Raw genomic sequence first — 72,089 nt, 5'->3', positions numbered from 1 at the left:
GAAACAGGTTTAGACTGGCCCTTGTCAACCCCACTATGCCCCTTATTAGAGTCCCCATCACCAGTGAAATGGGAAATACGGAGATCCTGATTTATTTAAGTAGCCACAAGGCTGTTCCAGCGTGATTCATTGCCAATGGAATCTGACTCGGCTAATGATGCTGTACAGTTTCCTCAATGGTTAGGACAGACTACAGTTTCCCCTTTGTTTCTAAGTTCTGAGGCAATTGTGCAGATTTTCGCCACACAAAAAAGCACCAATTATTTCCTTGTTTCTAGTATTATTTTCACACATAGGGGTATGACAATTGTGCCTTCTATCTGCATTAAATAGTGGATTGTTATAGCAAGGATCTCCCTCAACATTAGTAATTTCTGGGTTTTTGTTGCCACATGCCTTATTTTCAGCCTTTTATTTTTGCCTTAACTCATGCATATTCTTCTTATTCAGCTCAACAGCTCAGTCAGCCTTGCCAAAACTATTAGACTGAAGGCGCACAGAATTTCCAGCCGTTGGGGTGATGTTTGTATTAACAAGAATTCGCACTAAGCCGGTGTTGCCTACCGGGATAGTCATGGCTCTGAACTGTAGACCTACATAGCTTTTGCAGACTTTCTAGCTCTTACACTGGAATCTGCATGTGTAAATAATTGGTATAACTTGCTCTTGTAATCGCATTTTGTACATTTCAGACGTTCATACCAACATATTCCCCAGATACGTGAAGCAGAAGCATCTATAATCAAGTCAGCAGTACACGCGTAATTTACTATACAGTGCTTTTTTACAATGAGGCCGTTTATGTACCAGACCATTTATGTACATGTACTAGGTCTTTTATGTACCACTTTGACACCTAATGTACCAACTATATATTATATAGTAACTGTATCCCATGCATAGGCGACAATTACCTGTGAAAACAGCTTTGATTTAATCAGCTCAAGTCCATTGAAATTGTTGACAACATTTCTATCGGAAAGATTGAGTTAAATTAAAGCTGATCTCACAGGATAAACTTGAAACTTGGATTTGACTGCCTGCACAGTTGCTAGTATGAGAAACGATTTTATCATACACTTCAAAATATTTTCCTATAATTGGGGGGGGGGGGGGGGGGGGGTGTGGAAGGAGGATACCCACTCCTGAAGAATGGTTTAGGATATTACTCGCAAGAAAATGTTGAAAATGTAGGCCCTTGAGACAGTCTTCTGACCGAAAATAACTGGATTCATTTTTTCTCCACCTTTATGAATGATTATCACTACATATATTCACTTTCAGGTCATGTTTCCTGTAGAATATAAGTCTGAGATATATACATGTATGTGTTAAACTAACCAAATGCTAGAATCATTTCTGTTACAATAACATCTATCATGTACATGTATGTTACTTCATACAAAGAAATTATGACCTTTTAGAGCGAAAATTCAATGATTTTGGGATAAAATATAGCTTTTTGGCTTTGGGAAACACCGATATCAGCTTACTGACTGTATGTATGGTTTCTTGTTAGAAGTGTCACTATTAAAGGTTTTGGGTCAACCACGCTATGGTGGTACTGTTATATCTGTTTCAGCAAGGGCTAAGGCATCGGTTTGTGCTTGTGACTGTGAATGAAGATCTTAGTGACGAGGATGTGCTCTAGATTGGTCTTCACGAAAATGATTCAAACCAGAAGAAAAAGCTCATGATCGTTATTGACATGGTGGATGTCATTGCAAAGCTGAGACGGGCACAAAAACCTTGTCATCAGGGTTCCAAAAGAGGGTACAATTAACTAATAGCTAGTGATAATTTGAGATTTACTAAGTTTTAAGTGCACTCAACAAAAATTAACGGTCAAGAAAATGTTATTAGCTTTGCATTGAGAAATACGTATGAGTATCTTTCGTAGATGAGTGAGGAAGGAGAATGGAGGGAGTCCCTCATAACATTATCCATTGCTAATTCGCAGGAATACAAAGAACCAGAGTCGACTCGTAACAATACATATATATTTATTTAGAAAATACGAAACTGTGCCATACCACTTTAATCAATTTAGGGGTACAAAAAACCGAGGTAAGCAGATTGTTGATTTACGTGTGTGAGAATAGTCGAAAATTTAGCACGTTCTTCATATGCAAAAGTTAGAAGTTACTTATGAATTACAAGCGAGTACAATGTTTTATGTATCACATTTCGGGCAGAAGATTGTCGCATTTCCAGTTCCCGTTAGCGACGTGGGAACGTTGGGCAAAGTCGACTCTTTTAAACAAGGAATTGTCCTTTTGAAGCAGCTTTCAAAACAAAGTAAGTATGTAGGGTCATTGTTGAAAAACTGCTGATATATACATGTAGGTTTCCTGGTTAACGCGAAAGTTCTGTATTGAAAGATAATTTTCAATTGACCACTTTCTGTAACAGACCTATCCAGTGGGTAAATTTGTTATTTATTAGTGCATAGTATGACGTGAACACATCAAACGGATTATAACTGTTTCAATGAAATATGTGGTTTCTATAAGATCTAGAAGCATATCTTTCAATTCTACTTACCTATGTTCAGTAGGAAAGTTTTCTGAAAGCTTAAAGATTGCGCAGGTTTATGTATCTTGTAGGCGCATGCTTAGCATGTAGTTGATATTTAAGCAGCAGTAATACGTCTAAAATGTGTGTATGTACCTGATCCTGTTATGCAGTTGTTTTACAAATAATCACATATGTCTGATATTGAGATTCTCAAGTAAAACACACTGGAATGGCATCTTTGACATTAATCATTTTAGGATTACCGAGAACAGTTAAGTGAACAAATTGTGTAATAGGACAGTGTTTTTGTAGCCAGTTTAAAGTGGTTGAAGTAGTGTTGACGAAATTAAGAGATGGCCACAAGTATGATTCGAAGATAAATATAGTCAGTTTAATGTGAATAGTGCTGGCGAAATTGACAGATGGCAACAAGTATGCTGCGAAGATAAACATAGTAAATGTGAGTGATGTAGTGTTGGCGAAATTGACAGATTGCAACAAGTATGATTCGAAGATAAACATTGCCAGTTTAATGTAGGTTATGTACTGCTGGGGAAATTGACAGATGACAACAAGTATGATGCAAAGATAAACATAACAAGTTTAATGTGTGCGAAGAAGTGCTGGCGAAATTGACAGATGGCAACAAGTATGATGCGAAGATAAACATAGTCATTTTAATGTGAGTGATGAAGTGTTGGCAAAATTGACTGATGGCAACAAGTATGATGCTAAGATAAACATAGTCATTTTAATGTGAGTGACGAAGTGCTGGCAAAATTGACTGATGCCAACAAGTATGATGCGGAGATAAATAGCCGAAACTGCTTAAATATTGATTTGTTATATTCAGTATCTTAACTTCTTTTTATGTAATTTCATAAAATTCTGAAGAAAGAATTATCTTTAGGAATATGTTTTGTTTGGTTATGAAATTAATTCATTCTGTAGTTCATCTTTATCCACTTTTCCACCACAATTTCAGACAAGTTTTTAGGTAAAGATGGGGTTTATGTTCAGTTTCACTTTTTGTACAGGTTTTGTGGTTTGTTTTCTGTTTTTCTCAAAAAGAATGCCCAGCATACATACTTCTAATTAACCAACCTGACGATCAGCCACACTTATTACAAGACCTGGTGCCGAGGTTTATCAATCTGAGGAATTACTTAGCATTGATTTTGTTTATTTCCGTGTCATGGGCAGTACTTAGAGGATAAAGTACAAAAGACATATGACATTTCAAACAGTTTTGTCACTTTCAAGTGTATGTTGATTGGGAAATAAAACTAGCTTTTTCAAGAGTTTCTGAAAATTGAAGAATGTTGTGGCACTAATATTATAGATACGAAAACAGATTTGTTTAAACTGTCTAATATGTTCTTATGAATAAATCCTTTCCGATTCTATCTCACCTGTAAACATATTATTTATCAAAACAAAGAATTTGGAATGATTTATGCATGCTGTTACATGTTGTTTTTATGTAGTGCTTTTAAAAATATCAAAGATATTTCGGAGTCAGCCGCTTTGTTCAGTATACTAGCCAGTTTGTGGATGGTTTAATCAGTTTGAAAAATTTATTATTGCTGCAGTGCTTTTTGAACGAAATTTTGTTTATTTCAAGCATATTTAAAATAAAACATAACCCGTGTTTTTAAATGTTATATACTTTTAAATAAAAGAAGGTTTAGTGGAAAAAAATAGATTTTTGCATTAAATTTTGCAGGTTGTTTAAGTTCATCAAAAAATTAACCCATTTTGCAAGTAAGGTTTCAGTTCTCAGGTCGTTCAACACGACTTTTATGTCGTGTTATTTGTTAGATAGATAGATAGATATCTTTTATTCCCCCAATAATGGAGAGTACAACATAATTATATACAAGTATATGTACAATAATACAAAATGTCAGTAATTAATACAGCACTTACAAATACAGTTACAAACTAGCATAACATTTAAATGTAATTACTTAGCTCTAACAAAAACACACACATAGTTGGACTTACATTAGATAACATATATCTCGAAAGTATCGAAAGGCATAAATCCAGTATTCTATATATACACATGTAAATGTTAAAGCCATACCAGGACAGAAACATAGCAAATACTTTCACACCAAAATATCGACAGCCTAGTCAATGAAACCGAAAGTACTAGACCACCAAGGATGTGCATTTGCTAGAAAACATTTACTATAGCGATGCTACGGGTATATCATAAGTATTTAAAGACACATGTGAACATAACAACAATTTAAATGACCAATAGCAAACATGCTCTCTGTCCACACCTTTAAAACATTTTGCACAATGAAATAACAAGACTGAAGTATCTCAAGCTATTTCCATCAGTTTCAACAGCCAAACTTAGCAAATACTCGCACTGATCTGTTGGGGATAACTGAATAAACGTTCTGTATGCACTGTACCCAAGTTTTACAATTATACTGTCCCACATATTTTCACGAATACTGCAATTTTTACAACAGTAGCATATCAAATGTAGCACAATATCATCATTGACACAATCACATTTGGGGCATTTACACACATATTTTCTAGAAATGTAACGTGATAATACAAACATTAACCTTTTACAAACGGATAGTAATCGTGGGTTATTCTTCGACATAGTCCACAAAGAACATGGGCTATCCACCTCAAGCAATGAAGGTTTCAATATATGTGACTGACTTGTAACGTTATTGAACGAGTCTATTTTCTGTTTGGCGAGAACATACTCGCACAACATTCTCCCCCAAGTAATCTTTGGTGGAAAAATTCCTTCAGTACTGTAAGTCTCAAGCACACCGTTTAGTCCGTATTTGTGTAGAATCCGGCATATGTCCGGAATAAATCCTTGGGTTTGATTGTCGTAGTTAATGTAATGAAAAAGCCTATTGTTAAAACATGTTTTGCTAAGTACGAATTCGACAGTCTACACAACTGACCGAGAAACTGTAACTTTTTGTGTTCTATGATCGTTTCTATAGAAGTCATGTTCAAGGCACACAACGTAAAATCAGTTGATGTTCCCTTCGGGAAAGATTGCATATGTTTGAGACAGAATCGATGCGAACGTTCAAGACGTACGATATCATTAGCAGTAAGCGAAGACCAAAGTTCACAGCCATACAATGCTTTCGGAATAACAGTAGCATTATATATAGTTCTGGAAGAAATTGGATTCAAACCTTGCGGACTGATTCCGCTATTGATAATACTTAAAAATGTTCCCCTGAGCTTAGTACAAGCATTATCAACCAATTCCTTAGTTGTCAGAAATGGATCAGTTTTCACACCAAGATGTACGTAACACGATGTTTCACGAACGACACTGTTTCCAAGAGTAAACGCTCTATTTTGATCAGTATTGTTACCACGTTCATTAAAGACAACCACAGCACATTTGTCTGCATTGTAGCTATAACGCCAACGTTTTGAGTAGTTTTCACATATATTTAGCATTGCGTTAAGCCCCTGAACTGAGTACGAAATTAGCACCATGTCGTCGGCTACAGTAGGAGAACTGAGTCTGGTGTCATACAAACACACGCCACAACCACTCTGTTCCAATGCATTTATAAGTCCATTTATGTACAGAAGATATAGAATCGGGGAGCTCTTTCCACCTTGTCTGGTACCTTGAAGTACCTTAAACCAATTCGAATATTTCCCTTGAAATCTTACACAACTCGAAGAGTTTGCATACATTGCTTTAAATGCTAGAAATGTGGTAGTATCAATATTTGTCTCAAAGAGTAACTTATACAGCATCCCTTGATGCCACACAGTGTCAAATGCCTTGCGTCCGTCCATGAAGCACACATACATCTTGGAACCGAATTCACGCGCATAATATACACATTCCCTTAGTAAAAATGACGTCATAAGGCAAGATAGACCGTCCTGAAAACCACCCTGTTGGTTGTTTATTGTTGTCATTATATCACTTTTTGATCTATATAGCAAAACAGATTCATACAATTTAAGGATTACTGAGGACAGGGTAATCGCACGATAATTATCTGGATTATCTTTCCTTTTGTTCCCGCCTTTATGTAACGTTACAATAACTCCTCGCTTTAATGTCTCTGGAATAAAAGCACGTCTGAGCATCCATGTAAAAATATTGGCTAACACAGGTGCTAAAATGTCTTTTGCATAAATTAAATGTTCATATTGTATTGTATCATACCCACTAGACTTCCCTTTCGGGCATTGCTCTATAATAGACTTCACCGTTTCCGGTAATACCGTAACTGAAGTATCCGGTTGCAGGGAATGTGTTGACATATTCAAAGTTTGTGATATGATATTTTCAAAGTTTGTATCATAATCATTGTCTTCATTTGGCGTATATAAATCCTTAAAATAGCCGTACCAACCATCAGTAACTCGATCTTGGTCTCTAACAACAGTACCATTAAAGTTAATTCCAGCAGTAAGATTACCCTGTTTCTTTTTTCTCTTGGTATTAACCATTTTCCAGAATTTATTCGCATCAACTTCTGCGGTACAGTCAATTTCATGAAGGAATTTAATTAAATGCTCATTAACATAACGTCTGTGTAAGCGCCTGAAGTCACGTTTAGCCGTTTTATATTCACAATAATACCTATCACTGACGTCACGGGGCCGCCCCTGTCGACACCATTCCTGTCTGATTAACTTCATCTTATTATGAAGAACAGTAAGTTCATTATTCCAGTACGGTTTGAGATATTCTAGATAACGTTTCTTTGGCAACGAATCATTGGCATAAGTTGTAACACTTTCAACTAGCAGTGCATACGCAGTCTCAATTGATATTGTATCTAATTCACAGTGCGCTAGATGCATTAAATTACAATCGGACATCAACAAGTTATTGTACAAATCAATTTGCACATTGTTACATTTACCCCAATTTACAAACATTACATCGCTATCAAAAGTGTCAAACCTGAGAATAGGAAAACTGACTATACAAATGATAGGCCTATGACATGATACATTTAAACAGTTGTCATCTAGAACTTCGCAATGTTGAACACAATCAACCATTTCAACAGACATACAAATAAAATCTATCAATGTCTGATATTTGCCGTCATATGAAACATAAGAGCTCTGTGCTCCTACACAAGACCCTGTGACATTTACAGGAGTGATATTAGTATCTAAACAGAACCTATGCAGCAATATATCTCTAGTACGTTTGCTAGAAAAGTCATATTTGGCATTAAAGTCGCCCAAAAAGAAAACTGTTCCACTATTCGTATATGTGTTCCAAATGTCATATAATTTACCTATATAGTCACTATAAAAATCAGTTGTATGATTAACACATGGCAGATAAACCTGAAATATGTATACATACTGATTTGGTGCAAACTGAAATTGCACTCCTACTATTCTATCATCATTCATTGTCAATGGAACCACAAAGTTATCGTGACGTCTGTGCCACATAATTGCAACACCTCCCTTCCCGACCCTTCTCTTGCTCGGAAACATAAGATCTTTATCACATACAGCATATGCACGATAATCGGAGGTTAAAGTTTCTATAAAATGTACATTATGAGGATATAAGTAATGTTCGGAAATACCACAAAAATCAATATCATATTTCTGTAACGAATCACATAAATACGATGAACTGGACATTAACCCAGTCGCATTCCACGTAAAAAACTTAATATTCATAAGTATCAGAAGTGCGTACACAAGTGTTAAAGAACTAAACAGGAGTTTAGAGCTACATGGATGATATATCCTACCCATCACAAAATTAATCAACGTCTACGGAAGCATAATCTTCCTGTAAAAGTTCATACGAATTTACACTGCTGTAATTGTCTGCGTCTTTATTACGACGCATGCGTGGAGGTACGTCACGTGACACTGTAAATCGTCTGCTTCCACGTTTATCGCGAGTTTGCCTTAGCATTGCATCACGCGACAACCACGGTCGACATATAATTCCACGCGGCCAATATTTTTCATGCAGGACATGATTCGCTTTATCATCATTTTCAACGTTCAGTCTAATAATAACCGTATTTTTAGACCGTTTGACTGGGAAAATCCTTACGTTCGTGACTGACGGACCTTTTGAATTCACAAATGAATAAATTTCCTGAATTGATGTAGACTCAGTATATCCACCAACAAAGAATCGTCTCGTCTTGCGTCGAGTGCTTGTTTTGAATCCATCGTCCCGACAGGAGGTAATAATCACAGGTATTGGACGTATTACCTGCTCAGCATAAGCAGCACTATTATCCAACCCAGTTACACGTGCCGTTGATAAGTCGTCCGTGCCGGTAGTTTGCGCGTCACTAGTGACAGAGGTATTAACCGCTGATATCGGACGCACTTGCTGAATAACACAACCAGAATCATTCTCAAACTCGATTGCACGTGACATTGATATGCCGCCCGTGCCGTTTAACTGCGCGTCGTGATGAGGAGTGGTGACGTCATTTTCATACTCAGGCATATGTGTTTCCATGGTAACTGTAGAAGCATGGTAATCTGTCGTCACTAGCTTTTCTACTGTTATAATTCCTGAGGTATCCAAGAAATTCTCAAGTTTAGTTATACGATCAGTCATGGCCAGAATTGTCAACTCTATAGGTTTGAGTATGTCCTGTAATACACTTAAAGTCTGGGATTTCATATCGGTCACACAGTTAGTTATATGTTTACCGCATTGGACAAGATCACATTTTATAGAATCCACTGACTGGCGCATTGTTTTCATTTGTTCGGCCCTTAACTTATCTGCAGAATGCATTGTCTGTTTTATATGTAGAACATCTGCCTGTAATGTGGAGACTGTGTCTTTAATCAAACCAAGTTCGATTGCACTTCCAGAACCCACAGCTTCAGAAGTTTTCTTAAAAGGCGTTTTTAAGGGAGTTTGTAACTGGGAGGGTCTGGGTTTACCGTTACTAAGCAACTCTTTCATAACGCTATATTCTTCCCCTTCCATTACTGACACCAGTCTATGTATGTCTGTTGCCAGTTTTACCGGAAGCTTATCGCCTTTTCGAGTCTCCATTCTTTTCTTTAATTCAGCCTGGATTCCAAATGGGAAATCATCGTACGCTTTAAGGGCCTCAAAACACATTTGTCGCACTCCCTCTAAATCAGGTTCGGACGACGCATAATCGCGTAATATCCGAGAGATAAACATCCCCTCGGGTAGGTCTCTGTACCATGTTATTAATCGATTATATTCAACTAGGAATTTATCTTCTTTGACAAGTCCAGTTAAATTGTCATCGTCAAAGTCTTTGTATGAGAACGGTACTTTAACCTCTGTATTGTCATCTAAGCTTAAAGGCTCAACCCATTTTGCAAGTAAGGTTTCAGTTCTCAGGTCGTTCAACACGACTTTTATGTCGTGTTATTTGTGCTGTTTTAGTTTCTCAGCTTGAATATTTCGTCAATATTTCCGCTTTCATAGCTTTAGGTATTGTATAATCACCCCTTGGTTAGGGTGCCTACTTTTTAATGTAATATGCAGGCTCCATAACCTCAGATTTAGATCCCCTTTTTAAATACATGTAACAGTTTGATTAGTTCTGTCCAGTGTTTTCTCGATTAGGGCGAACCCATTATTTAACTGGGGACCATTCGCCATTTTTCATGGAATTGTAATTACACGCTCGTGTATCATTGAAGGTTCCATGTGCACCGTCGTATGAACACATTTTCGGATGTCTCTTAATTGTTTTTGTACTTGTAGCGTGTGTAAATACTGAGTTCTGCTCAACCCGGGGCTAGGGGTGTAGACGGTAGCATCCATTTCCACTACCGTCCATGAACAGGCTCAATCAAACCGTCGTTTGTGTCGTGTTGAGCGACCTGTGGAGTTTCCACTTTTTCTATTTCATGATTCTTTTGTTTGTTTGTTTTGGGTTTAACGCCGTTTTTCAACAGTACTTCAGTCATGTAACGGTGGGCAGTTAACTTAACCAGTGATCCTGGATTCTTTACCAGTACAAACCTGTTCTCCGCAAGTAACTGTCAACTTCCCCACATGAATTATCAGAGGTGGAGGGCGAATGATATCAGACACAATGTCTTTTATCTATTCGTCACGGAGAACATAGCCCCGCCTGGGGATCGAACTCGCGACCCCGCGATCTGTAGACCAACGCTCTGCCTACTGAGCTAAGCGGGCGGGTTCGTTCCATAATTCTTTTAGAATGGCAATGTATTAACTCATGATTTTAAAAGTTGTCACCTTCCTAATACTGTATATTTTACATCATCCCCATAAAACTGGTTTTTATATACCTTCTCTCAGAAATGTCTTTAAATTATTATTATTTGTTATATCCAATTTAATTCTATAATCCGTGTTTTAGTTTTGCATTTCATGTAATTCGATTATACTTACCTTTACATGAAAAAGAGATGGATAAATACTTTCTGTCTGTGTTTGTATTGTATGTAGACGCTTAATCCATGTCGTTGGTTTTATATATTAGATGGTCTGGCAGTGCTTTTTTCACTTCACATGAAATAGAGAATGTGCATAATTAACCTAAGTCTTTAAAGTTAACACTTTTTGCTTGTTCAGTGTCTTTATAAAAGGTTTTGAAAACGTGTTATTTTTACACATTTGTTTGTCAGTAACATTACGGCGGGCAGTTAACGTAAACAGTGTTTCTGGATTCTGTACCAGTACAAGCCTGTTCTCCGCAAGTAACTGCCAACTTCCCTACATGAATCAGAGGTGGAGGACGAATGATTTCAGACACAATCGTCACTAAGAGCATTCTCCTCGCCCGAGGATCGAATTCACGACGTCGCGATCCGTGGATCTGCGCTCTCCCTATTGAGCAACGCGGGTGGTCTTATACACTTAAGATGATCTTAAGCTGTATCTACTGCATGAAATAAGGATGGATGTATCAATCCTTGCCTTCAATTTTACAATGTATGTACAGGTTTGACAACATGCACTAAAAAGGTTGATTAATCCTGTTCTTTAAATTTACAGGGCTATTGCTTTCCAGTGTCAATTTAAAATATCAATAGTCCATATGAAAGGATGGGTCAGTCCATGCCTGATTTAGCAATTTTCAAAATGGAAAAGAAATAGAGGAGTGATATAATACATGCTTTCAATCCATGTCTGTGCTTATAAATATTTTCGATGATTAATCCATTCTTTATTATTATTTACTGTTTTGTTTCAGTTTATTATATTAAACGTATTTGAACTGAATGATTGATTAATACATAGTCTGTAAGGAGATCCTTTTTAAGCATAGAATGCAAATAAACAAAGTATCGGCAGACTCGGTTTGATTGAGTCTGTTCATGTGAGATAATGGAGAGTGAAACACTCTTCCCTCACGCCAACCAGCATTGACTTAATCTGAATTCTATTATAATAGTAAATTGATTGAACTCAATGATCCCTAATGACAAGACTGAGTCAAAGTATGGGTAGACTTTTTACAGACGCAGCATGACACCAAAAACATTGATTTTCTGATAGTTAAAAAATCTCAAAGGAAATCCTTTGGAACAAAATCTGAAAAGTAGATCCCTCGGAAGCACCGAAAACAAGGCAAACAGTGAAAATTGCAGACTCGGTTTGATTGAGTCTGTTCATGAGCAATAATGGAAAATGCAACACTGCCCATGCCCCCTAGCACAGGCTTAAGCAGTATTCAATCTTCAAATCTAAATGAGTTGAAATCAATGATCCCGAAGGACCAGAAGATATAACAACACTGAGAGGAAGTCGGGGCGACCTTTTACGGCCGCCACACAACACTTAACACCCGCTGTGAAGTAAATAAAATCTGAAAATAGATCCCTCAGAAGCTTATAGAATATATAAAAAGAATTAGAAGAATTAGAAACAAGTCCTAAAATGTTTTAATCTGAAGTATCCCTGAATTACTAGTGTGCAAGAAAATTAAGAAAATAAAATATCTTTACTTAATTCATTATATTATATATGACTCTAATACTATGAATACAAACATGCAAACATTCGTTTAAGATTAATCCGAAAACAACAACAAATTCTCCTTCATAGACATTTATTTTTTATTCCAAAAATGTTTCTTAGCACTTAATTCAAATAGGATAATCGGATCGATTGATTCTACTGCCACGTCTAATTGATAGAAGTCAAAACAGTGTGTGAAAAGAACATTATAAAAAGCAATTCTACCGCGAGACGGTTGCGGGAAACTAGCAAAGGTTAAATAGAACTTGTTCATTCTAATTTGCTTTACAATGATTCTATATCCTCCTGGGACGCTTAAGACAATTTCAGAAGATTGTAGAAGACCGCTTATTGCACACAATCAATAGAGAAAGTCGTGTGTTTATTCTGAAATAACAGAGAAAATAAATCATAATTGAAAGAGGTTCATCATTTTGTTTTCGACAGTTAATCTTCATTATTAGGCAAGAGGGACCCCTCCACGAGTACAAAATTTCACAAGGAGAATTAATTTTTCGCGAAGAATAGAGAACATATTGGAACTAGACAGCTCTAAACAGTCTAAATATAAAGCAGAGCAACTTACAAGACTACTTAATTATCACATTATACCTTACGCGTATTGTAACTTTCTAAAAAATACTCCCAGGTGTTTGTAATTATAAAAATATACCTGTACACTGTCAAGAAGTAGAGCACATGAAACAAAGTCACACATTGACACTGTGGAAGGATATAACAGACGGGGCCCTTCTTATATCCATTAACAATGTAACATTTTAGTTTTAGGAGGTTCTTAATAACACGACTAACATCCAAGTAAAGACATAACACATAACATGGTTCGAACAAAGAGTCAGCTGAAACATGTTGCAATTGGAAATTCAGTAATATTTGAAAAGATAGCCGAGGCTAGGGGGTGGGGCACGCGGACTAACAGTGTTAATGGCTATCTGTCCTCACATTTACCTGAAATTCAACTTGTAGGTGAGACAGTGTAAATGAAAAGTGAGCTAAGTTCAAGCATAATTGACTAAATTTCCGATGGCATAAAGTAAAACATACAAATAGGGTCACTATTCATTTTTTGTTTTGTTTTGGGTTTAGCGCCGTTTTTCAACAGTGTTTCAGTTTTGCAGTTAACCTAAGCAGTGTTCCTTGATTCTGTACCAGTACAAACATATTTCCGACAAGCAACTTCCCCTGGAGGACGAATGATATCAGACACAATGTGCTTTACATACGCCCCGCCCGGGGCCTCGCGAACCGTAGATCTGCGCTCGTCCTATGGAGCTAAGCGGGTGGGCGGATAGGCTTTTGGGTCCCTATTCAGGCTAATCAGCTTGTCCAAATATCTGCCATCAGTTCTCAGCACTTTTCTAAAACACTTCGCCAAACTGCTTTTTCATGGAAAAACTAAATAATGTACACTTTCACAGTTTGGTAAAGTGTTTGACACCCTGACAGCACTTGCAGCATATCTTCGAATCTTTCTAATTCAGCTTTAAAATGTGTTATTTTTTGTTGGCTTAAACATCGCACCGACACATTTATAGGTCATATGGCGACTTTCTAGCTTTTGATGGTGATTGAAGACCCCAGGTGCCCCTCGATGCATTATTTCATTCCGGGCGGGTACTGGGTAGAACCATCGGCATTCGGTAAGCCATTTGGAAGGTTTCCTATATCCCAACAAAGAATTTAACGCCCTGAGTGGAGCTCGAACCCACATCGGTGAGTGGCAGTTGATTCAAAGTAAGCAACCTTAACCGCTTGGCAACGGAGGCCCCGACAAACAGTTCTTTCTGTAACGAATAAAACACTGGAGTATAGCTGGTGTACCGAAAAACGTTAAGAAATGACGTATTGGGGATCTGCTCATTGAAGCTGAAAGGGCAGCACAGAAACAGAATCTATTTTGCTTAACATCCTTTAACCATCCGTGTAAGTGTATTCGCAGTTCCTCAGTAGGGAGGTGTCACTCTTGGTCCTGATCCTGTTTAGTTATCGAAAATGGAATTCTGGAAGGTCTTCTTGAATAGAACGTCGCTACATATACTGCTAGACGCATCAAAAATGAAACAAAGGTCAGTACGAATACTCATTTTCACTTATGGCGTTCCGCTTTTTCTTCATTTGCGTACAAAAGTCACCTTAAATTATATAGATTTTTTTCAATACTATAATTGGTTTAAGAGAGGGCACAACGAGAATTTAAAATGGGAGTCCAAATGCAATCAAAATGGCCGTTATCATGATCATGAGAAATGCAGTTGAAATTTGTGTTGTCTGAACTGCGACGTGCAACACTTAACTGTAAAACATAGAGGATATAAAAAGAGGTAATCCATGTCAAATTTCTCAGGGATGTATGGGCTTTTTGTGTCGATTCGCCGTAAAATCCAACGCACTCATCCTTATGTCAAATTTACACATGGCGTTGGATTTACAAAAACTAGACAAATTGCAAATGCCTCATTTACACTTTCGTTACGCAAATCAACTTATATGCTAACTACAACATCTAGCACAAGCAAAACATCACAGTATATTGATGCCTTTTCGCAACCTGATTCTTTTACTGTTTCCAGCGTGTAAGAAAACCGGAGGTTCTTGTTTGTCTACTCATCCCCTATGTTTTACTCATTTTATTATGATTCTATCAATTCATTCTAAATTTATTCCACAGAAATTTAAGACCAACGATATGTCTACTTCACGAAAGTAGTATTTAACCTCCGTCATATATTATTTAACCAGGGAAACATCCCCGGACTGCTAAAACCAAAATTGTAAATCATATTCAGAACAATTATTTTCTGATAAATACTTTTTCCAACAGCCGGAGATGTCGTTTCTTTGATTGCTTTTTGGCAATTTTTGACTGTTTTGGAGCCTTAAATTCCATCAAACCTCCCCCAAGCGCTTTTACATTACACTGATTCGATAACACAGACAGATTCTTATAAAATATTCTACTAAATTCTTCAGTAGAAACATAAAAGATATATTATTTTTTATTAATGTGTAAAGTCACAAACATTTTAATTTCAGACGAAACAATCGATACCTTTAGTGTGTCGCTACGATATGCTGACATGTGTTATGGAAAGCCGTAGCCAGTTGTTGTTCTCACTTCCTAGTAATGGCGGCTGTAAAAACTATCCCCATTATTGGACGTGTCTATATTATCTGGTCCTTTTGGATATGGATAACATTTAGTTTTACTGTAATAAATTTCCTCTTAAACCGGTGCTAGCGGGGGCGGGGAGAGTTGCTCATTTCAACCCAACTCACTCACTCAAACCGAGCTTACTATTACGTTGCTTGGTTGGTCGGTTGGTTCAGGGTTTTTCAATAACTGTCATGGTGATAAATTAAAGGAAAATAATCTAAGCTCGAAAGGAAAGAAAGGGATGGCGAGTGTTGCGGGGTTTTCAGTTCCACTTCACGTAAATCACGTACACATATTTAAACAAGATCCACATCAGGACAAATTAATTCAGTTGAATATGAGGACGTACCGACATTCTCGAAATAAAACAGGTAGAAAAGTTCAGCAGGGAAGGACAGCAAACCGTCTGCCATACAATGCTTCTGCAGACTTCGAAGACAGTATTCATTTAAAAAAAGAAGAAGATTGTGTGTATTACTCTTTATTCTAATCTTATTTTTGCAAAGTTATGCAGCAGCATTTGGAAATCAATTGTTACACGGTACAATGGCTAAGAACCAAAAGCAATAACTACATTCTAAGAAGACAACCTCCCCAAAACGATGAAACGCTAAAGCAGTGTATGTACGGATGTATGTTAACCATTGACATTTATATAAAATATATAAAACAGCTGGACATCAAAGAGAAAAAAACTAACAGATAAAGAAACACATCTGGGAAAGTCAGTCTTCATACTTAACTCCGAACATGTCTGAAAGTAAGAAAGCAGTAAATAAAACCATTCACATTGCAGACATCACAGAATGCTAGTGTAAACATTAATAAAAAAAGTCATTTACGCGTGTATTTAATACCAAATCAAGTAACAAAATGCTCATTTTCAATACTCATGGTAGGCCATAACATTTATTACATTTAATACTCAGTCTAACAATTTTTCGGCGACGCCGTCTAAATTCGTTTTCGTTACCTATGCCACGTGACTTCAGTTTGCAAATCAAACTACTTGATAACGCATTATAGATAATTTATCAAAATGGAAGATTTATGCAACACTCTGCCTGATTGGACGAAAGCGCCAATTTCTTTCACTCTGTTGATTGTGCTACGCTGAGTGAAATGTAGACAAAGCGTTTATCCTAAACGACGCTGTTCACAGTTTTAAAGCTAACTTTGGCTCAGTATATTTAGCAAGAATATTGATAAAGCTCAAAATGATAAGTAAGTTTAATAAATATGATAAAAACCTGTTCAAATACCAACATATATCAAATTAAAGAAAGAGCTGAATACGGTCTGCGTATCACATGAATAAGGGTGTGATAAGAGTCTTTTATGTAGAGAAGTGCTTTTTAAAAGATTTTCCTTGTTACAATTGTCGTCTGTATATGAAAAGGTTTCTTGCTTATGTGACTTATTCAGATTGCATATTAAAATGAGTACTTGTTTGTTTTGATATATTTGTTATAAATTATTTAACTGATTTATTATATATGAATATTTTACTTTAGTATGGTATGCAAATATTGAACTCAGTTGAAATCTGTTTCATTATATATATGCTATATAATAACTGAATCTCATTACACTGAAATGAAGGTACGATGCATACAGTTTATCTATGTGATATGACTACGGTCAAACTTTGCTTATGAAACAGAAATATTGAAATAATTACAATTGTATGTTTTGCTTGACCTTCACTTTTTTATAGGTGTGACGTCACTGTTAAAAGATTCACGAATAGCGAATATACATTTGTTAAAGCGGGATCAGTTGGCCTATTTTAGAAGTAAATAAAAATAATAAATAAAAAATCCTTTAATTGATTTTTCTCATGTATTCTAATCAAACTTGATTTGTAGCATCTTTATTAGTCCCGCAGCCAACTTTGTTCAGCTGGGACATTTGTCCCCTTTTAGGAGCTGCTAGAGCTAAAACTAGAAATGCCTTTATACAGCGTCTCATGAACAGCTTGATGGATCTTTGTCATACTTGGTCTGGAGCATCATTATAAGGTCTTCTTCCAAATTTATTTATAAAGGAACTTGGGCCCTATTAGGGACCACTATAGCTAAAAGTAGATATGCCTTTCTTCGCATTAACCACTAAAATGTAATGGATTTTTATCAAACTCGATGTGTAACAATATCGTAAGGTCTCCTGCTATTTTGTTACAAATGGGGATAGGGACCAATTTAGCTAAAAATATAAACACGTTTAATGACCTCTTCTCATGAACCGCTTCATGAATCTTCATCAAACTACTGCTGTAATTATTCGTCTAAGGATAAACGAAACAAAATTGCAACCCTACGAAACCTTTGCGAAAAATTAAAAGAGAACCATTTAAAAGTGCGTTTGTTAAAGTGCGGTGTTTAGTTTTGCAATTTGAAAAACGTTAGATGAAAGATGAATGTTAGATGAAAAATTCATAAACTTCTTTCCTTATTACAATTCGCCGACCATCATTTTTAAAGATATTTCTTGTTAAATTATGGTATAGATTTTCGCTGAACTTCTCTTGGACAATGACAACAGTAATGTTTCGTCACTATTTTTGTGCGGAATGACGTTTAATATAATACATACTGGATTTCTGATAAATTGTTCAATTTATCTTATCTTTGCTATTTTATTTAAGGTATGAAGTATGTTTTGCTAATCAATCAATTAGGAAATACTTTTCAGTATAAACACTTAGATAATTGCTTTCTAATACAAAGTTTCAAGTAAAATGTAGAAACAGCGTTTCCTTATTTAGTATTATTCAGCTTATTTTGTTGATACATGAACTCATTGTTGGAAGGGAAATTCCCATGTGTGTCATAAGTGAAAATGGTTGAATAATTTCTTTTCATGAATGATTAAAAGCTTGAATTATTTGAATAACAGCTCGTCACATTTAAAGATGCTGTAACAGAGTACAAAAGTTTGTAAGTTGTGTGTATTGTAGAGCAGTATAACAAGTCGATAACTTTTGAACTCTGTTTGATACTCCTGCACTTTTTTATTTCTTGAACTGCCTCATTATTTTCTGTATTATATTGTCTTCATTAAATCATTTAGAAGATCAAATTAAAGCAAGAACACGGCTTTACAACCGCGCCTACATCTGTACCATTTTTTTCGTGTTGGGCAACCTATACTTTATTTTATATTTGGTTTAGTATAGCGCAGAAATATTCAGTACAATTTCAAAGGGCTGTAACTCCTAAACATGGCATTTTACATTCATGCCTGACAGTATGCGCAAGTGCACTTCATTGTGAAACATTTCAGTAAATTTGAGAAGTCTCTTGAAAACTACAAGAACGGACAGACGGACGGAAGGTCAAGGCGGCAACAATATCCCCTCCCCAAAGTAGGTGTTTAAAAAGCTGAAGTTATATTGTTTGTATCAGCACTGCACTTAAAGATATCCTATTTAAAGAGTGAAATCTTACGGACATTAAGTCACATAAACATAATGTGTTGTTTGCACCTTTATTAGCTATGTATGAAAATTTACAAACATTCGCCATTCAATTAAGTAAAATAAAACATACGCACAATTCTAACGGTGTATACATAAACTAACATCCGAAATAATTACATCAGGGACCCTTTTAGTCTGTGACACCAGTTTATTAAACTCTACTTTGACTTCTCACTTTCAAGGTTATTGAATTATAACTTTTGAAATAAATCATGAAAGCAAATTGCAGACGATTATTTGACAGGAATTGTAAAAGTAACAAGATATAATTTAATGCCGTTCGGCTCTCTTGAGGTTTGTGATTTTTTAGGCTTTTTCGACAATGCGGGTTTATGCGAACGAAGTACTGTTGTGGTGATTTAAGGGACTTAATACCTTACTGGTAATACGAAGGGGCTTTAATACCTAATTCTTCCATATCGGGCTGGCGTTTCCTGTATTTTTTCCGCACCCCCTACCCCCATATGCAAGATGACTCGTACTGTCATTGACAAGTTACGAACTGTATTTACATATAAGATTCGTGCGTTGATCATATATATGTTTATGTACAATTTCATAAAAATCATATATATAAATAGTTTCTCCTTGTGCTTTTTGTATTGTATATGTCTCGATTTAGATAAAAAAATTATCAGCTCAGAAGATATTTCAGCGACCGAAACATGCCAATTCTTGACCACGCTTTGTCGAGTGTCGCTGAGATGAGGGCGTTCCAACGTGCGTCGTGAGGCAAAGTAATTCCAAGATGTTTGTGTGCTTGAACTTCGGGGATCAACTTGGTACTGAAAAGCAAGTCTGGATGATTTAGTTTTGCCGTCTTTTTCAAAGATTCCGTTTTGTCAAGATTAAAGGACACTGGCCATGTTTTTGACCAAGAAAAGATAGTGTTGAGATGTCTGTTTAGTTTTGTTGCAGCCGATTTCTAAGTGTCAACAACAATATAAAGACTTGTGTCATCAGCGAAGAGCTCGATTTTACAGCCGATATCCAGAACAATGTCGTTAATATATAAACAAGAAAGAGCTGAGGACTTAGTATAGAGCCTTGAAGAACGCCAGCCGTGACATAAGACCAAGAATAGGAGAAATTTCCATATTGGACCCGCTGGCGCCTGGAGGAGAGATAAAAAGAAAACCATTGCAGTAATGAACCTCTCACGAAAAGACGGGACAATTTGTAAAGAAGACTGCGGTACCAAACCCTGTCAAATGCTTTGGAAATGTCACAAAACACAGTACATACAAGAGGTTGTGTATGATTAAGTGGTTGTAAATATATTTATGTACTCAGCGGCCCAAGCGTTTAAAGATTGGAGTAACGTTAGCAAGTTTTCAATGTGACGTAAAAGTTGAAAAATGAAGTAGTGTATTAAAGAAGGCTGCCAGAGACTGTGCCAAAGCAGGGGGTCCTTCACGGCGGAGGTGTCTAGGACTGACCAGGTCAGGACCAGAACCTTTGAGGGATCTTTGGACGAGATTACATCGGATACATCTTCAAGGTTATGTTGATGCTACAGAGGACTGGTACCACTGTGTCTGGAACAGCTGGAAGAGAGGCATCTTTATCGTCAAGATTGGATTGTGAGATGAAGTAGTTATTAAGACAATTAAAGGGCAATAACTTTGAAGTTACTGAAGAGATCCTACTGGAAGATGTGATTGCACCACCGCCCCGTTGTGATCTATATTTGTGTAACATGGATTACCATGTTATGCGGGATATTAATTCTGCGTTACTTAGTCTAGGGGATATTACTATCAAGTTATAGGAGGAAAGGTCACGAGCTGATTTTTAATTATATGGGTTTTGGTAATCCAGCTGAAATGCTACTTTAACTAGAAGCATTTTCAATTACGGAAGCACGGGCGAACAGACGGACGGGCAACGCCAAATCTATGTCCCTCTACCTTCGGCGGTTGGTGGGTGGCGGGAGGGGGTGCGGGGGCTAACAATCGCATCGACTATTTAAATAGTTTCATTTGTTGTGTTGTGGAAAGTTATCATTTTCGTTTCTAGTTCAGAAGTTTTCGCCGAAAAACACTTGAATTATATAATTTATCTTTTCAAACACCCGCACGAATAATAACACTAGGCATGTCCACTATGCTGTTTGTTTGGCTTAATGCTGATAAAGTTTAAAGCATAATCGAGGAATTAAATTTTATAATTCGCACGTAATCGGAGTCAGTGGCGCGCATTACGAGACGTATCAATCAAAACGAGACCGCTTATTTACCGAGTCTCTTCTATTTGGTCTTGTAACACTACTTGCTTCGTAAGAGTCTACTTGTAGATTGAAATATATCGTACGTAGCCAGTGCAGTTAATCCTCTTCAAAACAATAATATTATTTTATGATAAACACTTTTTATTTTTCATAGTCGCATAGGTCATTCTTTTCATTATTTTATTTTGACAATTTCTGATTGCAATTGTAACTTTTTTTAGGGTTAGATCATATCAAGCGTTATTTGGAGCGAAGTGATCACAACGGTGCAAAAATATCATACGTACCATTCAACTGACATTATTTGTTAAAAAACCGACCAAGGAAAATAAATTGAGCCGCACCATGAGAAAACCAACATAATGCATTTGCGACCAGCATGGATCCAGACCACTGGCACCAGACCAGAAAAAAATGCATCTGTACATGTCCTACCCTACCCCTAGGTATTCTATAAGAACCATGGTCATGAACGGGAAAATATACTAACCTATTTCAATCGCGCGTTTCATACATAAAACACGCAGTTCGGTAAATGTGTACTGTGGATATTAAACATGTGGTAATTTATCTTCCATTGTGTACCGGTCACATTTCTTGAATACTTCTTATCTTTGAAAAGCAACGCGTAGTTTATAGTTTTTACAACGTTACACAAAAAAAAACTTGGTTGAACTTCCCTGGTAAAGTTCCGGTCTAGATTACATAACTATTCTGATTGGCTGATGTGAAAATGTATGTCAGTCGTCATTTTACTACACGTGTACGATAAAATGTGTATATGCATCATAAATGTGCAAAATGAATTATAAATAACAGAACAGATGTATACCAATGTGTGATTTCAAATTCAAAATCGTATCCAAGATGTATTTCATTCATCATTTCGAGTTTTATTGTAAAACTGTGAATATTTTGCACTCTGTTTTTCGCCTAACATGTGCACACTGCCGTGACCTCTAGACCGGATGTTCATTAGGGAAGTTCACGCAAGTTTTTTCTGTAACGTTGACGAAAGCATAAAATATGTGGAGCATCTCTGCAATATGGAATATTGAGACAATGTGACTGGTGCATGATAGAAGATAAATTATCGCTTGTTCAATATACTAGGTACCCATTCAACGAACTGTGCGTTTTAGATAAGAAATGTGCGATTGAATTGGGTTAGTGCACTTTCCCGTTCATGACCATGGTTCTTATAGAATACCTAGGGGTAGCGTATATAACATGTACTGAGGCATTTTCTTTCTGGTCTGGTGCCAGTGATCCAGACCAGTCTGCGCTAACGGTTTCTCTAATTGCAATAGGCTTTGAAAGCGAACAGCATGAATCCTGACCAGACTGCGCGGATGCGCAGGCTGGTCTGGATCCATGCTGGTCGCACACGCACTATGTTGGTTTTCTCTTGGTACGATTCAATTTTTGTTAATTAAACACGATCTCTCATTTACGACTACGACACCAATAACCTTAAGTGATTCACCATTACTTCCAGCTAAGCTATCGGAAAGCAATACAACTGTAAAGGGAGATATATGTGCTCTCACTTATGGAGGCGAGACTTTCCATTATGTCTGGTTATATGTGTCTAGCTACTGATATCAAGTTTAGGACAAATGAAAATAAACGTATTTGTCAAAGGAAGTAATGTGTTTTCTTTGAACAAACATTGGCTGTTAAAATATCGGTGCATTTTTGTTGAAAATATCAGGGTTTGTTTTTATTTTCAAACATATGGTAATGTAATATTTCCTTCATATGAAATTCCGGAAGCTTTCACCAAAAACAATGGAAGTGAGGAGCCTCGACATAAGATACTGCTTTGCCACTGTATGTTATCTCATTTCGACAACTTAACAGATCGTTTTCTTTACATGTACATCGGATCAAAATTGAGCACCCTTAAATAATTACAAGGAATTTTGAAGTGTAGCGTAGGCCAAACAATAATTCATCAAACTGGTTATAGTGTACCAACGCACTTACACAGCTTTTTTGGCCATTAATTCTGAAGAAGACATAAGCAAAGTTGGAATACTATCTACCTACAGTATGCAACATGCATTCTGAAAATTTTCTCAGCATTTGAGATCATGGAATCCATTAATTGTTTTGCTCAGTAGAATGTCCAAGACGGCGGAAAGGGCGTGGAGGGTATTGAACATTTCACGACGTATCAATGACCTGGCACAGTCAAACAGAGATCAAGTATCTCCGTATACTTTGAAATACCTATTATATTCCAGTCATGGAATTCTGTATGGTGGCTGTAAAAAATCTCCCCATCCTAGGGCTCTCAATATTTAAAGAAAAATCAATAAAACATACATTTGTGATAGGGATCTTACCCTGTGTAATGGGTTTTTCAGTTTTTAAAACAAATCTCTAATAGAATACTAGAAGAGTGAAAACTGTCGAACGTGACTGATCACCTTTAAAGATCAGATAACACATTCGGACATGTATGCAGGTTAGACTCTGCGTAACGGCAAAATGTGTTTTTATTGACAAGCACATGCACTTTCAGCGTCGCTTTACAATCATTGTAGATACAAAGAATTCTCATTGACTTTCGCATCACCACGTTTAAAATACATCTTCCAAAATAAAGAGATCTTCCAGCTGTAGGTCATGAAAGTGTTTTATGATAATACCTTTATAAAATTATATTAACGTGTAAACCACTTGTAAGCCACTCCCCTTCTATTGTCACATCTGGTTAACGGATAAAGTAAAGTAATACCACTATTTCAGTAACATATTCCTTAGTGATTTTCTCATCTAGCGTATTGGATCGTTCTTGCCAGATGGACGTCAACTGCTTTCGTTTTCAGTTTATATTGAAAATTTACTCCGATAATAAATAAGAAGGAGATTTTTTATTTGACTTTAACAAAGCGGTATCTTTTTTCCTAAAATACTCGCAAAATTGAGTAATACTGTGAAGATGTCTCTACAGAGAATAGTGATGACAGATTATTCAATTCGTTTGAAAATTAAATACTATATGGAATAAGATGTCCCTTTTTATTAAAAGATAATGTGGAACATAAATCTGCAAGCATTTATTGTAAATGATTTATGTGACGCCGCCTGTTAGATTACAAAAGTCTTAAATATGGAAGCCCTGGAGGGACAGTTGACTTCCGTACTTCCCACTTTTGACTTCTAACATTCGCACTTCTCACTTCCAACTTCTTGACTTCCTACTTCTAACTTCCGCACTTCTGACTTCAAACTTCCACACTTATGACTTCCAACTTCTTACTTCCGACTTCTTACTTCCTTCTTCTAACTTCCACACATCTGACTTCAAACTTCCGCTCTACCTGACTTTCGACTGATTTCCAATTTCAACACTTCTTACTTCCGACTTCTCTACCTCTTACTTCCTTCTTCTAACTTCCGCAATTCTGACTTCTAACTTCCGCAATTCTAACTTCTAACTTCCTGACTTCCAACATTCGCACTTCTGACTTCCAACTTTCCGTCTTTGGAAGTCGGAAGTGTGGAAGTTGGAAATCAGAAGTCGAAAGGCAGGAAGTTGGAAGTTAGAAGTCAAAAGTGCGAAAGTTAGAAGAAGGGAGTAAGAAGTGTGGAAGCTGAAAACCAAAAATAGAAAGTCAGGAAGTTGGAAGTCAGAAGGGCGGAAGTTAGAAGTAGGAAGTCAAGAAGTTGGAAGTGAGAAGTGCAAAAGTCAGAAGTGGGAAGTACGGAAATCAATTGTCCCTCTAGGGCTTCCATACTTTAAGGATTTTGCACAATAACTGCCGTTGTGTTTTATGTTCATTTTAAACATAAACCTATATACCTTATCCATATATTAGCACATTAATTCATATCAAGTTCCATGTACCGAATTCTTCACATTTATTATACGGTAAATGGGACAGTTGCCTTTTCCTACGGGCAGAATTTCTTTAAACTTTTAAACGGAAATATGTATTAAAAACATAGGTACCCAGACCTGATCATGAATTATCTGTGTTTGAAAGTCGGAAAATACTGAAAAAATCGACTTTCAAGGGCAGATAATTCATGATCAAGCCTGGGTACCTATGATTTTTAATACATATTTCAGTTTCAACTTGATTCTCAGTATACAAACTTTAAAGAAATTCTGCCCGTAGGAAAATTTTTGCCTTATATACATATAGGCAACTGTCCCATATACCCTTGTAAATACAGATGCGAGAAGCACATATTTTAGATACATGTAGGTTATTTAGACATTTGAAATTAAACGATGGTGATAAAAGGACAGATAATGACGGATAGCACGTAAAAATCGAATTCTACTGGTATTTTGCAGGGAAACTGAAGCTTACTTTAGCAATGTAGAACTTGATGAGAATGTGTAGTAAACATTGTTGGTTAAAAAGTTGGTCTAGACATAGTTTATGTTGTTATGAAGTTGTTAATTCGATATGGGTGAAACAGTTATTTTGGATATCATATCAAATTAACGCTATTGGCAGCATAAAAACTTATCTCGATAGCATTACAGCTATTACTATGACTTTGTAAATATCATCCTGCACTATTAGAACAATGTTCATTTTGTGTAATGAAAAATATACATACTGGTACTGATGATAAACTTGGACAGATGATAAAGTCGACCACCTTCGAATTATTCGATTGCAATCGGTTATTTATATAATTGAACACACCGTCTAATAGCAACCACTTGCAACACCAAATGGTGTAACAAAAACAAAATTGGTAAATATTCTGCATAAATAAATGACTTACATGCATCTGTTTAAAGGATATTTATCCAAAATTACTGGGGAAGAGGATGTTTTTGCGCATGCTCACTGTCAACACATGAAGGCCTGACATTGGGCCACTTTTCATTATTTGATCCGGAATAACTGTTGCAGCATTTTTGGGAAAGTTTCAATACAATACTATGGGGATTTTTTTTTAAATGACAAAGTGGTCGAATTTACCATCAGTCAACGTTCGTACAGTCCCCATTTTACATACCCCTTTCAGGGCCTCACTTCATGTGAGTTTTCTTACTGAATATAAATTAAAATTATGTCAGTTTATCAGCAAATGTTAAGTTTATTTTGATACCAACCATTGATAACAGTTTGCAGAAATAAAATAAGTTACAGGTAAAAAAACTCATTTTCTGTCCGAGTTTATCATCAGTATAAGTATGCATCAAGTAAATGATTTTAAAGGCCCTGTTAATGACTGTGATAAGCCTATGTTTCATTATTCTATCTGCTATTAACTTTGTGAAGGAAATACGGTGTCCGTCTATTTTCAAGAATATAGACACGAAAACTGGAATGATATTCAGTGAAGAAAATTAATTGATAAAACAACGTTATTTTGTTGAATCATACATGCTAAGTAGTATGTGCAATAGTTTTAATTCTTCAAGACAGACGTTGTTAACGACGACTTCTGTGAGCCTACATTGTTGTGCAAAATAAAATACATTGTATATCAATTTACCTGACAGATCTGTGACATCATTATTCAGTTTAAACTTGTCACTGTTTTACAATCAAACAACACATTTCTTTTATTTTAAAAATCTAAGCAGATTTTCTTCTTTTCGTCAGATATTTTTTATATGATTTAAGGAGGTGTAAGTAGTTGTATGCATTGTAAGTTTTAAGAAAATACAAACGCGAGTACTTGTTACTTCAATACTGTTCTGAATACCATGTGCCCCAACGTGTATTCCATTCAAATATTTTCACAGTACTTTAAGACAGGCATACTCGCATGGGGACTATTTTAGTCTGCGACACCAGTTTATTAAAGTCTGATTTGAATTCTCAGTTTCATGGTTATCAAATTAAACTTTTGAAATAAATTGGTAAAGAAACCAATGGAATATAATTTGTCAGACGTTTGAAATGTAACAGGAACTAATGTACTGCTGCCTAGCTCTCTTGGGACTAAAAACAGAAAATGTTTAGCGAGTTATGTATGACGTTCCTTTGAAAAGTAGCACTACCATACGGGTTATTTCTTAATCCTGTTGATATTTTATATTGTTACAATGACAAATGTATATATTTATGCAGATTGAAATAAATATTATTAAAGCTATATGGGCAGCTCGCCAACAAAAAAAGCTACTCCATATCAAAATCAAAAAAAACAAAAAAAGTAGACCAATATTATGTATAACTCTCTCATATACCTAGAAGGTTACCTCTCCTATAATAACATATAAAATACACAAGATTCAATTATGGAAGATGACGAACATTTTGGGGAATATGAAGGCACATGTTCCTCGATCTCATTGCAGTATTATGAAAAATTGGCAGCACATTTTAACTATTTTTCATAAATTAACATTTATTGGTATAAAGCTGAACATGGCAAAACTGAAAACTCCACAGGTCGCCCAATACGACAAAAATGAAACCGTTGCTAGCTCGGTTCGATTGGGTCTGTTTTGGACGGTAGTGGAAATGCATGCTCCCGTCTACGCTCTCTAGCCCCGGATTGAGTAGAACTCAACATTCGCACAAGCCTCAAGTAGATTCTACCATAATGCAATTTAGAGACATCTGCAGATGTGGAATCTTAAAGATACATTAGAGTTCAATTCTGCGACAAGCGGCGTATGGTCCCCTGTTGAAATAATGGAAAAACTCTAAATGAGGAAACAATGGAGAGACATAAACAAACTGAAATTAAGGATTTAACAAAAAGTAAAGATGTATTCTGGCAGTCGGCTTCGAATGATCGGCAAAGGTCTGTTGTTCCAAATGTATAGTGTGCGACAAATGTTACTGCAGATCTCGTTTTGGTGAATTTAATTTTCATTTAATGTGGAGAGATCTTTAGTATGTTACGTAAATTACAGTGTGGCACATTGCAAATCTTACTAATATTTGTACATATGAATGGTTATCAGCTCATTTTCAAGTAACTTTCGAGAGCATTTTTGCTTCGTTGCTTCGTTTTCTGTATAGAAAAACTAAATAGTTCTCAAATATTGTAACACTTATGGCCCTTGACAAAAGTGGCAGCCATTTTGTTTTGATTGGAGAGGGTGTTAAAACTCTACGTATTTAATATATAGTTAGTTTACATGATTAGCAAAATATTAGATTTATCATAATTCTTCACACATGTAAAGCTTACATCCTGTATGAAGAAACAATACAACATCTTATCAGTAAACACAATTTCACAGCATTATGTGAAATTCCCGGTAAATCGGTGGCATATATAGATATATGTCAGTATTAAAACATTATTCCTGAATTCTTTACCAGTACAAATCTGTTCTCCGCAAGTAACTGCCAACTTCCCCACATGAATCAGAGGTGGAGGGCAAATGATTTCAGACACAATGTCTTTTATCAAATCGTCACGGAGAACATACGCCGCGCCGGGGATCGATCTCACGACCCCGCGATCCGTGGATCAACGCTCTCCCTATTGAGCTAAGCGGGTGGGCTTTTGTCAGATGTATGACTTTCTCACACGAAGAATTCTAAGCCCATAGTAAGCTTCGAATCCACATCGGTGAGGGGAAAATGTATGAAGACTGCGACCTTAGCCACTCGGCAAGAGAGGCCCCCTGAGATATAATCAACCATGTATCAACTTAGTAGACGGTGTTTTGTATTGAGTGTGTACAGTAACAGTTTTTCTACAATCTACTTATTATTAATAAATTGTTTACGCGGCAGTTTAACTACACCTGGCGTAAGGAGTCTCTCAACTCTTACGTTAACAAAGTGTTTTATCCTTTTATGCCCTGAAGTGATAAAGCTTTTGTGACAAAATGACCGGGAAACAATGGATATTATCTCCTTCGAAAGTGATATCAAATTCCTTTTCCTTCGTATCTTTTACAGCTATTCGAAACAGTAATTCCAAATTCTGAAGGAACACTTATGGTTATTGATGTTACAGTCTTAAATGAGACAGTTTGTGTCAAAGTTGCACATTTCATTAACTAAAATATATTTTCCTAGGTCGGCTTTCAACAAAATTTACTAAGTAAATTGGCATGTATGAAATTTTTATTAGAATCTGTCTGTATTATCGAATCACTGTGATGAATGTGCTTTGAAGATCGCTTGATGGAATTTAAGGTTGTATAAAAGCGTCAAGAGGCGTTCAGAACTTGTCAAGAAGCAATCAAAGAAACGACCTATCCGTCTGTTGAGTTGAAAAAGTATTTGAAAGACAAATTATATAGGCACGAGTGCAATGGATATTATTTACAATATTAGTTTTCATGGTATGGTGTGTTATAGGGGCTGAATTATGTATACGGTAGTATTTATACTTCTTTGGAGTTGCACACAATTATATTTTTGTTTATGATCCGTTTGTGCGGTGAGTTTAAAATATATAAAAGAAGATTCAATATATGGCGTCTTAAAGTTCGCTTTCGTGTAGAAAAGAAATTTGAAAATTTTGACATAAGCCTTGATTCTTATTTACACAGTACTGTTCGTATTTCAGTGGTTAATTACACAGTACTGTTCGTATTTCAGTGGTTAATTAAAAATTTTAACACGACCAGCCAGTAACCTACATACATGTAGAGCAAAATCTACCTCGGGTGATACTGCAATAAACCGACCTTGAACTATGCTGCGCACGCACAGTGTTTTGGCTAAATGCTGCGACGTAACACGCAGTTGTAATTTACGTTTGATGAAAATACTCCTCTGATATTTGAAGTAAGTCCTTCGGCCTTCGTGATATATTCATACGCGTAAGAACTCCAAAATTGGGTTATTCTACGATAAACCTAATTTTGATATTTATTATTTCTTAAATCAAATATAATATATGAAGATTATTTCAGGAGCATATAACGTAAAAAGCAAAAATATAGCATACTCTATTCATGCGGGGTATTGAAATTTTCAACACATAGCACGCCAATTAATAGCGTCAAAAACGAAACTCTGTTACGAATAGCACTTAATGAACATACAGATAATATATTATATAAAGTAAAATTACGGGCGATTTTTGTGGCTGGTTAGCCAAAACTCCAATCCTAACATGGTGATGGAACATAAATTATTTTGTTTAGATAGGTACTGTAGACAGATAATTTGATATACCCATTACCAGTGTTTGATTAGAAAAGGTCACAAAACAAAGTCCGGCCGAAACACTTGCAGATGGGAAGCTAAGCTTACAGACCAGTTAAATTGTATTGATACTGTCAATCTTACAAATTCAGGTTTATTAAAAACGAGGTTTCATACATGATTCTAGCATTGCTTCAGTCTAAGAATATATAAATTGCCAACACATCACTATTTTCATTTCTGCAATGACTGAGTTTCATTAAGAAATAGCATAATCATCAGTCTGCGTGACTTTTCTTCCGAACAGTATGACCACTTAAATGAATGTTTTAAGCATTGTTTTACGTTCACCTCGCCGTTGTAGAATTGGAACTTGTGATTTAGGACTCTTCCATGTGAGATAATTATCGAACTACGTGTCACTTTAAGCTTTGAATAATTCCCGAAGGGTTAACTTGATCATTTTCCCCAGCAGATATATTATAGCTTGATAGTACCGTTGTCGACGTGACTTAACTACAAAGGAACAAAACATCTTCCATTTAGGTATCAAGCCTATTACCTTCCCGCAGCATTTCTTTCGCGCATAACCCGTATTTTCATTATCTTCTGTACAAAATAATTCAAAACTCACACATCGTTATTTTCCGTCTTCGGTCTCAAGAGAGCAGGGCAGCATTAAATTAACTCTTGTTACTTTTAAATTTCCTGTCAAATAATCGTCCGCAATTTTTCAATGATCATAATTTGATAACCACGAAAGGCAGTAGTCAACTTGAAGTTTAATAAATGGCGTCACAGACTAAAATGGTCCCAATACAAATTTTCCTGTCTTAAAATGGTGTGAAAATTTGTTCGATGACACATAATATAATGGAGTTATATTTTTGTGTTAAATGTTCTACTATGCAGATATTAATAGTATTGTCCTTCCCCAGAAAGGCAGATGCTGTTCTCCAGATATTATTCGTAATAGATCAACAAACTGACCAACCATTTAAAAGCTAAAAGATTGTGATCAAGCTAGAAGGTTGTTTGAAATGTTTACTGTTATGTTACTCTTCCAGTTTCAACTACTATGCAGATATTAATATAGTATTGTCCTTCCCCAGAAAGGCAGATGCTGTTCTCCAGATATTATTCGTAATAGATCAACAAACTGACCAACCATTTAAAAGCTAAAAGAGTGTGATCAAGCTAGAGGGTTGTTTGAAATGTTTACTGTTATGTTACTCTTCCAGTTTCAACAATTACCTTCTAGTATATGCTGTTGGCCTACTCGGATTAGACTCTCTCGCTCAATCAAGAACGTTTAGAGCAATTGTTTCTTTTTGGGACGAAATAAACGTATACATTTTAATTGCCCATATATTTCATACCGAAATGAAACTCAAATTCATTACAGCTATGTCGGAATAGTAAATGTTCAAACGTCACGTCACAGCACACGTTTCCTATTGCCCGAGAGTATCGCCCGCTAAATTACGCGTATCTCGTTTGACGACGTGACGTATGATACTAGATAGATATTTCTGTCTTTCCCTAGGGAAAATCCTTGTCTAAAATAGCGTGCACTTAGGTAACGTCACATAGTACAGACACTATTATGACGTCATAAACTAGGGTGAATCCACCATAATACGGACAGCAATATTCCTCTGGTGACATTGATCAATGTCATTTTCAAACGGACTATAATTTTTTTTCCCGAACATACTATGACAACGGAATGAAGATTCCCATACTTGATCCATAAGTAAATGGTGTTACAAATAGCTAAAATATGTGTTTTAAGTGCCTGACCCCCGTGCGGATGAACTGGTCAGGATTAATTCGGACAGGGGTATTTTTAATACGGACACAGGTAATTTTAATACGGACAGTCTGGAAAATACGGACACTTTTGTCTTTTTAAAAAATGATGTTTTATTATCTAACATATAAAAATAAAAAGTTTGTTTTCGAATTTAATTAACACATTTACATAACGTAATCAAATGAAATAATACAACAAAGTTAAACATGATGCTATTTACAATCATTTGTATGTCTCAGTTTATAGAATAAACAAAATTACATTGAAACAATGTTTGTCTTGTATATATATACACATGAAATTGAACAATCATTATGATTATTGTATGATTGCATGCAACACAAAATATCACTCTAATTCAAACCAAATGTCACATTACTATGATATTGTATGAAGTATGCTTCATTTCAAAGTCACGAAATATTGCGCACAAAGTTGGATTTTTGTGTTATTTCGTTATTCATTTATCCTATATCATGTTAAGTTTTTCAGTTATCCTTTTCTAACTTTATTTTCTTGGCTGCTTTACGATTTTGTGTCACTTGGTTCTTGAGTCCTTTATTAAATTCACTTGCAAGTCTTTTCTTTTCTTCACTTGCATCGATCAGACTTTTGCTGTTTTAGTTGTTTCTTTTCATCAATTTTGACCTTTTCATTTATAATGTCTTCGGATGTGAGAAGTCGGTGAGTGGTAACTGGTTTTCTAAATGATGTCTCTTTCTTCACTGAACCTCCAGTAGAAGTAGACTGAGTAGGGGGCAGAAACATACCTTCCACTTCCTTGTTCCAATTTGCCTGACGTACAAGCTCAACCGGCTGTTGTGCTGGTGTAATCATGGATTCTACCACGAACTCTTCACTAGCTAGCATATCTAATATCTCAGAAGGAGTTGCCATTGTTATTTCTGGATTGTCTACAAAATACGTGTCAGTGATATCGTTGACTGTAAGTGATGATGTATCTATGTCATCAGCAGAATCTGTAACAGACACATCAGGTGATTGATAAGTTGGAGGGAGTGGTATTCCATCGTCTGCAGCCACAGAAGAGGACAACGCTGTGATTGACGTGCTTTGTCCTGCAACATCCGATTCAGTTGATGCCTGTGTGAACAGTGGTGTGTCTGACAGAACACTTGGTGAAAATGCGGAACTGGGTAAGGCATCTGGATTAATTGGGAAAATCCCACATGCGGCGGAACCTGACTTAATATTTTCAATTGTTACACCTGCATCCCAAGCCGTAGTGAAAATACCTGGGAACGACCACTTTGTCACTAGATTCAAGGGGTTGACCTGGAGATATTCTCCACATGCTTCATCGTAGGCATTGTTCAATGGCTTAAATACGCTCCTGTCTAGGGGTTGCAAGAAGTGAGTAATATGTGGCGGAAAAGCCATTATTTGTATGTCTTCCTCTATAGCCCTCTGCAAAATTCCTAGTGATTCATGGCTTGAGTGGCCGTCTAGAATTAACAACTGTGGACGTTCCGGTCCACAGTGTTTAAGAAATACCTGATTAAACCAACGCTCACCAGTCTCGTCTGTCATCCACCCGTTGTTTTGATACGTCCACATAGTACCTTTGGGCAGGCTTTAAAACAAAAGCAAACAACAAACTCCAACGTAGAAAAAAAATAGAAACTCATACTTAAATGTAGCTGCGTAACACCAACAGCTCGAAAAAGTTGATTGGTTATTTTCTAAATAATAGTTCAATTAATTACTGATTTTATTGAATGAAGCCAATATACATGTATTGACATGTAGATAGATTTTGATTGCTCGGTCACTTGCTCGAATGATTGCTTGCTTGCCCTGCTTGATTGGTTGCATTATTGGTTGATTGCGTGCGTGGTTAATTAGTTTATTGATTGCATTTGATTGACTGATTGATTGATTGATTGATTGATTGATTGATTGATTGATTGATGGATGGATGGATTGCATAAGAGACTGCATTATTGGTTATTGCATGTTTGATTCATTGATTGACTATATAATTGATTGATTTAGTGATTGGCTGTATGATTGATTGATTGCATTGCATTATCGCTTAATTAAGTGTGTGCTTGATTGATTGCATATTTGATTATATTACTGGTTAATTGCGTGATTGATTGGCTGAAGGATCGATCGATCGATCGTTTGGTTGATTGATTGATTGTCATGAAACGATCACTTTGGATAAACCTTAGCTAAATGTTTACTAACAATTCAACAGAGTTAGGCCTTGATCTATTAATACAGTGCAATGGTGGTTTTCCATTTTAGGGATCTAAATGATCAAATCTGAACCGTCGGTTAACCTCTTCTATTTCCACTTTATTATATTTTTGATAATGAATAATATCATTTCTCCACGTGAGCCGGGATAACCGATTCCCACTTTAAACTTACTGGATCTGAACGCTCAGATTTTTTTTCCACATTGCTGTCCGTATTTTTCATCTGAATAAAATGTGTTGGTTTAATACGGACATTTTACATTTTTGTAAATATTTTCGTTAATACGAGCTTCTGAAATCAAAAGTAAACAATTTATAAATCGAAACAAAATTCTTCATCATAATAAAACAAACATTCACGTCAACATTACAATAAACATGTTTAAAACACTGAAATACCTCGTTACTTTTGTCCGCTGTGCACTTTAATGTTTACACAAAACCGGAAAGAGCGTGTCAACTTCCCAGAATTCGATACGATTACCACGTCATTGATAATGTCATAATACGCATAATATCATGTGATTGTTACAAAGAAAACAGAGCAAGATTTGTACTTTCGGTTCAAAAGTTATTCAAGGTAAACTGAAGCTCGTTGGCGAATGTCCGTATTACCTCTATTGTCCGTATTATGGTGGATACACCCTATATCAATTTTGTCAGGAAAAACACAAATCTATTTGTCTCCACAATCTAATTTGAACGTGATAGGCAAGAAAAATGAGCCAACATGTCTGCCTGTGTAAGACAGCTGTTTTTCCAACCCTCTGGACAGTTTGGATAAAAAAACCTCGCCAACGCTCGGTTTTTCATTCCACACTGTCTCTCGGGTAGGGAAAACCCTGTCTTACACAGGCAGGCATGTAAGATTCTTATAATGTCCTGTTGTGTTTTAAAAGAGATGCATTTAGTATAGGAGAAACCATGAGAAACTGTGGATTCGTTTTAAAATAATGCGCACCACCGGATCTCAGTTACGAATCCACAGCAACCAGTGGTTTCTATGACATAAATCATTCATGTAATTTTATTTGTTTTCTTAAAGACAAAAAAATGTATATAAATACTTCCGTTTCTCTAAATTGCTGTTTTATGCATTTTCAGACAATGTCATGTTGATTTCTTGTACAGACAACCCCAAATCTGCCCTCCCGGGTACGCTGAATATATAGATTCAATTCGGTATGGCCTCAAATAAAATACATTGCAAAGGCCAGATAGATAAGCTGATGGACTTCATATTAATGTTATTAAACAATGTAATTAGCGTCCTTAGCCTTGCCGAATTGAAGGGCTTTGGGATATACATGTACCATGTTTTCTTCTCTTTACGTCATCTGTAAAATGTTTTCATTTTCGGATTGACAAATAGCATTCTTTAAACTAATCAAAAGTCTTTTTCTTCTCCAAAGTAGTTCTGAACAAGAGGGTCATGATGACCCTATATCGCTCACCTGTTAAATTTGGCCTTGGAATCATCAAGATGAACATTCTGACCAAGTTTCATGAAGATAGGATCATAAATGTGGCTTTTACAGTGTAAACAAGCTTTTCCTTTGATTTGAGTGGTGACCTAGTTTTTTACCCCGCATGGCCCAGTTTCTAACTTGGCCTAGGAATCATCAAGATAAACATTCTTACCAAGTTTCATGAAGATAGGTTCATAAATATGGCATCTAGAGTGTTAACAAGCTTTTCCTTTGATTTGAGCGGATGACACAGTTTTTGGTCCCACATGACCCAGTTTCGAAATTGGCCTAGAAATTATCAAGATAAACATTATCACTAAGTTTCATGAAGATAGGGTCATAAATGTGGCCTCTACAGCGTTAACAAGCTTTTCCTTTGATTTGACCTGGTGACCTAGTTTATGACCCCACATGACCTAGTTTTGAACTTGGCACAGAAATCATCAAGATAAACTTTCTATGCAAGTTTGTATCAAATCAAAGCATAAATGAAATCTCTATATGGCTGAAAGCGCCAAAATAGAAAATTTTACCCTTTCAGGGGCAGTAGCTCTAGAACTCATGTGGAATCTAGCCGGTTTTCGGAAGGAACAGAGATCTTATTGTGACTTAAGTCGTGTGGTTAAAGTCGAATGTAAAGTGTCCCTTCTATCGTGTTCACAAGGTAAAAAATAACAAATTATGGTTCTTTCAGGGGTCAATTAGGGGCCGTAACTCCGGAACCTATGACTGGATCTGTCGGATTCATCAAGAAATCCAAGATCTATTGTTTTTAAAGATATTTTGCAAGTTTTTATCAAATCAAACCATAAATAAAGTCTCTATATGGCTGCTAAAGCCAAAATAGCAAATTTTGGCCCTTAAAGGGGCCATAACGCTGGAACCCATGGTGGGATCTAACCAGTTTTCGAAAGGAACCGAGATATAACGCCAATACAAGTTGTGTACAAGTTAAATTAAAAACAAGTGACCCCTAGCTGGGACAGGGCTTCTTTTCCCCCCTGGGGCATAATTTGGACAATCTTGTTAGAGAACCACTTGCAATGCAACATACCAAATATCAAAGGCCTAGGCATTGAACTTTCAGACAAGGCGATTTTTAAAGTTTTTTCCTATATAAGTCTATGTAAAACTTGGGACCCCCAGGGCAGGACCTCTTTTTTCCCCCAGGGTAATAATTTGAACAATCTTGATAAAGGCCCACAAGGCAATGCTACATACCAAATATCAAAGGCCTGGGTCTTATGGTTTCATAAAAGAAGATTTCTAAAGTTTTTCCTATATAAATCTGTGTAAAATTTGGGACCCCCGGGACGGGGCCTCTTTCCAACCTAGGGGCATAATTTGAACAATCTTCATAGAGGACATTTAGGTGGTGTCACATGCCAAATATCAAGGCTCTACGCCTTGCGGTTTTTGACAAGAAGATTTTTCAAGTTTTTCCTTTCGATTGCCTTGGCAACCAGAGTTCTATGTGGAATTCAATTCTTTGAATAATTTTGAAAGGAGGCCACCCAAGAGTCATTCCTGTGAAGTTTGATGTAAATCTGCCCAGTGGTTTTGAAGAACAAGAATTTTTTTTAGAAATTGTTGACGGACGCACGACTGACGACGCACGACGGACATCAAGCGGTCACAAAAGTTCACCATGAGCCTTTGGTTCAGGTGAGCTAAAAAGGCAGTACTGACAAAAGTCGACAGACAAAGCAAATGCAGACAAGAAACATTGACCAAAGTCGATAGAGACAAACAAGCAACAGAAAAAGAAAAGGCAGTCAAGAAACATTGACCAAAGTCGACACAGACAAAAACAAAAATCAACAGTAAAAGCAAAGGCAGACAAGAAACATTGCCCAAAGTCGATAGAGACAAACAAGCAACAGAAAAAGTAAAGACAGTCAAGAAACATTGACCAAAGTCGATACAGACAAAACAAAAATCAACAGTAAAAGCAAAGACAGACAAGAAACATTGACCAAGGTCGAACAGACAAAAATCAACGGTAAAAGCAAAGACAGACAGGAAACATTGACCAAAGTCAATACAGAAAAGAATCAACAGAAAAAGCAAAGACAGATAAGAAACATTGACCGGAGTCGATACAGACAAAATCAGCAGTAAAAGCAAAGACAGACAAGAAGTATTGACCAAGGCCGATACAGACAAAAATCAACAGAGAAAGCAAAGAGAGAATAGAAGCATTGACCAAAGCCGATACAGTCAAAAATCAATAGAAAAAGCAAAGACAGACAAAAGGCATTGCCTAAGGCCGATACAAACATAAACCAATATCAAATGGCAAAGACAGACAAGAAGCATTGACCAAAGCCGATACAGACAAAACCCAACAGAAAAGGCAAAGTCAGACAAGAAGCATTGACCAAAGCCATTACAGACAAAAACCAACTGAAAAAGCAAAGACAGACAAGAAGCATTGAACAAAGCCATTACAGACAAAAACCAACTGAAAAAGCAAAGTCAGACAAGAAACATTGACCAAAGCCATTACAGACAAAAACCACTCGAAAAAGCAAAGACAGACAAGAAGCATTGAACAAAGCCGATACAGACAAAAACCAGCTGAAAAAGTGAAGTCAGACAAGAAGCAATGACCATTTTCATTATTACTGAGAGCTTATTAATACATCTGCAACAAGTCAGTGCGTAATACTTAACTTTAAGAAAGTTAAAAATGCTACAAACATAAGAAAAGAGTCACCCTTAATAAATACTCAAAGTATTAAGCGTATTTTCCATGTACTACTGGCGAGCATTGATGCCTTAAATAGGTGTTCTAGAACCGTACCAAAAAGCTGGGTTAATTAATGCGTTAACAGGAATTTTAACAACGTAAATGGTAAAATGCAATATTTTATATCATTATATTATTCCTAGGAAATAGAGTTTTCGCTGGCATCGGTGCTATACACCGGGCACATTAAAGGACCTAGCTGCTTATTTAGCTAGGCGTAAAATTCGGATATGCCGGTATTTGAATTGTTCTGGGAGCTTTCTCTTGCTGTGGTCAAGGGTTCAGATCGATCTGTATCTGCACTAGCAGGTTATGAATATGGCCGCAGCCGTTGTGTGTAAAGCACCTTTGAACGTGTTTATCATAAAAAGCGTGTACAAACGGCTTCGTAAAGTCTAGAAGAGTTCCGTAGAGTTACTGTATAGCCTCAACCTTGAAATGAAATCAAGTAGTCTGGTTTATGTAGCTTGGTAACACTATATGCTTCCATGGGACCTTATTCTTAATTTTATTTATAGCCTGGTTTTATTGTTAGTGGATATTTGCGAATTGGCGACTTGCCATATTTTGTCTGGTCCTTTTTGATAAGTTAATTCAATGTGCTTGTATATACAGCTGTTTAAGCCGGAGAAAGGGGTTGGAGGGTGTAACATATTTCTATATTTGAATATTTGAATTGACTCATTATATAAGATTTGAGTCGGCTATCGTTGTGCTTAGTTTCGTGAAGCTCTTCCAACAGATCTTCCTATAGATTTTAGTAAGACCATATAATACAGAAACTAGATAAAAAAAATAGGAAGTTCATGAAATGAGGAAAAAGTGTCGGTATAGCGTTCAAAAATATGTGACTCAAAAAGTAATTGTTGTTATACTGTTTTATAATGCACGTAATTGATTAACAGTTGCACTCTGTTACTTAACATTTGATTAGTTGTTATGAAAGTCATTTAAAACATTCAACCCTTTAATCATTCCTGAAAAGAAATTATTCAACTAATTTCACCTATGACACACAAGGGAATTCGTCTTTTAACAATATACTTTCGTGTATCGACAAACAAAGATGAATAGTATTTAATGAGAAAACGCATTTGTGCATTTTACTTTGAACTGGTATTAGAACTGGTATTAGAAAGCAATTATTTTAGTATTTAAAAGTGAAAAGTACTTCGTAATTGATTGATTAGCAAAACATTGTTCATACCTTTAAAATGGCAAAGTCTATATATAAATTATCAGTAACAGAATTCGTATCAATTTTACATTAAAGGTTATTTCAATTACATTGACCTATATCATATAATATATCATACCAGATTTAAATAACGCCCTTTTCATGATCAACACGTTCAAATGCGCTTTACATTTAGCAAAAGCAGCCACTCAGGGCGCCAAATTCATCCTCTTCTAGTACAGAATACCTTTGAATAAGAAAACAGAGAAGAAAATTCAGTTCCGGATTCATAACTATGGACCCTTATATTCCTAGCATGAAATATTACTTAAAAATGTGATATTTAAATACAAATATAATGAAACAATATCGGCATAAAAGGATTTTTCCAGTTTTCCGGTTCAAAGGTCGATTTAAATCTAGGTAGTTCTTCTGTCAGTTGTCTAACTCTTCATCGACCAAAGTTAGGTTTGCCAAATAATCAACAATCTTAATAAAACTTGGCCAGAAAGCTTCCCTTATTAAAACCTCGTACGCCTTCGTTTCTGGGTCATATGGGGTCAAAAACTATTCAGTGTAAGTCAATAATATGATTTATTGTATGCTCTTTAGCGAAATAGAGAAATTTATCAGTGAAATAAAATTGATATTTTCACTGTTTCAAACAGTGAAAATATCGTTTTTATTTTTCACTTGTACGGAACTACACTTGAATGCGAAAGAATATGAATTATAAACAATAGAAAATTCCTTGCAAAATATACTCCAGTAAAGATATAAATGTATAGAAATACTTATAGGATAATAAATATATATATATACATTCTATCATAATAAAATGTAAAAGAAATCAGGAAACGTAATAGAACAAGATATTTAGTTTTTCTACAAATATATCCTGACGCCACGACATTATGACGTCATGATGCGGTGCACGAGATATTGCGCGGAAAACTGGATATAATTTTATTAAAACCATGAGAAATAAATAAAATAAATAGAAAATTTATTTGTTTCAGTGTAAGATCGAAATATATTTCACTCGTGAACACCATAATTTACATTTTCACTCGTGGCGGCGCCACTCGTGAAAATATTGCATTATAGTGTTCACTCGATGAAATATATTTCGATCTTACACTAAAACAAACAAATATCCTCTATATGTACATTTTCGCAGAGGAATTAAAGTCAGCCACTGACACCGATTTTCCCATAAACATCCATTGTGCGACACAGTCCTATTCTACTTCACCATCAAGAGAGGACTCATTAAATCTGCATCTTTCTATTAACTGATATAAGAGACATTAAGAAATGACATCTTCATATAAAAGTAATCGGCCCAATGTTTTAAAGTTTTGTTTGTCAATGACCGTTTTCTAGCTTTTTTCACGTGAAAAACATCATCTTGGGCAACATGACTTAAACGGCTGCGGTTGTAGACAAAAACCGTCCAGATAAGTGTCTTATACTTATGTCACTAGATCTAATATAAAAAATCATTCCGTTTTACGATAATGATGTTTTCGCAATTATTTTGGATAAAACGTTTTCACCAATCAGCTTTTGTCCAATTAACTGTTACTGTTTACACTTTTTCCAGCCAGGCCAAAAGCATCATCTGACCATACATAATGTAAATGTCGCTATGCATATTAGCGAGTTATGTGTGACACACTACTACACAAACAAACTAAATGTTCTAAGAAGAGCTTGTTCGAGTGCTCTGTTTTACAATCTATCTCCAATATACTGCGAAAAACTTCTCCTTGAAATATTGTATTCTCTCAGAGGTGTACTGTTTTACCTTATTATGATGATTAATTGTCGAAAATAAAATGATGAACCTCTTTACATTATCATTTATTTCCATGTTATATATGTCAGCACTTTGAATCCAGATTAAATACACAACGTTTTATATTGATTGTATGCAAGGTGAGGTCTCCTACAATCTCCCGAATATGTTCAAAGTGTCCTCTGAGACCATACCAATTACGATGAACACATTCTATTAAACCTTTGATAGTTATCCGCAGCCGTGTAGCGCTCCGTTAATAAAGAAGAATGCTTCTAATTTACCCATTTCACGCAATGTTTTGGCTTCTATGAATTACACATGAAGCAGTGAAATTAGCCGAGGCGACTATCAGATTTCGAATACATGCTACAAAATAAATGTTTAGGGAAAAGATAAAGAATTATTTTACTTTACATTTTTTTCATTATCTTTATCGAATGAATTAGAATAATTATATGTGCGTACTAAGCAAATGAGGGACTCTTTGTTTCTTTATAGTCTCATTATGCTTGTAAATAGTATATCTGTATATTCATTTAGGCGTACTTTTCCATAAGTTCCCGTTTTTTTAAATATTTTCCAAATGGCCGCACAGTGTTCTTGATATAGACAGTTGAGTTTATTTGACCTTTTCATTTTCCCTGTACACTTAACAACGTCTTCTACGTCTTCACTTTGATTTGACGAATATACTACATTGACCTAGGATTTATAGATGAAATTTGGCATACATTTAGACCATTATATCGTAATTGCCATAAGAAACTTCAATAAAATCAAGCAAAGCTTCTTCTTTGACGACCCAATTTTAAAAAAGTCACAAAAGCACGTGTCAATTATGTCTAAGTTGTCAGTATCATGTTTAATAAGCATACTTCTCCTACCGCTATATAATCTTTTACATTATGGCATTATCAACAAGAAATCAAACTCTTTATAGATTGCGTAGTAAAACTACACATTATCATTTATAATTCATCGAAAATCGCCTCATACTGTTGGAAGCAATAATGTAAATCATATTTACTATGCTCTCGTCTATGCAATATTTCTCGTAAATGCCTTTTTCTACTCTAGAGATAGATAGGTTGTTTCTTAGATTGTCTTTTCGCACATTTTGATTGCTCTTCTGTAGTATGTTTTGTTGCCATTAAATTCCTATTATACTGTCTATAGTACATCGATCACTATAATGCGATAACCTGCTTATCTTCTTATAAAAATTTCATGTCAGTCTGCTTGATACGTTTTTTTTTTCAGAAAGTCAACTAATTTGATTAATATAATGTCTTAGGTGATTAGACATGTGACAATAGCCGCCGACAACATCAAGGACAAAATCGATAACAAACAAGTAACGTTTGAATAATATATGAGCCGTGCCATGAGAAAACCAACATAGTGGGTATGCGACCAGCATGGATCCAGACCAGCCTGCTCATCCGCGCAGTCTGGTCAGGATCCATGCTGCTCGCTTTCAAAGCCTACTGCAATTAGAGAAACTGTTAGCGAACAGCATGGATCCTGACCAGACTGCGCGGATGCGCAGGCTGGTCTGGATCCATGCTGGTCGCAAACCCACTATGTTGGTTTTCTCATGGCACGGCTCATTGTTAAAAGATCCTTTAGAAGTTTAGCATGCAACCAAGCAGAATGATAGCAAACTCGGTTTGACTGAGTCTGTATATGAGAGTGAAGAATGCAAATCCTCTAAACTCGTAACTATATGGACGAATATACACATGCTCTTTTAATACATAAATATAAATAATACTAAAATCAAAGAAAGCAATTAGATTTATGGCATACACAACTTTAGTCAGGCCCCAAATTGAGTATTCGTCCCCGGTATGGAATCCATACACCCAACATAATGTGCAGAGGATTGAAAAGGTGCAACGCACTGCGACAAGATCGGCATGTAGGAGGTAGCGTAGGTCTAGTCATGTGGATTGCATGTTGACTGAATTAGATCTGGATAGTCTATAGCATAGAAGAGAGGTCTCAAGTCCTACCTTTTTCTATAAAATACATAATAACCTAGTTTATATTGACAAGGATATGCACTTGACCCCGATTAAAAACAGGTCACTTAGAACCAGACACAGTCACCCCTTTCAATACCATAGACCTTCTCCACACACAGTAGGTCACTTAGAACCAGACACAGTCACCCTTTTCAATACCATAGACCTTCTCCACACACAGACTGTTTCAAGTATTCTTTTTTCCCTAGGTTAATACCAGTTTGGAATGGTCTGTCTGAGTCAACTATCTCCATTGGCACAGTGGACTCCTTTAAGAATGCCATTATGTCAATGTAATGTAGTATGGCTTTGTACATAGTTTTAGCAGGCTGTGTCAGCTACCTTTTTAAACATGTAATCAGGTTGTTAGAGCGATTTCGGCTTCAAAATTACTTCTTTTATAAATTGTATTATATATGGGTAGTTGTTTTATCAACTTTTCTGACTGTTTAACTTTCCACCCGAATGACGTAATGATCAGTCATGATCGAAGTCATTAACGGAGGAAAAAAAGAAAGATAACAAGTACCCAACACACAAATAACGGAACACAGTGTAGAACACTAACCCTTACCCTGCTCAATTTCTATAATGAACTTGTCCATCTTTCAGTTTGGACAGTACCACTAACTGTTAAAAAGGGTGCTTACCAATTATACTGTCTGAATGGCGAACAGTGCAGATCTTGATCAGTACACGGATGTGCAGGCTGATCATGGTCCACACTGGTCGCAAAGGCAGAATCAATCGTGTCAAGCATGATAAGGGCTGAACTGTCAGCGACAAAGCACTACTGGAATTCAAACCTGTTAATGGTACACATCTTATATTGCACAAAACACCCATCAAGTTTGAAAGAACAAACACTTTCGCGACAGGTAAATCCTTTATACAAGCGATGGTAAAAAAACAAGTAAACGCTAGTTTAAACAATTGTTAAAGTCCCAAGGAAAATATATGCATGTATTCCATTCCTCTGCAGAAGCAATAGTAACAAGTAAAACATGCAGAGCCCATGAAAGACATCGTCTCCAGCGATAATATGCTAAATGGTGTCTTCAGTGGTTCAACAATACCTAATATTTATTTGGATACTTTAATTGTTTTATAAACGGGTACTTCATTCCTGGCAAAAGTAGGGTAGATTATGGTAACAAAAAAAAATCTAATTTAAGTCTTAGTTCGTTAGTTGTGCGTTATCCGAGAACAGGAAATGCAAACCTTTTCTTTACAAATTACAATGCTGCTGTAAAGGAGACGGTTGCAAGTTTGTATTAATTCTTGGCATATATGCATGTTCTTTTTCAGTTTGTTAAAACATGATCGGTAGCAGTGTATAATTGTTGCTGCATAATTGACAGTTTTAATTTCATGGGGATGGAGGTAATCCGTGGCTACATGGTCAATATGACTTCGAATCACTTGCCCCTTACCGATGTTGATTCGGAACTTCGGTTTGGAAGTAGAATTCGTCATGTGAAGGAGACATTTAGTGGCCTTACGGAAGGTCTGTGATTCTACCAATTGTGTTGAAGAAAGGCCGGAGTGACGCCTAGGAGTCTTCCTCCACTATCAAAAGCTGGAAAAATAGCTATATGACCTAAACTTTAAACCGAACTAACAATGATTTCTGGGGGTCATGCATTTTTGTTTTATTTCCATAAAGACTCTACAGTTTATCAAGGAATATTATATACCCTTCTCAAATGCGTTCATTTGATTGGTCGAAATGAGTGCACGCGCGGGTCCGCAAAAAGCGATATTGACCTTCAAAAGTGATAATAACTCTTGTGATATCACTTTTTCTTATATGTATGAAATATGGGCCAGTCAAATGAATGCATTTGAGAAGGGCATATAATATAACAATTACAGACTTATGTTTCGGTCAATATGTGTTTTTACGGACTTGTAAAAACACATATTGACCTCAACATAAATCAATAACTGTATAAGATTCATATACACAGCGGAGCCAGTCAATGGGAGCCTGCATCTTTCAAGCCAAATAAATATTGACTGGTTTTCTCACAAGAGAGTTTGGTGTGCATGTGTGAAATAATTTTGGAGGGTTTTAAGCCTTTAATTCTGAACAAAATGGTTTCGGTGATTTTTATGCCTAGCATCAAAAATAGACTTGTAGGTCCACCTTTTAAAATGAATGAAAGACTGAATCAGTAGAAGTTCAGCTGATAGTAGGTTTAAAATAGAACTTGATGTGTTGAGTCAAGCTGTAAATATATTATAGATTGCATTATCATTTTTTCTTAATAACAAAAGCGATTTAAAAATCAACGGTTGATGCTGTTTACTATTTACATATAATAATAATTGATTTTAAAACCCGTGCACCTCACTTATTTTGCAGCAGAAAACGGTAGTTTACATTATCGAAGCGTTCTTCGGCTCTGTAAATTGATCTTCTTTGCCTGATAAAGACACACTGTAACGTACGCTTTGAGTCATTGTGGCCTTCAAATTTATCCGTTTAGTGGCAAAACGTTATTCTTTAACAGTCGCTGAGAGACAAGTCCATAATTTTGTTATTTTTGCTCAAAATCTACTTCGCGAAGCCGATAGATGGATTTCAAAATACAATCTTTTGAATAACAAGGACGTCCCAATATCTCATTATGTAGAACTTGTTTCTATATGTCCATACTGTTCCGACCGCATGAACCAGAAAAGTCCTGAAGGTAGACAGATTGAGAAAGCGCCAACTCTTATTTGATAATTGACTATACAGTTGAACATCGTGATTTATCAGCAGTATCATTCGTCATATACTTACACATCGGCTTATCCAATTAAATGTTTGACTGATTAAAGATAATTTTAAAATACAAAACTTTTTCGACTGGACTAAACATCTTATCAAAATTCAATAAATTTCTTATCAAAATATGAGAAATGCGTTTATATTGTAACTATATGATGTCCCGCCACTAGACATTGGTTGTGATGCGCAATTAATTTCGAAGTACTACGGTTTACATGTAATACAAAAAATGCAGCTAGCTGCTGCTAGTCATGCCGCGTTACATTACCTGTTTGATTTAGGCTTAAAACTGATATATTATAAGAATAATCATTTCAAGATCATACTCAATGAAATAAAACTCTTTGATATCAAAATAAATTTTTTCATCACACTAATTTTGATAATGATTAAAATTATCTACTTCATTGCAACTATAACTTCATGCATCACTGAAATTGTCTCGTCGTTTTCACAAATATAATCATGTTTACGATATTCTAGCTCAAATCGTCATATTTTCCCTCCTGGTAGCTCCCTGTTATAGCGTTATTCTCATGATGACGTGTCTATGATAATAGGCTGTAGAAAACAGAACGATCAGACTCTCTCCCTAAATTATAGTTTATAATTTTTCGGCGACGCCGTCTAAATTCGTTTTCGTTACCTATGCCACGTGACTTCAGTTTGCAAATCAAACTACTTGATAACGCATTATAGATAACTTATCAAAATGGAAGATTTATGCAACACTCTGCCTGATTGGACGAGAGTGTCTGTTGATTGTGCTACGCTAAGTGAAATGTAGACAAAGCGTTTATCCTAAACGACGCTGTTCACAGTTTTAAAGCTAACATTGGGTTAGTATATTTAGCAAGAATATTGATATATCTCAAAATGATAAGTAAGTTTAATAAATATAATAAAAACCTGTTCAAATACCAACATATATCAAATTAAAGAAAGAGCTGAATACGATCTGCGTATCACATGAATAAGGGTGTGATAAGTGTCTTTTATGTAGAGAAGTGCTTTTTAAAAGATTTTCCTTGTTACAATTGTCGTCTGTATATGAAAAGGTTTCTTGCTTTTGTGACTTATTCAGATTGCATATTAAAATGAGTACTTGTTTGCTTTGATATATTTGGTATAAATTATTTAACTGATTTATTATATATGAATATTTTTCTTTAGTATGGTATGCAAATATTGAACTCAGTTGAAATCTGTTTTATTATATATATGCTATATAATGACTGAATCTCATTACACTGAAACGAAGGTACGCTGTATACAGTTTATCTATGTGATATGACTACGGTCAAACTTTGCTTTATGAAACAGAAATATTGAAATAATTACAATTGTATGTCTTGATTTGACCTTCACTTTTTTATAGGTGTGACGTCATTGTCCAAAGATTCATGAATAGCGAATATGCATTTGTTAAAGCTGGATCAGTTGGCCTATTTTAGAAATAAATAAAAATAGTCAATAAAAAATCATTTAATTGATTTTTTCTCATGTATTCTAATCAAACTTGATTTGTAGCATCTTTATTAGGCCCGCAGCCAACTTTGTTCAGCTGGGACATTTAAGCCCTTTTAGGGGCTGCTAGAGCTAAAACTAGAAATGCCTTTATACAGCGTCTCATGAACAGCTTGGTGGGTCTTTGTCATACTTGGTCTGGAGCATCATTATAAGGTCCTCTTCCAATTTATTTATATAGGAACTTGGGCCCTATTAGGGACCACTATAGCTAAAAGTAGATATGCCTTTTTTCGCATTAACCACTAAAATGTAATGGATTTTGTGTAACAATATCGTAAGGTCTCCTGCTATTTTGTTACAAATGGGGATAGGGACCAATTTAGCTAAAAACATAAATACGTTTAATAACCTCTTCTCATGAACCGCTTCATGAATCTTCATCAAACTACTGCTGTAATTATTCGATTCGTCTAAGGATAAACGAAACAAAATTGCAACCCTACGAAACCTTTGCGAAAAATTAAAAGAGAACCATTTAAATTGTTAAAGTGCGTTGTTCAGTTTTGCAATTTGAAAAACGTTAGATGAAAGATGAATGTTAGATGAAAAATTCATAAACTTCTTCCTTATTACAATTCGCCGACCATCATTTTTAAAGATATTTCTTGTTTATTAGTGTACTTTAAATCATAGTTTTAATCATATTAAACGATGTTCTTTATTGATTGTGAGGAGCGAGAGGTCTTCTTCAATATTTGGAATTGTTTATACATTCCAGGAATCCTTGTAAGTATTATAAAGCACATTACAATGAACAAGTTCTATTTAATCCCGTGCAGTCCTCTTTGATCTATTCTGATATTGATGAATGACTCCGATTCGCACTTTTCAGGTTTAGGTTTTACTTCTATCGAATAAACAAAGCAATGAATATGAGCCGCGCCATGAGAAAACCAACATAGTGGCTTTGCGACCAGCATGGATCCAGACCAGCCTGCGCATCCGCGCAGTCTGGTCAGGATCCATGTTGTTCGATTTCAAAGCATATTGCATTTATAGAAACTGTAAGCGAACAGCATGGATCCTGACCAGACTCCGCGGATGCATGCTGGTCGCAAACCCACTATGTTGGTTTTCTCATGTCACGGCTCATTTAGCCTTTTTTATGTGAATACTGTTCTGTTACATAAATGTTTGCCCCATTATTATGTTTATAGTTAAGCCAATCTCTTTAAATAAAACTCATGTATTAATTTTGTTAATATGTTTTAAATTACATATATAAGATGCAATGATGTAACTGTATGCTTTTGTAGGACCTTATCAAACTCTCCTTTTGAACCATGCTATTTCTTTCAACAACACAGTATGTCGTGTACATTGTCGTATGATCTTTACACAGTAAAACTTTCAACAATCACAGAACTTCATTTTTCTGTCTAAAAGAACTACAAATTCACACAAAATTTTTTCCCGTCTTTCGTCTCTAGAGAGCAGGGCGGCATTAAATTAGTTCTTGTTACTTTTAAATTTCCTGTCAAATAATCGTCTGCAATTTGCTTTCATGATTTATTTCAAAGGTTATAATTCAATAATAGTAGAAGTGAGAAGTCAAACTGGAGTTTAATAAACTGATGTCAGAGACTAAAATGGTCCCAGTGCGAACTTACCGAACTTCCCTGTCTTAAATATAAAAAATCCTTTGATGTTACATGACATAATAAACTTATTTTTTGTTTCCGATGTGAAATATAATAGGGTTATTATAACAGTAGCTTGGTCTGGGATGCAGTATTCGGCTCAAGTGGATTTTGCCAGATCGGATCTCACGAGGCGCGCAAGCGAGAGCCGAATACAAAGTCCCAGATCTAGCTACTGTTATATTATGTTATATAGCTACTTTTATTATATACCTTTACCGTTTTGATTCTTGTTTTGTTCTTGAACGAAATTTTCAATGTTTATCGATATTAAATGGAATTTAGTGAAGTTTTTATGTGCGCTATTTATAGACATGTGTCGGATCATGCATATTAATGAAAATAATCCGGCAGCATACAATACGGAAGGTACAATACGGAATTTAAAAGGTACAATACGGAATTTTTGTCTGTCTGTTCATATTTAATTGTGAAATACAAGCCGATTTTTTTTACAGAATTTATATAGGTATATAATAATCATTTATGTAGTTTTGTCCGTTTGTATTAATAATTAATGCCTATCATGTTAATATACTGTTTACTTTATAGATAAAATAGGAACACCTGAGACTCGATATCTCAAATTCACTTTTCTCAAAATCCCGGCTATCTGGAAGACATTTTAAGCCATTTCCCAAAACCACATGCACAGTGCACACAATATAATTGTAAGTCTAATTTGGGTCACCTTGAAATAAAACGCTCAATCCCTTGTAATGCGAGATACTGAGTTGTAAATGTATTTAATTTGGCAAGTTGATATAATCATGCTTTTATATAGCTAATAAGGTATAGCAAAATTTCTACGCAAACGGAAACGGCAAATGAAGAAGAAGAAGAAAAAAACTCCGTAACATAATTAATAAATACGCACAGATACGAGTACATAGACAAAGTATTCTTTGTTTGTTTGTGTTTGGTTTAACGTCGCACCGACGCACTTATAAGCCATATGGCGACTTTCAAGCTTTGATGGAGGAGGAAGACCTCCGTGCATTATTTCATCACGGGCGGACACCTGGGTAAAACCGCCGACCTTCCGTAAGCCAGCTGGATGGCCTCCTCACACGACGAATTCAATGATCGGTGTGAACTCGAACGCACATCGGTGATGGACATGTGAGTTGAAGTCAGCGACCTTAACCACCCGTCTACGGAGGCCCACATAGACAATGTAAGACATATACTCAAAAGATAATATATATATAAACAGACAAATACATAAACGAGATTGCTCTGGTATCTTTGCAGTTCACTTTTTTAGATTTTCTATCATAAGAACACTGCTTGTGGGTAAATCTTCCCCACCAAGGCGGACACTATTTTCCATATAAACAATATTCTAGGTAGAAAAAAGTTCAGCGATTTTACTCTAGGTTTTCTACGCTCAATTAATATTTTTGCTATATATTGCTAAAATCAAATCAGCAAATCCAACTATATTCTTCAACAAAATACATATACATGATATGCATAAATGTTAGAATGTTAGCTGACTCGAATATCTATAAGCGGTGCTAATTTTTCCGTCAAACTAGGAATATGAGGATATAATGCTGAAACCAATGCAGTGATTACCTTCTTTAAATTTAGATTATTATAACTACGTCACGTTGGGTTTGTGTACTATAGATGGATGTATAATGACTGAATGCATCATGTTTCCATAATCACAAAGTACCACAAACTTTCTGTAACCCACTTGCAAACTGCGGCACATACAAGCGTTTGAATGAGACTCGAACTCACGATATGCAGGAGTGAGGAAATGATGCCGGATTTCTTTTTTGTCGCAGTACATCCTAAACATGTGGTACTAATGACCCCGAAATAACTATAGAATACAGTTGAACCTGCCATACAGGTCACCTGTATTAAACAGTCACTTGACTTATGCAGTCAGTAAGCTAAGTTCCCAAATTGACATTTTGTACTAATCTTAACCTATCTTAAGCAGCATCCTGTCTTAAACAGCCAGATAATGTTGCTCCCATGACTGACTGCCTAACACAGTTTTAAACTGTGTTCATTTGTTTATTATTCAGTTAGATTGGTTAGATAATTAATATAAGATTCTATTATGTATTTAACAACTTTACCGAGTTTTAGAGGAATAGATTGAATGGAAAATGTTTTTAAACATAAAAAAAACACATTAGCTCCGTTTCAAGGTAAGATTGAAATAACCATCAAGCAGTGAATGTTAGGTGTCATATTTCCACGTGTGGCAAGGCATGACTCTTTTTGTTTACGCATAAATAGTGGTACTCTAGATTATTAAATTAATTGCCATGCATATTCTACTACTAGTTAAGTACCTGGAATTACTTAAATTTACTCATTTTAGTTTAATACTCTCCATGTTATTAAATTCAAGCTGGCGATCATCGTTTTCCGCAAAATCCGTAGTAGGCACATGTCAGGAGCCGTTTTCGTGATTCATAAGGAGTTCTACCTGACCATCTCCGTTGCAAACGTCCGACACCCACTAGATCACAACTCCATTTTCCAGTCCTGATGAGTCAAGGAGCGCCTTACTTACCGGTACCAGTTATATAAAACGATATACCCAGGAAAGGTCTGTAACTCTCATCAGTTAATCAAAACGATATGTTAATAAACATTTTATTGAAAACAAATATGTTAATCAACAATATACTGAATAAAAGATGTGCCACTCAATAGTGACTTTTCCCGCTGAATTAATTGCTGCGGCTTTTTGTAATATTTGTCGCAGATCGTAATGAAACACTAAGGGGAGTGATCACTTCGTCTTAAATGTGAATATTTATGACAAATTTACACATTCGTTAAGTAAAGTTTACATCTTTAGGTCGGCTCTCTGCAAAAACAATAAGTGGATAGATGCGTATGAAATTTTTATAAGAATCTGTCTGAGTTATCGAATCATTGTAATGAATGCGCTCTGAGGGACACTTGATAGAATTTTAGGCTTCAAGGAAGCGTCCAGAAACAAAAGTTGTCAAAAAGCAATCAAAGAAACGACCTTTTCGTCTGTGGAGTTGAAAAAAGTATTTATCAGGCAAATAATTGTACTGAATATGATTTACAATATTGGTTTTAACAGTCTGGGGGTGTTCTGTTGGATAAATAATATATGAGGGAACATTAATACTACTTTCCTGATATAGACGTATCGTTGGTCTTACATTTTTCTATGAAATAAATGTGGAATAAATTGCTAGAATAATGAATGATGTGTAAAAGCAGACAGATAAAAACCGTGGAGACGATGCTGTATGGACAGCGAACATATCATTTTTGACGAAGATTCATGTAGGAAAATAACTTTTCTGTGTATAATGTTGACAATTCAAAGGTCAATATACTGCTTGGACTATAATTGTATTATCAATCTTAAATATTATAATATTGCAAATCGAATTTATTTCTTTATTTTATCATGGAATCAGTAGTATGTCTAATATCACGGGTTGAAGACATGTAACTAGAATTTAATAACTCTATTCTACTTCAATATTAAAAACACGAGAAACAGAAATTTGTTTATTTTTCACCCTTAGACGTTTGCGTTTGGGGACAGTAATAGCAATTTTTGATTTTCGCTGTATTCTTAGTAGGGAGAATTAATTAATTTTGATTATGATTAATGAAATTACGAGAAAAACATAAAACTTAGGAATGGCGGTTTAGAGAGCATTGTTTTACATGCAATGTGATGTCAAGTGTTTAATTATACATGATATGAATTTTTAGTATTAAGTGATATTTATCAACAAGTTCTTTAGAGCATTTAATTATGCTTTCTTTTAGCGCCAACATGTTTTCAAAAGTGTCATTTAAGTCATTTAGGTGTGGCTATGAAATGTTAATCCGATAGCAATACAGGTAAAATATCTAAAAATTCAAAATAAATCATGTAGTTGTGTCGATTCAATTTTGATCTTAATTGTTCAGAAAATTAGTTTCAGCTATAATTAAATGTTTCTGTCCTTGAAATTTTGGGGTCCCATTGTTGGAAAGATATTTTCGAACGACACCACTTTGTTCATGTTTCTTGTGAATGGGCACTCTCGCGGAGCGTGCGGTAAAAAAATGGCAGGGGGCAGTTTCGTATTGTGGAAAGAAGTAGATGTATTATAGGTACCAAATAAAGACAAATAAAAATCCATAAATCTTTAAAAAAAAAGACAACACATTTTGAAATATACTACTAAACATTACGATAGCCGTTCAATATTTCCCTCAAGCCAAAACATGTGCAGAGAAACGTTATTGTTTTGAGAATGTTTTTGTTTCTCCTACTTAGTACTTTATCCTACTTAGTACTTTCATGTTTATCGTTTTTCCGTAATCAATCGGAAATCTTCGGGATCACGTGATTTCAAAATTAATTTAAACGACGCGCCATAAAATAACTGTATTTTATTTTGTATTAATTATACATGATTTGCATGAAAAATACGATATATGCAAGATTATAGTTTCAAATTGACAGTGACATATATTAGGCCAAGACAATATGTTTAATGTCTAAACTTTTATTGACTTAATGTAGCAATATGTACATAAATCAGTGTCTTTAGGTAAATTTCAATCACGTGTAAGGTAGTTATTCATCTATATTCTTAAAACTTTGCTGAAAAGAGATTGACTGCATAAGCTTGCAGATCAAGTTGTGAAAACACAGGAAGGGCCTAAATTGTATATTACCTGTATTACAAGAATGATTTTCATGTAGTTTTTGTGAGTTACAAAAATGTTGAATTCCCTGTACTAAGTTATCGTTGGATCTATTTATAAATTATGGCCTCGTTTCGGAGCATTTTTCCGAAATAATCCGAAGATGCACGACGGGTTCGTAAGCAGTCGAAAAACATACTTTCGGTTTGAAATGGACAAACTAGTTTTATTTATTTGTTGGTTATTCTTGAACATATCCACGACTATTTGGTCAGAGCCGATGAAGTGGGTAATATTTTCAGTAAATCTGAAGTCTCAGTTACAAACTCTGGTTTTCATGTAATACTCGTTCGGGCTTTAGTAGTGGACCTTTAATGGCATTCATAATCAACTGGTTATTTATGATGTTTATAGACCTAAGGATTCCTGCGGACAAGTACTTGTTGTGTAAACACAACCAAATAAAGTAATAGCAGACTCGGTTTCATTGATTTATAAATGACTACAAGATAATATAATAAAATGTGTACAGTTACGTCTATAAGACAACCCCTGGTACGCACAAAACGCAGACAAGCAAAACAGTCGCAGATTAGGTCTGTTCATAAGAGAGGTTATTACTATGCAACGATTCTGCGCCCCCCCCCCCCCCCCCCCCCCCAGTCTGAAACCTAATGCTATAATGCAACACGATTGAACTGACACCGTGATTTCAGAGGTCCAGATAATAATGAAAATACTGAGCCCATAGACATAAGTGCACCAGCTCCAAACTTACAAAAGCATGCATCTCCTTGTAACATCATTATTTCTGCGACGTTATCTGCATTGGCTTACAATGATGATTAACTGTCTTTTATATTCTTCTGAAATTGTCTTAAGCATCCCAGGAGTCCTCGGAATCACAGTAAAGAAAATTACCATGAACAAGTCTATTCAACCTGCAGCAGTTATTCTCTTTTCATATATTGGAGAATGACTCCAATTTGCACGTTAGTTTTAACTTCTATCAATTACACGAAACAATGTAAAAACAGTGTGATTATGTGATAGAACAAACAGAACGTTCAGGGGATCAATCATTCTATAATATGCTACAAATATGCGGGATATTGAATGCATGTGTCAGGCAATGGCGTAATAAACTTAATACAGTTGCAGCAGTAGAAACTAATGTCAAATTACATCAAACTGGATTTCACAGTACCTGCTCACAAGATTGTCGGATTTATCCATTGCTGAACTTTTATTTTTAAACATACTTCCTATGAGTGACATCTGAATAAATACTTAATTCAATTTACAAGTAGAATTTTGATGTTATCAAAATCGCCAAAAATAAGTTCAGTTTGATTATTTGAATTAAGCACTACAATGGTTACTACAAGCATATCAAATACAGCTTACAAAAATTCTTAGATACTTATTTCCTGATTAAGGCGATCATTGCATTCTTATAAAAGTGAACGTGCCTAAATTTTATTCAACTGTCTCTTAGCTAAATGAATCAATACTTTAAATATTTGTTAACGATACAAAGTAATGTAACACTAACTGGCTATAAATGGTTTTCCTGCCATTGAAATGTTCAGACCTACAGTAAATTATGCCTGTAGATGTAAACGTTTATATGAAATTACGAAAATATTCAATTATCTGCCTATATTTTCACCCACCAAATCTGAAATAAGGGTTTTTGTGGCATATTCTGGCCAAAGTTTTCACTGATCTAGAAGGTATTCAGGTTGTAAACAGAAACGTTTTTGAAGATGAAATATATCTAAAATATATCTTGGCGTTCTATAGTCCGATATAATGAGTGTCTATTACTGCTGTTCAAAGAGAAACCTGGGAAGAATCTTGTACGGATTTATTTTATATCTACATGAATTATATAAGAGAAGATGTACAATAAATGAATTCATCTGAAACAACTTGGCAGTTGTGGAAACTGTAAAATATCTATGTGAATCATCTATCTTTTTTGTCGTTGTTTCTCCACCAAAATGAATTTTAAATACGAAATGTAGAATGTAACTAAAACCTTTACGAACTTGTTTGACTCAAATGTTTATATTGACGACAGATGGACAGACAAACTATTTCATAGACGCAAACTATAGTATATTGTCATAACATTTAAACATATACAAATAAAGTCTGTCATGTGATTTTATACAAATCTCGTCTCCATATTTGTAGATATAGTACTTGAGATCAATTAATGTCACAAATAATAATCCTTCCAGGATTTTATCTATGCTCATTTATGACTCCACTTTAAAGGAAGAATGAGTTAACTGTAGCGTATAAACCTTCGTGATAGGTAATTTCTTTTAAATGGCAATTTCCAAGGTAAATACTGAAAAGTTTTTTTTTCTAGTTTTTATATATGTATTATGAGGTTCAAATATCATTATATTTAAATTTCAGCCGAGTTTTTTTAATTCATTAGACTTAAAACATCTTCTGATGTCATACAGTATTAATATTAATCTATTTGACAACTATTTCACAAAATGATAATTTCTTCCCAAAATAATCAAGTCTGATTTAGGATTATATATTTATCAATGGCATGAAAGATATGAGTGTTTGCATGCGTAACTACACGGAAATGTTAGAAGAAGTTTCAGAAAATCTTAAACAACACGCTAAAAATGGCCAAATCAAGACTCTTGCATTATAATAGTTCTTTAATGTTATATATAATCACTCAAAGTTAGGTTTTTTATTTTTTATATATATTTTAAACTATTTAGGCACTATGTTACAATTGACCAATTTCTCTCATTTTACGTAGTTGAAATACTTAAGGCTTCTGAATTTGGCGCCTGAAATGGGAGAATATGTGACAAATTTGCACACTTCATTAACTAAAATTAATCCGTTATGCTGGCCTAAACAAGGTGGTGTCCTGCTGTCTAAGAACTTCTTCGTGTATGTCTGTGTCTGTTTGTTTATTCTTGCATTCGTACGTGTAAATGTACATTGTACGCTTAAACATTTGCTGCCTAATATAAGACTGTTATATATATTATAAAAACAGCTATCAACGCAAGCTGAATCACCCTAACACATGCACCGGTAACAACGGGTACAATATGTAAATAAGAATCACAAAAAAATGATCGTGCAAAGATACAGAAAGTCTTAATGAATAACGCAATTCTTTACCAAAAAAAGCAGAGTAACAAAGAAATACCTTCAAGTGCCTGTTGAAACTGGCCAGTAGTCAAGATTTAAAACAGATTAGTCCCAGTTATTTTTTAGAACTGTCTACCATGGCGTCTTCTTCCTGATCTAAGAAGTATAGAGTTCAGCTGTAAAGGGACTGAACTACAAACAACCAGTCTAACATCACTGGTTTTGTAAAAAATATACAAAAGTGTTACTAGACGTTTTGAAACACGTTCGAAATAAAAATAGCCATACTAGATCCACAAACGTGTAATTCAGCGATGTCAGGAATACTGGGGGATGTACCACTCTTTTATAGATAATCCCTATGCAAGAACATTGTTGACCTAAACAAGAAAGATTGTAAGTGAAGTGTTCAAATAGTTCGTTTTTCGTTTTACAACTGATACTTTATTAAAAAATATGTTGTCTTCTTTCTGAGATTGTTCACTTTTGATTAGCCGTGCAGGTTGAAGTTTAAATTGAGAAACCAGCCAATGGCTATACGGATCGCAGACTACCACTGATATTACACTGGAAACGATTCACTTCCCGTTCCTTATTTTTCAAAATTTTCTGTACTTGTGGATAACCTAAGTACAATAGATCTGGAATACAATTATCAACATTTTAATTTAGTATGAACATCAGACTATAACGACAACATTTGTACAAATTTTGAATTTTGATAACAAGCGCTGTCAAATAAATCACTTTCAATAAATGCTTGCAGATTATTTTCAAAATTATCTTTGAATAAAAAGTGACATTTTATTTCTAATTTTGAAAAGAATTGAATAATCTGTTGTCACAATTCTCTATAGTGCTGTCTTCACAGTATGACTCAACTTGAACTTCGCACTGGGAGCATTTTAGAAAAAGATAGCGGCTTATTAAAGTCAAATTAGAGGACCTAGCTTCATTGTTACAGGATTAAAATTTCAGAGTTAACTGAACATGAGTCGCCTTGCAGATTTGAGGCAACAAGATACTTCTGATTAGACGCTAAGAAATTGTGACAGAAGTGATGGTAGCAACATCTGGCTTAATGTTTTTAACATTTGTTAGCAGTAGTAGGTAGAAAACTATCTTGGTGTACGAAAATCCATGAATAAAGTTCATATATTACAATTAAGTACATACAATAGTATGCCAATGCCAAATGAATTCGACGAATGTTTTCAGCGATTCCATATTTTGTCTGTTGCGTACATGCGCAGTGATAAACACAAACCATTCATCCTTTCCGCGCTCAGCTAACGTATGTTGGTACAGACATTGTTACTTCTAAATTCGTGCACATGTACGTAGTCCGGCTTTCAATTTATTATCATGAACTGTCAATGCGGATTTTGCAGACCAAAGTAGCTCGGAAAATGTATGTAAAATTAGCATTTGCATTTCTTTTACATACACTAATTCGCACCTGTTATTTCCTTTTTGTTCAGATTTTCTTGATAATATAGCGTTTAAACACTTATACAGATGTGTATTGGCTCAATCCGAGCTGTTATTACCAGCTGTCTGCATAACGCAATACACAGCAATTTGATTATGTTTGTGTCTGTAACTTTCATGTTGCTGTTATTGCATTCGTCTTTGTTAATTTAAACATGTGCTCTGCTGTCGACGTATATGAGTACACATTTATACATATTCATATTTCTATACGTTCTTTGAATGCTGCATTTCTTATCCTTATGGACTTTGCTCTTGTTTTTATAGTTCTTGCTGCGTCTGTACGAAGATATATAAGAATTGTTAAATTTGATTGGTTGATCTAGTTATCATCTCACGGCTATGTGTTAAGTATCTTAGAGAACTTTTTTCTATATTGTGGCCACGGGATCATTTTGCCAGTGAGTTAAGTTGCTCTATCGTTTGAACGTGATAATACGTCATGGTCACGAATCGATTATATCATGGGACCGACATAGAATATTAATACACTTGAGAATACGATTAATTACATTGTTTTAAATTTGATAATAAATTGACGTGTTATCAAAATGTGTCAGCGATTGAAATTTGTCTATAAACATCAGCATTATGACGATAGTTAATGTCTCGTAAAATTTGCGTAGATTCATTACACTGTTCGAAAAGCAAGTAAATGTGGTAATTTTCAAGTCAAGTAACTACGAAACATGTTCAATGCTGTACTTGTATCATGATACTCTCACAAATATTCACCACTTTATGCTTTGTCTTATTTAGCATTTTTATTACCTTCCTTGGATAAATAGATCCTGATTCATGTAACATTACAATGTATGTTCATATGCTTTATGCTTAACATGTATGCGAAAAAAAGGATAACAATATTATTATGCAGCGTGATCAAAGATAATTAAGATACTTACATAATACAGAATGATTAGCCAAAGAAATAAAATAAAGTATCAACCTTCTACTTGTGTTTTGTATTTTGTTTTGTTTTTATCTGGTTTAACGTCACACTGACATAATGATATGTCAAATGGCGAATTTCCATCTTTCGAGGAAGACCCCAGACGTCCTTCATGCATTATTTCATCACAGACAGGCACGTGGGTAGAACGACTGACCTTCCATAACTCTCATGAACAGACTCATTCACACCGAATCTTCTATTGGTTTGCTTGGTTTTATTCTGTGCTTCCATGGATCTTCTTACAGATAACAGTAATCTTTAAGAGCAATCCAAGAACAAACAATGTAAAGAGGAGGAAAATAATCTTGAACACGTACTTGTTGCGACTAAAATTGCTATTTTCATACTGTCTCCAAAAAGTGTTTGTTTTTTTTTCATCCATTAGGTTACAAAAAAATACATATTTTCAGGTAGGGAAGTAAACATACTAGATTTCATTTATAATTCATCTGGTATCGCCTCATACTGCTAAAAGCAATAAGGCATCATATTTACTGTGCCCGAAGCTATATATGTAAGACATCTCATAAATACCATGTTTTGTACTCGATGCGGAAACGTGCTTGTCTTCTTATAAAATTTTTCATAAGTATCAATTTTGAATATAGTAAAATTAGTTTTCAATAAAACTAACCCTTTGATAAATTAATTGACTTTGTTGATACGGAAAAGCTTACTATTCTCGACAAGAGAACAAAAAACAGCCGGAACGCAGATGGTATAATTTGAAGTTTATTATCAATGCATAAATAAGTAAAGACAGCTTAGTTCGAGTGTTTCACGATAGGACATATTGCAATAGCTGGTTCCAAGCTTGTTAAATTGCTCGTACAGAAAGCAAGGTCAAAAAGCTTCCATGTGATTCGGAAGCTCCGGTCTTTTTGTTGTTTTAAACAAAAGTCCTATCGCAATACCGACCAGTCGAGACGGTCCGGAATTAATTTGATTGTGGCTAATATTTTGTTTTAACACACATGTTTCTTAAAAGACTGTAGTATTACATCAACGTGTACATTTTTCAACATTTGGAAGGGAATACACGTCAGAATGTTGAAATGAATTTTGAACTTCGCATTTGGAACAGTTTAGAATTTTAGACACCGGTTATAGTAGTCAAATTAGTCCACACCTCATAATTATAAATTTCACATTCAGTGGAAGAGGAAATCTACAGACGTGCATCTGACAGATGATTTAGACGCAACATTATACACCAATGACAATGCTTTTTTAATATCCTATTTATATCATGTTTCCATGGAGACGTGTAATGGGACAGAAAGGCAACTGGCTGTGTCCGCTACCGATGTCAATTGGCATAGTTTCGTACAAATATTGCTGTTTTTAATTTTTGCACCTGTCCGATTTTGAAACAATTAACATGTTATAAAATAATCATCTATACTGTGATAAGCAAGAACAAAAGTAAGCTGAAAAGTGTTACGTATTAACGTTTTACTTCTTCTTTTAAAACAAACATGATCTTTACACCGGGGTTAACTTTTTATTTGAAGGGACAGAGACAAACGTAAATGTTAGAATAGAAGCAATAACTTTGAATTACATGAAGTGCAATGAATTGCTTCGGTTATAAAACTGGAACCACTACTCTTGTGTCAAGGTATTATATACCCTTTAACCCTTAGCCTGCTGGCGGCAAGTGATTCTGCCTTTGCGACCAGTGCAGACCAAGATCAGCCTGCACATCCGTGCAGTCTGATCATGGTCTGCACTGTTCGCCATTCAGTCAGTATCTTTTTGATAAACACCCCTTTTAACAGTTAATGGTACTGCCCAAATTTGAAGATGGAGAAGTCTATTATAGAAATTTAGCAGGGTATGGGTTAAAGTTGGCAGTGCCAGCTGTAAAAGCTAATGATGTGACTTTGAGTGCATTTACACTTTGCAGAGGAGTAATACAGCGGTATGTCTATAATTTGCTTCAGAGCGAGAACGATATATAAGTCAAAGGAACATGATATTATATCTTGACCACTAATCAAATATGTAGTGGGAACCAACTTTTATGATGTTGCCGCAGGTATATTTTCTAATTGGAACTAGATATTCTGTCGTTGTAACGACATATTACGTCGAGGCAACGATTCAATTATCGAGTTGAAAAGGAAAAGCATTTCGTGTCCACCTCGGAACTTTAACTCTTCCGTTATTTTTAGTAATCGAATATCATGTCACTGTTATTCTGTAAAAGTTATTATGCTTTAGAAAGGCTTTTAAACAGTAAGTATAATAATTTCAGCAAAACGCTCAGTATGTCATTACAGGGTATGTCTGAACAAACAGAACGCATTAATTCCTTTGACAATTACGTTTATTTTCCTCGTCCTTACTATGATAAGACATAGACTATTATAACCAAAAACAACGGAAATTCTCGCCTCCATAAGTGGTCAAATTTCTCCCCCTATAATATTTACACCTTACGGATACTTTCCATATTTGTTTGAAAGTAACGGTGTATCACTTAACGTAATTAATATTATCGTCTTAGAGGAGAGATCATGCGATACATTTGCTCTTAAATTAACTAAAATTTATCTTAATAAGTCTGCTTTCTTACAAATATAGTCAGTAAAATGTATGAGTATGCTGTTCTACAAAAAAATTCTGCTTAAGCAGATGGTTGTGATGAATGCAATAACACGATTTTAGGACAGCTAATTAATTGTCACTAGGCAATTTAAAAAACGACACGTCCGTCTATTAGATTAAAAAAGTTATCTGACAACAATTCATAATTGTACTGAATATGGTTAACAATACATGGGTTTATTCTGCTAGTTAAATAAGAGAAGCACAACAAGTACTTTTTTCGTACACATATATGAGCCGCGACATGAGAAAACCAACATAGTCGCTTTGCGACCAGCATGGATCCAGACCATCCTGCGCATCCGCGCAGTCTGTTCTGGATCCATACTGTTCGCTATCATAGTCTATTGCAATTAGAGAAACCATTAGCGAACAGTATGGATCCTGACCAGACTGCGCGGATGCGCAGGCTGATCTGGATCCATGCTGGTCGCAAAGCCACTATGTTGGTTTTCTCATGGCACGGCTCATATATCAATACATTTGTAGTAAAATATTGATGTGAGATTAGTTTAAACAAATAGAAAGATTAAAATTGTGTTGAAGAAAAGGTCCGTAGGAACACTGATAACTGTATGATACTTTACTCGTTCATTATGGATACAAAAGGACAAGTGAAATTATTGTTCTAATAACGACATCTAAGACGAGTAACTATAGAAAACAATACGATTAGTCTCTCTCAATTGTGATTATTTATTTTATCTGTAATTTCTGCTCTTTGATTCAGTATTAAATACACTACTGTTTGTATTAATTATGTGCCGGGGGAGACTTCTTCAATATTCAGAAATTGTTGAAATGTATCCCAGGGGTCTTTAGAATCATTGTAAACCCAATTACAGTGAACAAGCTGTATTTAACCTTTGATAGCTATCCGTAGTAATCTACGCTTTTCATATATTGAGCAATGGTTCCAATTTGCACATTTCACGCTAACGTTTGACTTCTATCAATTACTTGAAGCTAAGAAGACAATCAATGTGATTATAAGATAAAACACAAAGGCGTTCGGGAGGATCAATCATTCTTTAATATGATACTATTATGACTGAGACCGATTTAAATCGTTGCTGCACACATGATTCAAGTCGTCCTGCTTCTGACTGTTTATAATTGAATGAACTTTGTCAGTAATTTTCATTATTCTGATGAAGATCAATTTAAACCTAATAACAACTGTAAAGTCATATAATAACGTTTATAAACTGCGTCTTGTTTCGAGAAATGCAGCTATAATGTTTGTGAGGTAATATAAATTAAAATATAATTTCTTCGTGCAAACTGATGTACTAAGGACGTCAACGCAAATTCCTACCCCCATTACCCCAACCGCAACCCACACCATTTCCCGCAATTCATTTTTTGGGGGAGGATTTACGATAATGATCAGTAATTATCTATAATTTTTTAATGACTAGTACATACTAAATACGAGATTTATATGCTTTCTGGCATCATATTAGATGCGAAAGTTTTATGTACAGGAAAAACCTCGAGTAACAGTGGAGTTTGTGAAGAATAATGCTCGAGACGTAAACAATATCGGTTAAACAAAAAGGTGCCGTTTTGACAAGACTTGGTAACGCGACTTTGGGAGCAAAGTATCTCAGATTTCAGGAAGAAATGTACACGGATCTATGAAGGGTTATTTCGATTCCTTTAAGAAAAATCCTGCGATTAAAGTAAAGGTGCATATTAGTAGGATTTTAACTTTATCTGGTTTTGGTTGTATTGTTTGACAGACAGCTTTATAATACTTCAAATATCGATGAGGAACTTGTTCTGGTATGAATTGTCACTAACGTTCACTGAAAAACGTGAACGGCCAGTTGGTAACCGAAAACCACATTAAATATCTAACATGTCACAGAGAAATTTGCAATTTTTCAACATTTCTACTTCACATACTGTCGCCTTTGATGTGTCACACTGTAATCAGAAATTCGTGAAAAAGAAAAATGACTCGTCATGAAATTATATTTAAAACAATTTGATGTTAAATATGTTTTGTTATTTACATAGATCTATTAATTTGTTTAATGATAGTCACATATTTGAGGCAAACTAACACTATGTTAACAAAACTTTTTTTTGTTGAACATTGAACGCAACACATGTCAACCTACCTTCGTTTCCGATGACAGCAAATAACTCAAGACTCGTCCTGAAATCCGTGTGAGTTTGCTCCTGGATCTGTTAACGAGGCTCGTTTGAAAGCATCTCTTCGTGCGACCGACATGCCAGGGCATGCGACAGTTCGAATGCCTTATTTACTGATTTCAAATTGTTCAATTTGATACACTGTCATAATTCATGTAGATCTGTGTACAGAAGTGGAACATTCACGTACTGCAATACATTAATTGTATTTTTTTTCGTTGCGCTTAACGTCGCACCGACATAATTCTAGGTCATATGGCGACTTTCCAGCTTTGATGGTGGAGGAAGACCCCAGGTGGCCCTCCGTGCATTGTTTCATCACGAGCGGGCAGCTGGATAGAACCACCGACCTTCCGTAAGCCAGCTGGATGGCTTCCTCACATGAAGAGTTCAACGCCCCGAGTGAGGCTCGAACCCACATCGATGAGAGGCAAGTGACGACCTAAACCACTCGGCCACGGAGGCCCCTTAATTGTATTTTATATGAAAGCGATAAGAAACAAATAAAACAAAGTAGGTTAGATATTAGCTAGCGAAGGAAAAATTTAAAAATTGCAAGAAATGGCCGTAGTTTTGACTCAAAACATTTCATATCTAAATAATATGTATACATGTACTGAAGACCGTTATGAATTACTACACTTCAGCAGATGATTTAAACAAATAAAACACTTAATGTTTCAAACACTGTAACATGTGCCATTAAATATTTTGATAATATTCATATTTCGGTAACCTCCCGTCTAACGTGGTAGGTTAAGCTCTAGTTTGCTAGCCGATCCGAAGGGTGCAGCGTATGTAATAAACAAAAGCTTTGTAAATTAATTGTTATTTTTTAATCAACTGTGGATTCGTGAAAAAGAATTAAAGGTAGTTATAATAGCATGAGGTCAGTAGAACGGCTTAATAATCACAATTTTATGACAAAAAATTAATAATAACTGATTGTTTATTTTATTGATACCGATTGCATTTTACAAAATCACAATTTGAAACTAGTGACACTTATTTTAAAATTGAATAGTTTATTATCTTACTGTAAGATTTCGGGCCTTGTAATGAATCTACAAAATCGTTATTTTTTGCGGACTATACATCTCTACACATAACTCTCATTTTGAGCATTCTGACAAAGTGTTTGATCAGCTTAGTAAGGTGTTGGCAAGGCAAACAGATATTCAAATCACCTAATAGTTTCACAGAATTTGTGTATTTTCAGTAAGGCCTGTTCTTTCTCATATTTTAGACACGCTATGAAATCATTTAGATTCTTATGGTGTGCAGTTGAGCCCATAAAAAGATATATGAAGTAAATACGAAATATAACCATAATAAATAAAATGACATCGCCACAAACAAAATCACAGCTTTAAAAGCTTTGAAATATTCATTCATAGCTTCACAAGTAAGAGAAATATCAGTACAATTTAAGCCCAATATTGTGTTGTTTATCCATCACCATTAGTCTTAAATTAGAATTTTAAGTGCATCTCGTGTCTTAAAGAATTCATTTGATAAAAGTGTTTATGTTTTTACTGCTCTAAATTTGTGACACACAGTGACAATGAAAACTCTCGCTTCCTTTATCATTTCACGTTGTTGAAAGTAGTGGAGAAACACTTAACGTTATTGATGGTGTTGCCTTAAATGGGAAAGTTTGTGACAAATTTGCACATTTCATTAACAAAAATGTATCTTCCTACAAAATGTTATAAGTAGATTGGTGCGTATGAATTTTTTATTAGAATCTGTCTGTGTTATCGAATCATCGTAATGAATGCGCTTTGGGCAACTCTTGATGGAATTTAAGGGTACAGAAAAGCGTCCAGAAACAATCAAAAGTTGTCAAAAAGCAATCAAAGAAACGACCTTTCCGCCTGAGTAATTGAAAAAAGTATTTATCAGACATATAATATAGCAATGATTACACAGAATATGATTTACTATATTGGTTTTAACAATCTGAGGTATTCCTGTCGCTAAATAATGCATGAAGGGCCATTAATACTACTTTAGGATCTAAGACATATACTTGATCATATTGTTTAAGGCTGCGAAGAAGTGAACCTGGAATGAATTCCTAGAGTAATAGATGACGTGTAAACGAAAACTGTCATGTAGAAAGCAACTGCGGACACATTGGTTTATGTCTTATTAGTTATTTATACTTGTATTTCCAGCGATTGATATTTGTTTTGTCGATGTACCTATGAAAAGCGATTAAAACGGTACCGTCCCTAAAGTACTGGTTTTCTTGTAGTCATTTGGTCTGTTAAACCTGTTGACTGTTATGGTAATTGACGTGTAAAACATTTTGCTTCTGTCACCGCACTTACCTTTTGAGACCGCTCATAAACATTTAGTGTTGAGAAATAATTACCTCTGCCGCCGCTTGATGACAACTGAGCGTTGTTATTAGAACAAGATTGGTATACGCTTGTACCCAGTGATACTGGCACATACTTTGCCTTCCGGTAACATGTCACTGGCACATGAGGCAATATCACTTGCGCAACTCAACTGTTATTTATATATATTAAACGATTAATTGTAATGCCATTTTTATAGTCATTTATTTTCTACTTTTATTTTATCTGTTACGTTATTGAATTGCCTTGAAGAAATTAGATATTTATCAGATGAGCAGATTTTCATTAATAATTCATCAAGTATCGCCTCACACCTTTCTAAGCATTTACGTAAGTCAAACTTAATATATCAATGTAAGACTTCTCGTAAATTTATTTCTATACACTGAAGATAGATAGGTTGTCTGATATTTTTCTCTTTCCTTTGCTAAAAAAACTAGCTTGGCGTCGCTACAATTCCAGAAGAGCTCTTGGTAGTGCAATGTATCAGTGTCTGCACAGAATACCAAGGGCAAACTACCCTGCGACTTGGAGGTCATGCACGGATGGAAAATGCATTTCTGTAAAGGGTGGATATTTTGAGGGAGTGATCTAAGCAATATACTCAAATACCGATTTTTTCTTTATTTCATATTGACAGTCTCAGATTTTTCTGAATTTCCCACGTAATTTTCACCAAATCCAAACCAGTTCATTTGAAACAGATCCTTATGCAGTACAAATTTTACAATTGCACTCAGTGTCAGTGATGTTTTTAACAAAATATTTACGTTACAAACTATGATCAGACTTCTTACATACAAACTCAATAATCACTATATATGAACTTCACTAATTATGAAAAGTCATTTAAGGTTTTGTAATCCAAAATCGTTGTCAGTGAAATGACATTCAATAAATGCTTCCAGATCAATTTCTATTTTTTATCTGAATAAAAAAATGACATCTTATTCCAAATATATTTTAATATTCAAAACAGGTGAATCATCTGTCTTCAGTAAGCTCTACATTGCCATTCTCACAATAACACCACAGGGAACATTTGAGAATAAGACACTGGTTTATTAAAGTCAAATAAGAGTTCCCGTCTTATTATTTTAGGATTAAATTTTTCAAAACAAACTAAAGAGACACTTCCTACTGCATTTCCTACTGTGACACACGGGTAGATTGTTTGCAGCGTCCACTGCATTCAACATCTGGCATGAGTTCGTAGAAATATTGCTACTTCTAACTTCTGTACGTGTTTGTGTGATGTCTGACTTAGTCTGAAAGTTTCTGTTTGTCCTATTCATTGATACTTTGGTATTTGTAAACAAATATCTATACTAAAAGTGTCCTTATTTCAGTAAAGATAAAGACATCGTCAAATGAATTAATTTTACCATGGAACGAATCACACGAGCTTTATATTTAACTTCAAAATTCTAAAGGTTTGATACAAGCCTGAAAACTGTATTTCAAAATGGTTCGTGAAAATAATAGCTAATTTTTCTTCTATACAAGTCAGATGAGAAGTACTGTTGCGAGAAATTGAAGATATGACTTGTGTCTACATAACTGAAAATAAGAATAGTATTGTACTTTGAATATGAAATGTTTCGAAGTTGTATGTCATTAATTATCCTTGATAACCCATACATCATAGGGAAAATGGCATCTCGTTGTTACTTACAGCTTGAAACGAATTATTCTGTTATTCTGAAATATTTTGTTACGGTATTAGGCCCATAATAGGGTACCTCCTTTTGAAGAGTATTCAATTCCTACCATTAACCTACATTGACTTAATTTTTTCAAGTGGGCATAGGTTCGAGCACCCACTGGGACCAAATTTGTTTTCCATTCTATTCCTTTTTTCTTGTAAGTTTTTATTTTTTCAAGACTTATTATTGATTTATTGTAAAAAAGTGGAAATTGTTCATTTGATAAGCGATTTCTGACTGTTCAAAGTGCATTTACATGTGAAACAGAAGGGACTAGAGTTAGACATCTTTAAAAATACTGAGTTACATGCGGTAAAAGTTCTCTATTTCGCCTTTACTCTTTAGATTACATATTGTTGAAGAAATATAGGTAGGTTTTACTTCTACCCTAAGGTTATTTTTGAATGAAGTGAGCAAAATTTAAAACAGTCACACAGGACTCGACCTTAATTTTTCAATGTTGGAGTTAGAATTCTGTCTCATTAAATCCTTTTACTTGAGGAACCCTAGAAAAAAATTATATTGGAGTTTTATTTTGCGTTTTATAACTGTTTACCAATAGTTTGACGTTTCTTTTGCGGATTATACTGTCTAACAATACAGCTCATAGCACCTGCACACCCCTTAAGAAAATATTATCTATTCCATTCGAAAAACGTGTGGAATTTTTTATCCACTAATCAAAATGTACAGTTTTAATCAGGTGTTTAATGACCTTCACCTCAAATATTTACAGGAAGTAAAGGTAAAATCAATACCGGGCTGCGGCCGGAAAAATTGCCAGTGCATCCGACAGAACAAAGGCAGTTTACATTGCATAGAGGTGTATATGATATCATTTTATAATTTAAACCCATATTTTCCTATTGATACATCTTGCGCACTATTCCGCCCAATTATAACAAAGTTCTGAGACTTGCATTCAACATTTTAGAACACCACTCGTAGAAAGTCAGTTTAAACGGTAATATATCCACTGTTGCAATAATTAGACACTCGAACGGAATGTGTAAATAATGTTGAACAATTATGTAAGGACTAGAGCGTTTGTACTCTTGCATGGTGTTTTTATATGAAACATAGAAAGCAACTGAAGAAAATATAAGCAGTCTTGGTTTGACTGATATGTCTCGGAATACATGAACTTCGGCAATTCCTCGCTGGGTGCTTCAAACTGGATCTGCACTCGGCAACCTATCCCATTAGCTTAAGCAACGTAGGATTCTTAGAGGGAATGTTAATTGCTATCAGTTGTACTGGTGGTTGATTAACGTCTAATTATTCGCTTTCAAAACTTTTACGAGTATTGGTTAAGTTATTATAGTAAACACAGCTTCTCAACTTGTCTATAAAAGCATACAATTCCTTGTTATAATATTGTTCCAATAAAAATATCCATGACGATTAACTGTAGAAAGCAAAATGAATATTCTCTTTTCATTTTTGATTATTTATTCTATCTGTTATTTCGCCCTTTCAATTTAGATTAAATACACTACTGTTTGTATTGATTGTGTGCAGGGCGGAGAATTCTTCAATATTCAGAAATTGTTGAAGGTGTCCCAGGGGTCTTTAGAATCATTGTAAACTCAATTACAGTGAACAAGCTCTATTTAACCTTTGATAGTTATCCGTAGTAATCTACGCGCTTTTCAAATATTGAGCAGTTGTTCCGATTTGCACTTTTCACGCTACCATTTGACTTCTATCAATTATATGGACACATGTGATGGAGCTAGGAAAACAATCGATGCAATTATCTGACAAAACACAAAAATGTTCAAAAGGATCATTTATTCTATAGTATGGTACTATTATGTCTAAATCCGTCTCAACACATTGTGACATGGCTGTTTGTAATTAAATGCAAAGTACTAGTAATTTACATTTTGATGATGATTATTTTTAGTAAACAATGTCTGTAATATTAGTTACACTGCTTGTTGGTGACAGGATACGGGATATACGCTGTCTCGAAAATCCATATCAGGCTCGAACGAAATCCATATCAGGCGAGAGCGAAGCTAGTTTCTTATTTAAATTGCAAAGAGTATAAAATCGAGACATTTATGATTGACAGCAAACCGACATTTTTCCCGCCATGGTCAACCCCTACTGAGATTTATTATTTGTGCACTTTTAATTAAGATTAAATACACGATATTCTGCATTGATTGAGTGCAATGAGGTCTTTACAAATTTCAAAAAAAAATGTTTTTACAGTCCCTAGGAGTCACAAGAATCATTATACAGCAAATTACAATGATCAAGTTCTATTAAACCTTTAAGAGTTATCGGCAGTCGTCTCACGCTGGCCGAATATTGTGAAAATGATCCAGCATGTAAATTAAAAAATAGAAAATTATAGATTTATATTAGCAGAAAGGTCTAATACGTATCAGTTGTTCCAGATATTAGGTATTTCCCATCAGTAGTAGTTTAAGTCCTTGATTCATATCTAACGAATTTACATTTTTTTGTTACTACACGTTCATCGTTTTAAAAATAAATGTCCATTAAATTTCCAAATATATTCTTACAGATTTTAGAATACTAGATATCCTGTGAATTTTTTATTTTCTTTTCACAAGACAGCTCCGCCACGTGATATATTAATCCGTGTTCGTTCATATATAGTGGCATTGATGACCGAAGGCATTCAATTATATCATATCAAAGCCATCTTATATGCTTCAGTAAATTTTATGATCCGCTCTAATTAGTGAACCTCGAAAGGATTTCCTGTTCTGATAACCTAGGTGACATATGTGTTATCATGTCATTTTGCATAAATGTTACCTAATGATTTCCGGTAGATCACTTAAAACAGCAACTTCAGTAACATGGAGCCGCTCGATTCCCCCTCCCCTCCCCAATTATGTACATGTCATTAAAGTCGGAGAAAAATAAATACTATTATTATTTATATATATATATTTGAAGTTGTAGTAAAATAGATATATGATAACAAATGACATTTTAAAAAGTAAAGTACAAGTTTTATATGTGTATGATGTGTGGAATTAGACTTGAAATGCTTGTTCTTTTCTGACGAAAATAAGAATAAAGCAGGCTTTTCAGGTAAGATATAATAAAAAATATACATGTCTTTAATCAAAACATATATACAGTAGAATAAATTACTTGACTGAAATCATCTTTACAGTGGCAAAACATTTCGTAATATAATGAAAATATAATGTATGTTTCCTTAAAAGTAATAATTCAATCATAAACTTTATAAATATCTTCCTTTGTAACATGTATTTTGATTGGCTAATTTATTTAAAAGTGTAACTCAAGCGAGCGATACGCGCTAAGCG

This window comes from Mercenaria mercenaria, chromosome 9 (assembly GCF_021730395.1).
Source record: "Mercenaria mercenaria strain notata chromosome 9, MADL_Memer_1, whole genome shotgun sequence".
In the NCBI taxonomy this organism is placed as follows: Eukaryota; Metazoa; Mollusca; class Bivalvia; order Venerida; family Veneridae; genus Mercenaria; species Mercenaria mercenaria.
The sequence above is the reverse complement of the archived record's forward strand: the minus strand, read 5'-3'. Positions refer to the sequence as shown.